This window comes from Manis pentadactyla, chromosome 5, assembly GCF_030020395.1.
Source record: "Manis pentadactyla isolate mManPen7 chromosome 5, mManPen7.hap1, whole genome shotgun sequence".
NCBI lineage: Eukaryota > Metazoa > Chordata > Mammalia > Pholidota > Manidae > Manis > Manis pentadactyla.
In genome coordinates this window covers 174805805-174876731 of record NC_080023.1, presented here as the reverse complement: position 1 = coordinate 174876731, position 70927 = coordinate 174805805, and the positions used below count along the sequence as shown (strand labels likewise).

At 51.4% G+C, this 70927-nt stretch overlaps 1 protein-coding gene across 2 annotated transcripts; it reads right to left on the bottom strand.

The window, feature by feature from the left end:
* Nucleotides 1–42121: 42121 nt before the first annotated feature.
* On the bottom strand, nt 42122–64269 carry EDN3 (endothelin 3). Of its 2 annotated transcripts, none has more exons than XM_036901863.2 (5): nt 63666–64269; nt 62773–63058; nt 47131–47304; nt 45997–46077; nt 42122–43747 (listed from the first exon to the last, which is right to left on the bottom strand). In XM_036901863.2, the coding sequence occupies exons 1-5, from the start codon at nt 63715–63717 to the stop codon at nt 43714–43716; spliced, it is 627 nt and encodes a 208-aa protein (XP_036757758.1). In that variant the 5' UTR covers nt 63718–64269; the 3' UTR covers nt 42122–43713. The 2 variants fall into 2 exon arrangements, with proteins under 2 accessions (XP_036757758.1, XP_036757757.1); XM_036901862.2 differs by having other exon boundaries at nt 42122–43743; nt 63666–64265.
* Between the last annotated feature and the right edge of the window lie 6658 nt (nt 64270–70927).

Below are 70927 nucleotides of genomic sequence, written 5' to 3'. Positions count from 1 at the left end.
CCCCTAAACCCTTGCAAATCTACCTTTTAAACAAACCAGGCCATGGGCTCAGATTCTTCAGGCAAGGCCTCTCGCCAGATTTAATATTTTTTCTGACACTCTGATGCCCGTTCTGTTTAGTGTAAGGCCCTCCTATGCCCACTAAGGGGGTGCACCCAGGTGAATCCATTCTTCTCTTAATATTTCAGCCAAGAAGCAGGACTTCACGCTCTTTACTGTCTCTGAGGAAGCTCGTAAGGGATTAGCTGTGCCTTCCGTTTTGTTTCCATTGCCTCTCTTTTCATGGTTACCATCTACTTAATATGGCAAGAAATAATGATTTTCCACTTCTGACACTTTGTAAATAAACCTATTAAAATTTTTAACAAGATGAACTGATTTAGAAACAAATACTAGAAAATAACATCAGTAGGAATCAGAGGAAGGGAGTTCCTAAAAGTGGTGGCACTTGCCTTCTGGTTAGGCCGCCACGGCAGGTGTGCCCTCACCCCGTTTCACCTCCTGCCCTGAGCCAGGTCCTGAGCAATGTGGTGGGAGCCTGGGAGGAAGGATGACCTGAATGGTGGGAAGAGCCTAGGGAGAGGGTGGCGTGGCACCAAGGGTGGGGTGCTCTGCAGCCTGGAGACAAGACCCTGCATTAGGGTGGCTCTGGCCCTGTTTCCAGCCTTAGAGAATCTGCCTGGACAGTCTGTTCAGTCCTGCACGTGGCAGGACCCACCCAGAAACACCCACGGTGGTTGGGCCAGATCCTCAGACCAGCCTTGGGGGTGAGCCCAACTCCACCTGGAGGGCAGTGGGAGAGTGCATTGTGCAGCTGGACAGATGCTCACAAATGCAGATGCATGAGCACAGCCCTTGCCTGGGCCCACAGCCTGGTGCAGCCACCCTGAGGGCCAGGGCTGGGGACATTTGGAAAGCAGCAAGCCCAGCTTGGTCTCCCTGCTCTTTCTAGAAACATACACTGCTGACTTCTGCAGCCATGTTTCTGCATCAGCCATGCCCCCAACCCGTGGACTCTGTTTCTGGAGAGGACCATTTCCAAGAAAGCTCTTTGTCATCAAACTCCCGGCCTCTCTGTGCCAGATACTTCAATGCTGAAGGCCAGTTACTTGATGGAACATTTAGCAATTAATTTAGTCCCCAACATGTTGGTCCATAAATCACAGAGAAGATGGTTTTCCAGAATCCATCTGTTTCTTGCCCATAAGGAACAGCAACCTGGCTCCAGGCTCCTGGGCCAAAGCAAGCACACAGGAAATTAAATCCTAGACCTGTGTACAGTCCATTCAACCACCATGTGTGTGTGTGTGTGTGTGTGTCTGTGTGTATACATTTTTTCCCCCCGATAACAAATTATTTACCGTATAAAATGTTGCAAAGCTAATACTGTAATTACGTGCTGCATCTGACCTGGTGGGTGCCTGCTGAGAGGAGGCAGGGTGAGTAGCACAGTCGCTTGACTAGCTAATGATTCTTTCATTGACTGGGCTGCCTGGCTATTAGCTATCTTCCCTGGGAAGATGACGCCTGGGCTATCAGAACGAGGGGACGCCTCTGGCCCACTGAGCTTGCACCCGCTGATTTGCCTTACACAAAACAAAGGCATCACCAGGGAGCAGAGGTGAGAGGTGGGGCTCTGTCTTGCTCCCAGCTCTGTGCTTGGGCTCCTGTGCCCCAGTGCTCACTCTGTAGCGAGCCCCTCCTCGGAGCCCTGGCGTCGCCCATCCCAGGATTGTCTTTCTAGCATTGGACATTGGCCAAACCCAAAGGGATGGCTACAAACCTGGCCGTCTACAGCATTCGGGTTTTCAGCCAAGAAAAAGAGGGGCCCCTGGGCCAGAAGCCAGGAGCAGACCACAGTGACTGGTGAGGAAGAGGCTGCTTCCCCTGCCATATGGACCCTTGTGCCAGGTCACAGAGTGACCCTCTCCGCTCTGCTGGAGCCCAACACTGCTGGGGGAGCAGGCAGGACAGATGTACCTCGCGTTTTACAGAGGGGAGCCTGGCGCCAGGCACGTGGCAGGCCTGGCCAGAGATGACCTGAGGAGGGCCAAGCAAGCCTGGGGCCTCACCAAGGCCAGACTCCAGGGCGTGTGCTCCTGACCGCTGCACAGACTGCCTGCTGCCTTCTGCATCCTGGCTCTGCCAGTGTACCCAAGAATGATGCGTGGGACCCTGTTGTGGCTTGCCGGGCTTGCGCAGGGAGCAGAGGGCGGTGGAGGAAGGAGCAGGGGGGCTGGCGCACGGAGGACGACCTGGCCGGTGTCTCCTCCACACAGCACTGGCACCAACGCCTGGGGAAGGGAGGAAGCCCAGGGGCCTGTGCCTCCAGCTCTGGACTCAGCCAGAAGCTGGCCCGCGATGGGCGGCTCCTGGCGGCCGTGGGCTCTGAACCTGCGGGAGCTTAGCCCTTCCCCGCCCACCCACACAGGACCATGTACAGGATTTTTTTCTTTAAACTACTTTAAATGAACTTACTTTTAAAATTTTAACCTACTCATAAATAATACTAGCCATGAAATCCCAGGTCGGATAAGCTAGTACCTACTCAGATCAACAAACCTGCGGCCAGGGAAACAAAAAATCTCCCTCGGTTTTCCACCTGGACTCCCTGCCAGGTGTGTGCAGAACTCACCCAGGTTGGGGATGCATCTGAGAACCTGAGCCCGGTGCTGGCACACAGTAGGTGCTTAATAAATTTGATTTCTTCCTGTGGTTGGAACCTGGTCTCGGCCTGGGAAATGTCCTCTCTGGAACATTCTCTGACCCCCATCAGGATGTCTCCCCCAGCCCCTGCCCGCCCACCTGTTTGCCCTGCTTCCCTGGTTTCTGCATCGCCGTGGGCTGATTGCCGTCACCCTGGCCTGTTTTCTCCCCAGTTCCCCGGGGGCAGCACCACCCGGCCCTGACCTGGGTGTTAGTGCTGAGTTTTGCCTCCTTCTGCAGGACAGCAGGAGACACACTTGAGCAGTGGCCCTACAATCCTTCCTCCGAAGTGCCCAGAAACAACCTTCCCCTCCAGACCTGGAGATTCTTGCATTGTTCTTGCTCCAGGGCCTGAAATCAAGCCTCTGGTGAATGACCGGATTCTTCCTTGGAGTCTGGCTCCTCCCATAATTATAGCAGGAAATAAGTCCTAGGAGAAGAGGGATGTCCCTGGGGTCCGTGGTCCCTTGCCTTCAACTGTCCCTAGGGAGTGTTTTGAGGAGGAGAAACAGGGTGTAGGGGCTCCATGCCCCTAGAGGTCAGTTTCCAGGTCTCCTCACAATGGCAGTGGCGGCTCTGAGCCCTACGAGCTTATCCTAAGCCACCAGAGTGGCCAAAGGCCAAGCAAGGTGCTCAGAGACCTCCTTCTGCTGTTCCTTCCACGCCAGGAGAGGCCCTAGTTCATGCCGCCCAGTTCACATGGCCAGAAAGCAGAGGTGGCAATTTATGACCTAGGCCCGGGGAAATATGTGCCGGCGAAGTGTCCATGACCCAAGTAGCAGGCTCAGGTCTCGCCGCCATCACCTGCTGTCACTCCCCTGGGACCCTGTGTATTTCCTGGGTGGCACTACAACCATCTGTCCTTGCATGCTTTGCTGTGCTGGGGTCTGTGTAATGTCTGTCACCACAATAGATCTCAAGCTGCCCGAGAGCAGAGACCTTATCTGCCGGCTTCACCACTGATTCCTGAGCCCACGTGCAGAGTCCTGGGCATGGGAGGTGCCTGGTAAGTCCTAGAAGCAAGAAGGGCTAGTGGAGGGAGGCAGAGAGGGAGGACTCCTGGGCACGGCTGGCCCCGGGGGTGGGTGTCCCAGATGCTAGGGCCCCCTCCCTGGAGGTTGTATAGGTTCTTTTGGGGGATACTGAAAGGTGCTCCCCTGCATTGAGAAGGGGGTCAAGATAGACGATTCAAGTTCTCCCCAGATAATACTAATATTCTAGAATTCTGTGAAATGTGAGGCCAGCTGTCTGTATTAGTAGTGGATGTTATTAACAGGATCCTGCGTGGTTACAGAAAGGTTAAATGGTGCTGAGTGTGTTCTGTTAACGAGGGTGGGGACCCGGGCAGAGCAACCACAGTGATACCCATCAAGAGCAGTTACAAGGAAGCAAGTTCAGGTGTTTACGTAGTGCCTGCCTCCCTTAACTGGAAAGCTCACTTATCTGGAACACTCTGTGTCCTAAAAATGCCAGACACAGGGCGGAGCTGCAAGAGCCTCTGGACGGTTCCGCTGCATGCTGACATTCTCCAACCATGCTCACGTGAACTGTTTATTGATTAAAATCAGCAGGCTCCTTAGCAGTTCATTTTTCAATAATGCTAATTTTAGTAATTCGTTAAGTTAGGCCTGACAGTGTGTCTGCATCTAACATGTGTAATGAGCTGAATTGTGACATCAGATAATGCATGACCCCCAGGGCAGAACACGTGATTGGCAGAGCAGTGCCCCTGGCCTCGGCTCACAGCTGTGAGAACACTAAACCCACCAGGCACTGAGACCCTCAAAGACCGGCACGCCATCCCAAGCCCCTGTCTCAGAGCCACAGTGAAGCTCCTCCCATTAGGATACGTGAGTCATCTTGTTTCCAAAGCTCTTTGTGTTAGAAAAATATTGTGCGCCAGGCCATCATCACTCATTCCAGAGTTTAATATCCTGAGATAGCAGGAAGTTTTCCACAGGATCTAAATTAAATTCTTTCTTCTGAAGCTCAGATCCATTTTCTTCTGAGTAGATATCAAACTGCCAGCCACAACTGGTTTTGCCCTATCCAGAGATTCACAGATTTTGAGGATTATCTGATCCAAACCCTCTTTCCAAAGGAAGCCGCATTAGCAGGAGGGCAGGTGCCTTGCACGAGGCCGCACAGAGGGCTGGATGCAATGCCGGTCTTAGCATCCAAGACCCCTGCAGCCCTGATCCACTCCCCACTCTATCCCACCCCCAATGCAACCCCACTCCCCAGCACCCGTGTGAGGAGATCTGAGCAGCAGGCAAGGGTCAGTCTTCTGAGGAACCTGAACAGTCAAGTCACGGGGAAGGAAATTACACTTGGCTCTGAAAGTATATGAAAAGTTGCCCAGATTTATTCACAATAAGAACAAGACAAAAGAGAAATCTGTCAGATTGGTGTGATCACAAATGTTGGCAACACTCTGCAATCCCTGGGCATGGGGACGCCTGACGCCCTCGAATACTGCAACTTCTTAGGAGCCAATGGCAGGATCCAGTAGATTAAAAATGGATACACCTTTGACTGGACAGCTCCCTTTCCAGGAATTTGTCTTGAAGACATTCTCACACGTTGTCCAAAGTTCCCAGAAGAAGGCCGGAACCTACAGACATACCCAACTACATTTTATTGTCTGTAGTGCAGTCGGCTGATGGCTCTATAAAGTACGGCTCACCCCTAGAGAGTTATGAGCCGCCCCAAGAATGAGTCAGGGCCACCTGCACTACTGTGGCTCCCAAATAGCCTGCTAATCGAGAAAAGCAATGTTCAGAAGGTGCACGTTAGATGTAGCTATTTGTATAGAAAGTAAGGAGAGGGTCATTATGCATAAATATGCACAAATATGCATATACATGGATGTCCCTAGAAGGGTGTCCAAGAAATTGTTACCTATTGTTGCTTCTGAGGAGTGACTGGAGAACGAAGGAAGGATAGAGATGATTTTCCCTTATCCCTTTTGTATTGTTTGGAGTTGTTTCCATGCCTGCATTTCTTGTGTGGCACATTCATGCGCAGATTGACACAGCATAAGAGAACTAGCCCATCAGGGCCTCTACAATCAGAAGACCTGGCTTGAGGGCCCGCTCCTCCACTTCACCCGGCTGGTATCTAAGACTCGGTTTCCTCATCTGTAGAATGGGGACAACCCCGATCTTGTAAGGCTGCCGAGACAGGTGAGCAGGCATGGAGGGAGGTATTGTTTGGCCAGCTGCCCTGAGGAGCCAGTGAGGGTGATTTTCTAACCTCCCCATGAGGGCTTCCAGACAGCTGATGTGTCTGACATGATTTTTGTCTTTAAAGGCCAGAAGGAATACACTAAGATGTGTGCATTTTATTGTGTGCACCTTAAAAAAAAAAGAAGGAAGAAGGAAGGTCTGGGTATGGTTCCAAAGTGTAGGTTTGATGATGGTAACTAACATGCCTCAAAGTTTTAATTCTTATAATAAACTGTAGAGTAAAACATTAATTTAAAATAAAGGTCAGAGGCAGAGCAGGCACATCTGGGTGTCGTTGAGCCTCCTGGGCTACGCCCCAGTGCAGGATCCCCTTGGAAGCCTCCCACTCCCCTGGGCAGCGTCTGGCTGTCCCTGTGCCCGCCTGTCCACAACCTGCACTTGGTCGCCATGCCCCAGTGTTCTTCTCTTTCTGTCTCATGACTGCCTACACCAAAGATCAGACACACAGGTCGGTGACAAGAAAGGACTATCCCTGGAGAATGAGGACCACCATCCCCCCGTCCCCATGTGATCCTTAACCGCACTGCTTAATCCCAAAAGGGAGGCTTTGAAAGAGCTCCTGCCCACGAGGGCTGTGCAGAGCGGCATCTGGCCTGCTGCTGGCCCCTCTCTCTGCTGCCTGACGGCACCCCCCTTTCTCAGGTGACTTCTGTGTTTACAGAGAGAATTGCTCACAACTCTGCATTCATTCCGACTCACAGAGACCACGGACCGTGTGCTTCACTTTCCCAACAGATGACCCCAGGTGCGAGCATCCGAGCTGAACTACAAGCTTACTTTTCTTCCTGCAGATCAGACCACAAGGAGATGCCATTCCGTCCATATTCATGAGCACGATGAAAAGTAACGCGCCCACTGAAACCACAGTCAGCAAGGCGCGGGGCACCAGGAGCGCTCAGACACCACTGACGGCGGCAGAAAAGGCACAACCACGTTAGAACTTTCTGAGAATTCCCAATAAACTGGAATGTTCTGGTGTCACGTGATACAGCGATTCCACTCCTAGGGATCTACCCAAGAGGAATGAAAATACCTACCAGCGTGTTCATAGCAGGTTCGTTTAAACAGCCCCAACCTGGAAATAGCCCAAATACCCATCAACAGTAGAGTGGTAAGGAGACTGAGGTAGAGCCATACAATAAAATACATTCGTGCAAGAAGAAAAATAGCAAATTGCTGATACAGCGATATGGATGACCCTCAAAGTGAAAGCCAGATGTGACCGTGTACATCTGTGTCATGTGATTTACGTGACGTTCAGGAACAGGTCAGACTAATCTGTGGTACTAGAAGTCAGAGTATTGGTTGCCTCTGGGTCACCAGGGTTGTGGTGTCGGGGTAGGGTGATTCCTTGGGAGGAGAGAAGGGAACTTTCTAGGATGAAGGAATGTCCTATGTCTTCATTGGGATGGTGGGTACGAGGGCATATGCCTAGAAGTCATAGAGCTATAAATTTTAAACTTGGACATCTTACTGAACATAAATATAACTCAAACAAACCAAAAAGTGGGGGGAAATTGTCACCTTTCCCAAGGCCATCTTTCTGGTCGGCTCCTGCATCACTGCCTCTTCACCTTAAGTTGTGCTAACCCTGCACACAAAGCTCTATTGGCAGGGCCCTCCAAACAGGAGGCACCTGGAAGTGTAGCAAAAGAAGTCTGTAGCAGACTGTTCAAGCTCAGTTGGACAATATCCACCATATCATAGATAAGTTTTCACAAATGCCTAAGGTGCCTAACTGGTTTTCTTGGTTTCACTGGAGATGGCTGGTAATTACAGGTATGCTTTGGTTATGTAACTATACTCCTATTATGTTAATGTGTGTGTGCAAGTTAATTAGTAGTTTAAAACCTATACATGCTGAAGTTACTCTACAAGAAGATATGTCAAAGAAATAATCAATCTTCCCATGTTTTCTTCCGCCTGCTACTTCTATAGCTTTTCTTCTTCCTTCCTAATTACAACCCTTAAATAGAATTCGTGCCTCATATCGAATTTACCGAGCCTCATAATTCTTCCAAGTGGTAAAGACACCTCAAGATAAATGCTGGGCATAGAAGCCACAGGGCATAAATATGCAAAGAAGTAAAAAGCTAACCTTTTCAAACAATAAGGCTTCTCTCTCACTTACCAACTTTACATTTCCCTGTATGGCCCCGGAAGATGACTGGTTAGCCAGAGACGGGTAAGATTCCTCAAGGGAGGAACAACCTAAGACAGGCACAGTCGCAGGGGGCCATCAGGTGAGAAATTGGGGATCAACAGAGGTGAGGCTTAGAACCTCACCCCCCCGTTCTGAGAGAAATCTTCTGCATACGTGGATGTTTTATTGCCCTGGTCTAGCTTGGATTAACACATAGTCTACAGGCACACACCTGATCATCTACATTTGCTCTCTTTCAACACTAAACTATGTTTTCTACCTTTATCCTGTATCTACCTACCACTTCAGCATTTTATTAAAAATAATAATAATAAAGAGAGAAATGTGGTATCCACATATAAATCAAGTATAAAAATCAAAGAGTATTCATATTTGAACTGTTTATAGTTCATAATGCATGAGCAAAACCAAAAGTTTCTGTGATGACTGCCCTTGTACTGTTCACCATGTAACTTATTCACTATGTAAGAATTTGTTCTCCATGTAAGAACTTGTTCGTTATGCTTCAGAAGATTGGAGACTGACGAAAATTAGGCTTGGGGTGGATTAATGATTGTGCATTGAGCATTGACTCCCCTATACAAAATTTTATTGTTGTTAACAACCATTTGATCAATAAATATGAGAGATGCCCTCACCAAAAAAAAAAAAAAGAAGTACACACTTCCAATTGTAAAATAAATAAGTAACCTGGATGTAATGTATAGCATAAGGAATATAGTCAAAATACTGTAACAACTTGGTATGGTGATAGCTGGTACCTAGAATTATCATGTATATAAATGTACTACCCTTCAATAAAAAATAATTATCTACAAAAAAAAAAAAAAGAGAGATCTGTAGCAAAAAGAGTTTGTAGCAAAAGAAGCCGAGAATAATTTAGAGTTATTTTGACAATGCGGCTGACATGTATGGAATTGTTCTGTATACATTAACACTTCTGGGTATTTTATTGCCTAATAAGGAGAAAGTAATGCATGCTATTTCTCAGCCTTGGAATTCCTGTCAGTGCAATACATCGAGGCCAAGGAAGGTCTGTATTATCAGCTATGGAATTTTGTTTATGGGGAGAAAGGTACCCTGCGGCCCGCCTGGTAGTCCGATGTAAGGAACTACTCTCAGGTGATTAATGAAATGGCTAATTGCTCAGGAAACCAGTGCGCTGGCTGTGCTCTAGCGGGGCTGGGCCTCTGACACACACACACACACCTGTGGGATGGCTGCGTTTGGTCTTGACTAGCTACATGTTTTCATTCCTGAATGTTTGCTTATGCTGCTCCCCCACTTCTGCCCCCAACTCTCTGTTGTGTCTCTTTCCTGATGATTCTCTTGCCTAATTAGAACCTCACAACAGCCCCGAGAGACAGGGGTCATGAGCTCCCTTATATAGGGTAAGGGGTGAGGACGGGAGGGCTCCCATGGGGACCTGCGTCGTTCACGCGGTGGAGAATGGCAGAGCCAGGGGGCCCTTAGCCTGGGGCCTCCTCACTCATCTCCAGCTCCAGCTATGCAAACCCCCGTCCATTGTCCCCCAGAAGTCTCTGCTCATGTGTCTGCCCAAACTCCCGTTTCCTCCCTAAGTTCTCTGCTGGCTTAAACTGTCTAGAACTGTTTACCATTGAATATGAATGAGTCTCATAACCCCTGGGAGATTCTTAACTCTTTGGACCTCAGATGCTTCCTTGGAGTTCTTCACAGCATGTAGTTCAGGGCTGAACTTTTGAGGGAAGGAAAAGGGGATAGAAGATGATCAATAATAAGGATCGATGGATTGATTGGCTCGCACTCCATTGGCAATCTGTTTTGTGAGTCTCCCTGGGCATCCACTCTCCCTGATTAGATTTTTGCTTCATCAATTAAGGATGCTGTGTGTGAGCCTGCTGCGTCGGCTAAAGATCAAACTCTAAATAATGTTTAGTGTCTGCTCTGGAAGCATGTTTGCTGAGCCTAGATCCCAGGCTGGAAAGACAAGGCTGTGAAATGTCAAACATCCCGTGCAAGGCAAACACCCCAGGGAGGGCTTGCATAAATCAGTTAAAAGAACTGTCATTAGCATTTGGGTGAAGGTGGCTCTGTGGAAGGGTGATGAGCTTCAGAGGTCTTTGCTCAACTCCAAGGTCATTTTGCCTTCATCAATCTATCGACTGTTTTCGTCCTCAGAATTAAACAATTAAATGTGCTACATGAGTAAAAATGCCGCAGTAGAATATCTTTATCACTAGACTCTGGCTTCCCAGCTGTCAGCCAGGAAAGTGGGGGGAGGGGGGAGGCAGACGGTTCTGGAATTGCTCACTTGTCCTGAACCCTTGGAGGAAAGTTCCCAGCAGGTGCCTAGGTTGTGGGCTAACAGCCTTCTCTGGGGAAACTGCTGCATGACACTTGGCTCGCTTTACTGAACTTGGACAGCAGATGTGCACCTGCAAGCTGGGCCCATCTACCCAGGCAGAGGAGCCCATGGACTCCCACCGACCCTGAGGGCACTTGGTAGACCCTCTCTGCACACCAGCCCATGGTTTCTCAGCTGTAGGTCCACTTCTTTGCCTCTGCTTCGACGCCCTCTTCTCACTTCCTCAGCCCTGGTGGTGGGGACGAGGGTCGGTGGGTGCTTGCTTATTATTTCTCTTTCTTGGTATTTTGCATGAGGCTTGGGGACCCTGGTACAGCCGACTGGAGCTGCCCTTTGCATAGGAAATAAGCCTGCTATCAACTGCAAGCCCAGCTCTGCCTCAGGCCCAGCTCCACCCTGAGTTCTGGCCCCAACTTCCATCTCAAGCCAGACCCCAGGTGCACCACACGCAGCCCAGCCTAGCCCGGGGCCCATCCCCCTGAGCAGGCTTGTCCCTCGCCATCACCCGGCAGGAGCTCAGACCCACAGACGGGCAACAGGAGTATGCTCTTCAGGCAGCCAACATCATTAACTGATTGAAAGAGTAAATTGGATTCCTGATATTATAAATTAAAAATTATGCTAACTCTTCTTTTAGAAGGCCGACTCTAAATACAAACCTACATTAAAATGCATGGGAGGACAGCGAGGAGAAGGCTGTAATAAAAGCAGGACCAGGTGAAACCAGAGGCTCTGAAGCTGCAGTTCTCCTCCCCCCACACTGGAAGAAGACTCCAGAAAGCCCTTAACATGCAAATTTCTGCCTCCAGTGGAAGAGCTGATACAAACAAGGAAACAGAAGCTGTGACTATAAAGATCTTGTGCTGCTTGGGCCCCTGGGATGGAGTGGGTTCCATTCATGCCTCTCTGGGTTTGAGCAGAAGGTGGCAGACGCCTCACTGGGAATTAATGCGTCTCTGGTCCCGAGCTAACCAGCGCTCCGGTGCCGATGCTGGCTGCCCCCCTTCCGAAGTCACCGAGGGCTGGGCTCTGGGGCCCCGGCTGTGCGCACTTCCTGGCAGCTGCCTCTTGCTCAGAAACTCACCAGAGAGACTCCTTGGAGCCAAAATGATTTCTTCGGTGATTTCAGTTTGAATTTCTTCCCCACACTCGAGGGTGTCTTAAGTCCATATTGAATGCAGGTGTTGGGGGGCTGCCTACCCTCTGCAGACCTGCTGTAAAGCGGTTTTCACCAGTGGCCAGCTGGAGGGGCGAAGGGCCGGACAGCGGAGGAGCCCAGCTCTGGCCCCTGGGGGACAGCCTCCCTGCCCCTCTCCGTGACCTCTATTTTCCCCCAGCAGCCGGAGGGCAGCTTCCATCTTTCAACCTTCATTGACGTGTAATGGGTCCAAGTGGGGCAGGTCGGTGGGTCCTCACACTGAGCACACCGTGTCACCAGCCCCCAGACGGCGACACCAAACACCTGAGCTCTCAGAAGCCCCTCGCCACCCTCTCCCGTCACCGTCCCCTCGGCCACCATCCGCACTTCCGGCATGTTGATGAGTGTTCCTTGCTGTGCAAATCCGTTAAGTGGAACCATGCAGAATGTACATTTCAGAACAATCTGGCTCCTTTCACGCACTGTGGGACATCCCTGCCACAGCAGTGAGACGGTGATGCTGTGTCCTAAAGTGGGGACCCACCGACTTCATGTACCCCTTGTGCTACGGACGGGCATTTGGGCGGCTCCAAATTCGAGCTCTGGGAGAAAATGCAGCTATCAGCTTCTAGGGCCTGAGTTTGGTGGACATATGGATGCACTTCGGTTGGGCATGTCGGCAGTGCCCTTGGAAGCCGGCCATAGGCTCACGGTCCCTTACAGCCGAGATGTACTGCTCAGCCCTCAGAAGGCTGGCTCAGTCTCATTCAGGACCCCAGAGAGGTCCTCCTGGACCCCACTAACCAGATGAGCTTCCTCAGAAGTCCCCATCCTGTCCTCTTCTTCCAGGGCCCTTGTCACAATTCCTAGTTGTGTATTTATTTTTGTCTATTTGTTTAAGGCCTACCTCTTAGCTATGCTGTAAACCCCACGAGGACAGGGAGCCGATTCTGCCTTGTTCTCCCTTCATCCCTTCCATCAATATTTATTAAGTACCACATACATGCCAGGCATGTGTTGGCACCAAGGACTCAGCCTGAGCAAGACAAAGTCCTGGTCTTCAAGCACCTTGGAGCCTGAGGGTGGAGAGAAGTTTTAAGCAAACAGATAAAGAGTGTAGTAAGTGCTCAGAGCGGAGTGCAGGGGTGGAGAGAAACGGTCAGGTGGAAGGCCGTGGAGGCCGAGCAGGAAGGCCGGGGTGGCTGCAGCAAGGAGACAGCTCAGGTGGAGGGAATGAGGTCAGAGATGGGGTGGGGTGGGGCTCAGGGCGCTGTGGGCCCTCTAGGAGCTGGGGCTTGGGGTGGGAGTTGGGGGAGCGCCCAGAGCCCACCCCAGGGCTCGGCAGATGTTTGCTGAGTGAGCGAGTGAATGAATGTCCTCCTAATCTCCCCACACAGACAACCGAACTCCCGGGCCCTCTTCCTGGCCGCCCCTTGGAGTCCTGCCCCTCCTGGAAGCTGTGGGTTTAGAGGGTCTGTTGAACACATTTGAATGTATGGTCCCTGGCTGCTCCTCCCTAACCTCAATGGACAAGAGCGCCCACCACCCACCCTACCCACTCCACCCCCACCAACACCCGGTGACAGCCATGCCAAGTGGCATTTCCCAGGAGGACGACCTGGGCCAGCTCCGCTGAGGACACAGGAACAAGCAGCAGTGTATCAGGCTCTGCACCTTAGTGCTGCCAGCACGAGGCTGTTCTGCCAACACCGAGGAAACCGTGAGCTTCCCAGAGGGACCCGGGTCCTCTGGCTCTTGGTGGTCCGCCCTTCATCTATTTTCATTTTCTAGAAATGTGAGCAGAATGGTAGCAGGACAGATACTCCCGTCAGGTCTGCGCGAGGTGGTGGGGGTGCTGGGGAAAGGGCTGTGGATGCCAGGCTTGCAGAAACAGCCGGGGCTGCAGCACATTTTCCATGGGAAAGATCCCCCAAGATTAAACAAAGGCGGCTTATGTAGGCCAAGCAAACTGGGGAGTTGAAAGTCTCAGGATGATGTATGTCAAGTTTCACAGCTTGGAAAACCAGTTGATCTCCAGCTAGCTGAGGAAATGCAGGCCGAGGTCAACATTTGATTGCTCAGCTGTCTGCACACAGGGGAGGAAAGCTCTCTGCGCCCTGGGACGGGAGCCAGCAGAGACTCCTCTCTGTTTGGCTTTCCGAGGCTGGGATTGGAGACACGCATGGAGGAGGTCAGTGAGGGAGTGAAGACAGAGCTGGTGTGGGTGGCGGCTTCTCTTTTCCTCCACCCCGCCCCATCTTTCTCTCTTTTTTTCAAGAAACAAGCCAGTGGGAAGATCCTGTTCATCAGTGCTTACTTAGGTTTTTAACCAACCATTCAATCATTCAACCCTCCATGCTAATGACCAACATTTTGTTTATCTATATATTCAACTGCCCAGCTATTCATCCATTTAACTATCCACCACGCCTCCATCCAGCCACCCATCTCCTTATCTGTTTGCTGTCTCTTCCCTCTGTCCATCCAACATCCAGCTGTCCATTTAAATATATAACCATCCACTCATCCACCCATCCATCCATCCTACAAATATATATTTAGTACCCACTGTGGACCACCCCACTGCTGTAGGGGGTACAGTGGTGAACTATATGGACCCAGCCCTCCTGGAGCTTATTTCCTCATGGTAAAGCTCAACAGACTTTCAGTGAGTGCTTATTTTGTGCCTGGCCCTGGAAGCACAAAGACAAAAGTCGTAATCTCCGCCTGCAAAAGGTTCCCCGCTCTAGAGGGAGAGGGATGCACAGCAAGGAGTTGCCACAGCCCTCTAAACGCTAGGATGGAGGAGGCCCAGAATCTCTGGGGCACCAAGAAGGCCCCTGGCTCCGGAAAGGCTTCTTGGGAGAAATGATATACGGGTTCTAGAAGGTGGGTGGATGAAAACAGTCCAGGCCCTACCTGCCCGCATCCGGAACAAAGTGTAGCATGCAGCAGGGGCTCAATGCGTACTTGTGGAATGAATGAAGTAGTGGGGGGGCAGGGGGGTGCTTCTTGGGAACCTAATGACCCTGCCTGGAACAGGGTCCCAGTCACAGGTTTACTGGAATGAAAGGCTATAGTCGGCCCATCTGTAAAATGGGGGTGATAACAGTGCCTACCTGCTGGTTTGGGATTAGAATCACAGCCTGCAGGACGCTAGGGGCCTGGTACATGATGGCACTCCACACTCCTGTCAACAATCAAGGCTCCTAATAACTGATGATTAATAATGTAATTACATAATACAATGGTAATGATACTCAATGACATACTATTAGCACATAGCTATCATCATTGTCATGATTTACCATCGTTCATTATACCAATGACTTTCCATCCCCAGCTTTGCCCGAGGCACTTGTTCAGGGAGACTCTCTGGCGTCTCTCCCTACTGGACGACTTCCTGGGATGTGTGGCCGTCTGACCCAGGGCTCCCGAGGCGAGGGAGGACCGAGTGTGCTGGCCTCGTGCTGCCTGGGGGCTGCGGTCGCGGGCACAGGCCTATGCCCCCTTCATCACACCATTCTGGCTGTCACCCATGAATTTCGCTAAAACCTTTTGGGAAATGGTTTATATTTTCAGATGAATGACCTTTTGGGGTGATGCATTTCCATAACAACTAATGAGTGGCCAGCATGCTTCCGCCCTGGGCCAGCCACTGGGCGCTGGCCCTCTGCTTGCCACCAGCACGGTGGGTGGCGGTTCCTGTCTGCTGTCTCTGTGCGGGTGCCCCTGGCTGGCAGGGCCACGCTGGAGGCCGGCCAGAAGCATGCAGAGGGTGGTCTGGACCCCCTGTGGCCTGGCTCAGCGGTCCCTCCTCGGTCAGCCAAAGGGAAGTCTGCTCTGAGAACGAGATAAAGGTGCCCGCGTCCCTCGCGGGTGTTTCCCTCTGGCCAGTGCTCCTGGCAAGAGATTACTGAGACCTCAGCGGATCCGCTCGAGTGGGGGCCACGTGCCAGCACACAGTGGGCCTGGCTCTGCCTCGCAGGCACACCGCCAGGGACGTGCCCTGCGCCCCAGAGGAGGGAGGGTTGGCTCCGGTTTCCAGCACGGAGCCCCAGCGAGGCTCCACCCCTGGGGAGAGGTGATTCTCAAATATTTTAAACGCACATGGATGAGCTGATGGGCAGCTCTTGAGGAAGGGTCAGGGGCACATTTAAGGGCCTGGGAAGCACCAGGCAGATTTCCAGAGCCTCAGAATAACTGCTTTGTGTCTGACCTTGTCTAGCCTGGGAACCACGTGACTCTGCACTGCAGGGGCTGGGTTCCCCACAAAGCCAGGTGGTTCCTTTGGCCCCGCATGGTCCTTCTGCTGTACTTAGAGGCCACGGGGTGGGTACCTTCTTTCCAAATGGAATGTAGCCTTCCCCCAGAGCGGACGGGGACAGACTGAGGACCCCCCTATGAGAGGACCCCTCCCATTAGGATCAACCCCACCAGGACCTCTGTTTCCTCATGTAAAATGAGCAGCTTGAAAGCAGGGAACCCAGACTCACAGAACACCACAGCTGAGAAAGGCCCACCCAGGTGTCTGGCTGCACTCCTGTGCCTCCAAAATCGTCTGATCACACAATACCTCATCCATTCCTTCAAGTGACATTTTTGAAGGCCTGCTTTGTACCAGACAAGCAACCAGACAAACCATGAAGGTATTAAAGAGCCTGTCCCTGGGCAGGAGGTTAATGGGCAGATAAACAAACAGGACAAAACTCCAGACAATGAACAGGACATGAAGGAGCTCATGTCTTGAACATGACTGGGAGGGGCCAGGTGCAGCTAGGGTGGCCTGGGGCCGTGGCAGCTGAATTCAGGTTTGAGGGAGATGCTGGTTTGGCCTCAGAGAGATCTGAGCGTCCCGGTCAGAGGAAACAGCATGGGCAAAGGCCCTGTGGTGGGAACCCGCTCGGAGACCACCACCCGTGGCAGGAGGGCCGGAGCTGCAAAGTGGAGTAAGGTTGGGGTGGTGGCATGGAGTTCAGCCCGAGACACAGGAGGGAGGCCCCTGTGGCCGCAGCCCCATCTCTGGTTTCACTCCAGTGAGGTGGGAGCTGCTGGAGCATTCAGAGCCGGGGTCTACACTTTGACACCCACTCCGCTTTAGAGCAGATGTGGGGGCCAGAGAGGCTTGGGCCCTGCAGATCTGCCAGGTATCCTGGGCAGAGCCAGACAGTGGATATTTCTGTAGGGTTCAGTGCTCAGGCAAAGTGGACACTCTGCAGCCTGCAGCCCCTGAGCCGTGCCAATGGGGAAACTGAGACCCCAGAAGGGTCAGCGACTTCCACCTGGCAAGCCCCTGGCCGTGAACTCTTCAGCTTTTCCTTAGCACAGAAGCAGAGCTGTGCCAGCAAAGGCGAGGAGCTGGAAGCAAGAAAGTTTCTGATCCTCTGTTAATTATGTCTCAAGCAGAATGGAAGAAAAGAGAGCTCAGGAAGGGTGGAGGGGGTCCGTGAACAGCACAAAATTGGGCTTATAAAAGAAAAATCAATTTGTGCTCCTTCTCAGGAAGAGGGCCGCATGAGGCTTGAATCACTCCTCTGGGTTATTTGGTTTTGCTTTCAAATCAGAAAATTGTAGTTATTACAGCCCCAGGATTGATTGGCGGGGAGGCAGCCTCAGGTCCACACCTGTCTTTGTCTGCTCCAGAGCAGCCCTCATTTCCTCCCTGGAGGATGGGGGTGTCCCTGGGGGCTGTAAGGGTTGGGGTCTTCAAGGGGCAGACGATCAGCGAAAGGCCTCCCTAATGCACTGGAGCTATGACTCCTCGGGCTTCACGTGAGAGCTGGCATATTGCACACTTCTGATGCTCGAAGGGTGCAGGGGGGCTGCCTCCGGCTTCCTGCAGCCCTTGTCCCCAAGACTGAAGAATGCTGGTCCCCACCCACCACCTGGCGGTAATTGCCCATTGATCATCTTCTGGCTTTAGCCTTAATCCTCTTAAGCCTCAGCAAATAGCCCCTAATTCACAATCACCTGAAATGCTATTGATTTTCTTTTTTTAATTTAACTTGCAGTAAGTTTCCACCCCCTCTGCCACCCAGAGGGAAGGGAATGATTTCAAACCCCCTTCCCACGGCCATTAAAGCACCTCCCACCCACCACTCCCCAAAACAAAACAAAATAAAACACTCTATCTCCCAAGCTCAAAACAGGCATTTTTTCATTATTTATTGTAGCTCAGTGACCTCTTGTGTTCCCAACAGCTCTAAGAACAAAGGCAAGTCCCTACCTAGCATGCATTAATTTTGCAATTTGTCATTAGTCTGAAGTCCTCGGATATGAACAGCTGCCTTCCCTTCTGCATGTGGGGGGGCTGCCCTCGTGTTGTGGGGAGGTGGGTTTCTATCCCCCAGTGGGTCTCCCGGACCCTGGCTGCCCTGCATCAGGCAGCCACGTGCTTTTGTCCACATGACCTGACGAGAGACAAAGTAAAACAGCCCCTTCTCCATCCGTCCAGCCACATCAAGGGCCACACACAGACCTATGCTTCTTTAAAGCTCTGCCTTTTGTAGATGATCTTTAGAGGAGATAAATTAGCAAGAAGACATTGGTACCACCAGCTGTACACCAGCTGTATAGGTTTTTTCAAGGACTAAATTAATTCACAAGAAAAGTCTTCATATAGTAAGCATGTTTCCACCAGGCAGGGGTCTTGGGAAGCCTAGAGGGGCAGGTGGGGAGTGTGGCTTTGGAATCTGACCTTGACGGATCTCCACTGGGTCACTCACTTGCTAGGTCGCCTTAGGCAAGTCCCTTCAGCTTCTCTACAATTCGGTTTGCTCTTCCGTGGGGACAATGGAAGCTCCTGTGGCCAGATCCTCACGTGACCCTAAACTGATGATGTAATTGGCCTACTGCTAGGCTCCTGCTTCCACACCCGTGGGCAATAAGCTAGTATTGACTGAGTCACTATTTAAAGAGCTCTGCCCAGTGCTCTGGGTGGACACAGAGGTGAAGGAGGATTACAGACCTGCAGACTGCTGGATACAGATGTAATTCTAGAGCACGACCTATCGCAGGAAGGATAAAGCCTGAGATAAACCCTTTTAGCCCAAGAATGTTCCATTGTCATTTCTCGGTCTCACTGCCTCCATAGCATATTTGCCCAGGGCTGAAACCCTCATGCAAGATACCCTCTATGAAAAGGAGGTAAGAATACAAAATTGCACAGCACTACACACACACACACCACACACACATACACATGCGGCACGTGCCAAATCAATGATAGCTGAATAAGCACTGTGGGTCAGTTCCCTGATTTTGATCCTGTGCTATGGTCACATAAAATGCCACCATATGGGGAAAGCTGGGTGAAAACGGTGCCTGGAACCTCTCTATACTATTTTTGTAGCTTCCTGTGAATCTGTAACTATTTCAAAATTTAAAAAGTTGTTTTTCTTAAGGACATAATATTTCACCAGATTTTGGAGGAATTTCAGAGAGCTAAGTCAATGTTGAGTGCTTAGCGCCAAGCCTGAAATCAGTAAATATTTAATAAATGGGATTTATTTTTGAGCTATTGGTCTATTTATTTAAGCCACCAGGGGCTCCTATCTCATTAGGACTGCCCAGAAAATCAGAATGGTGTTTGTTGAAAGAGTGTCTGTTGAGTTTGGCAAAAGAAAAACTCTTTCTTTTGTGATGGTTAATTCATTCTCAAGGTTAATGGTTGCTAATTGCACTACTGGATCGCCAATAGAAAGTGTCAATACAAGGCTGATTGTTGATGAGCTCCAGCAAGGTGGGCTGGAAGCAGAGCCCCAGGGCAGAGTTTGGAGTTCACAAGACAAGACTGATGATCTAAAAAGGGAGGGAGGACCTTGGCTGCTGTCCACATGGTGCTCTCATCTCATTTTCCTTCCTACCCTTTAGGGATTCAGGTCTCCTCTGTGCCTTTGCAAAGCAAAGTCTTTTTGGTCACAAATGAGGTTCTGGCTTCATTTGGCTCCCAGACAACAGATATTGCCTCTTGCAAAGATCTCTAGCTCTGCTCCTGGAGTCCATGATTGCTGGATAATCACCTGCTGCTTCTTTTTAAGTCCTTTGGGAGATGGTTGTTCATGCTTACAGGCAGCTGGGGAGTCACAGGCAAAGCTAAACCCAGATCCAGGTTCAAATCCCACCACTGCTGTGTGACCTTTTGCAGGTTCCTTAACCTCTCTGGGCCTCAGCTTTCTCTTTCAGATTAAAAACACATCGATGTTAACACAGGGGGAAACTGAGTGAGGGGTCTACAGGAACTCTCATCTACTTTTGCAACTCTTCTGTAAAGCTAAAATTATCTAAAAATAAGAAGTAAAAAAAATAACCCAAATACTTATTTCCTAGATTATCTGAGGACTGAAGATGACAAATGTGAAGTCTCTGGCATGTGCATGGTGTTCACTAGCTTTTAGGCAGAAGAAGCAAACAGGCCAACCTTTCCTTCACCTTTTTTTCTTTTCTCTTCCCTTTTTCCCTGCTGTATTCTGTGTGTCTGATAAGGAAAACAAATTTGCCCCATGCTGAAGGGGTGCTAGAAATGGAGGAAGTTTTCGTGAATGAAAGAATACTCTTGATGCCATGGACGCAGAGGCTTTCTGGCTTGGAATTACAAACACGACCTTCAGAGCAAGTTTCCGGGACCACCACTCTCTCTCTCTCACTGAGGGTTGGGGACCACCACCCTTTTCCCCAAGCCATGCAGGGCAAGAGATGGTGGGTCTGGCACAGGACCCATCCTAAAGCCAGTGAGGATAAAAGAAGGTTCCACATCCGCCTGGGGCCAGTCCCCTAGCTTCTCCCTGGCAAGCTCATCACTTTGTCATTATAGGGCCCTGGGAAAGGTGAAAAATACTTTGCATCCACATGTGCTATTACAGCAGGAGGTGTCCCCAATTCCATTCACAGGGGAGAGGTGGCTGTGGAAAGGTAATTCAGTTAAACAAAAGGCAGGGCACAGGGGAAGTTTGGAAGGAGGGTAGATGGCTGAAATGTTTCCTCCAAACAAAATTCAGTTCTCCACCTGGAGGCTGCAGAGAAGTTGTGTCCAGCATGAGATTTACAGCCCCCGAGCATTGCCTCTACTGGGTAATAAACTGTCCTCTAATCAATATTGGTGCTGGGCTGCCTGTCTGAAGCATGGCCGCCCATTTAGCAAAGTCACTGAGTAATGGAAAATGCAATCAAGTTGTATAATGAATCTGGGTAATTGGATGGACCAGGCAGAATGGACCAGCTAAATATATTCAGCCTGGTGCATTAATTAAAAGCTTGACACTCTGAACACCACCCAGCGTGCCCCATTAATTATTCTTTGAATCCAAAGGTCAGACGTAGTAGATGAGTTACAAGATGATGATAACATTGCTCAACTCTGGGCCCTTGTGCTGAGCGCATCCTGGGGTTACCTATCGCTCACGGGCTGGTGGAGCACCAGCCCAGTCTCACCTGCGCGCTGCTGCGCTGATCGAGAGGAGGGGCCTGCAACTGCAGGTGATGCTGACCAGCTCAGCCCCCACCCGGAGGCCCCAGCCCCAGCCCCGCACAGGGCATCTCCCCTGCATCTGCGCAGAGCAGCTAAGCACATTAGTGCCCTCATGTGTGGGCTCTACAGACGCATACAAGGGAAGCGACTTGCCCAAAGTCAGAGCTCAGCAGGTGAGGGTTCAGCCCAGGCTGTCTGGCTCCAGAGCTGCTTTTATGTAAAAAGATGCAAGACATTTTGTGCTTAAAGCAAAAAGTAGAAGTGGCAGCATGCCCAGCTCCCTGCACAAGCAGTGTGACCCTGGGAAATCTCTCTGCTTCTCCGGGCCCCCGTTCGTCTACCTGTAATTGAACGGACCACCTCATCTCTGGGATTTGAAACCTTCAAAGAGGACTGGCCCATCAGGAGCAGTGGTCCCACAAAGCATCAGGCCTGCTCCAGTACCCTTCAACAATCTGAGGGAAGGCCAAGTTGGACCTGACTGCCAGATCTCCACCTGGAGTCCAATAAACTCACATGCCAAGCTGCACCTTGCTTCCCTTGACCTTGCTGGAATGCAAAGTCTTCAGAACTGCCTGCTCCAATGGACACTCGGGCAACCTGGTGGCCAGGAGCTGGGCACTGCCTGAAGGGTTCCTGGTGTTTGACCCCGGGGCCTTTGCATCCATCTGTCTCTCCTTAAGACGCAGACAGGTGCCCCTTGGGCTTACCACAGCCCTCAGGGAGCCTGGGACCCAGGATCAGCCAAGTCCCATTGGCAAATGGCTCCAGGCCCCCTGGCCCGTGGGGCCCCAGAGCCATCCCTGAAGTAAGTATCGCCAATAACCCCTTCCTACAGGTGAGGAGGCAGCGGCACGGTCTGCGGCAGCCAGATTCCCTCCCTGCCAGGCCAGCTCTAACGCCTCGGTCCTTACTGCCCTCTGCACTTCTGGGGCCTGTAAGGGTTGCACAGAAAGAAAGCACAAGACTTTGGCAAGAAAACAAAACAGTGCCAAGAGTCAAGGACCCGCTATCTTCCTGGACGGGTCACCCATCTGCCAGCATCCATCAGAATTAACGACTTGTGTTCCCTTTGACTTAGGGACCCCGCTTCTAGGAGTTTTCCCGCCCCATACGCTAGGGCATGTGTCTGAGATGCAGGGGTCTTCCGTTCCAAGGGACCCTAAAATAAATGAAGGATGTCCCACCACGAGAATTCCATAGCAGGTTAACAGGGAGACCGATCCTTCATTCAACACAAATATCTCCTAGGTGCAAACCACCGGCCAGGGGCTGAACTAGTGACCAGGAGAGTCGGGGCCTTGCCAGCATGGAGCTAATTTAGAAAGATGTCCAAGTGGATCCATAAGATGAAAAGCTAGTGCCGACCACACACAAGAAGATCCACTATGGTTGTTAAAATTTAAAAATACACACACATATGTGTGAGTATATATATTGAAAACTTCCAGAAACTATTGCCTAGGGGTTAAGGAGGTGGGAACACTTTTTATGTTATTCCTTCCTTTGTGATTAATTCGCTTGGGTACTATCATGACCAACATTAAAATTAAAATAAAAAGGGTTTGTATTTTAAAATTTCCATGACCAGCTCTGAAGTTAGTGGATGAGATGGAATTCCTCCGAGCTCCTGGAACAGCCCACATCCCCTGGGGCTGTGAGGAGACCACACACGCACTCCCTGGGGAGACAGAATGAACAAATGCCAACCTAAAGCCTGGCCCCACGGGTGGCATCCCAGCGGCATGACCTGGGGCAAACCTCTGAGACCTGGCATCCTCTGAGCCGGTGGGAGGGAGGCTGGAGGCGGATGAGAAAACAGCTATGGCCCCAATAGAGAAATCAGGCAATGGTTGCCAGCAGACAGACATGGTACCCGAGCCCATGGGCCACACAGAGCAGGAGAAGTTGCCCTCTGCCCCCCAGGGCTCTAGGGTCCCACATAACCAGCGAGAATTTCAGGCCACAGGGTAAAAATACCCAGAAGTGCAGGGTCATGAGCCTGTTCTGCCAGTAGGGGAGCTCTGTGGGGCTCCCTAGGGCCCTGCTGTGGTCTGAGCAGGTTCCGGAGTGTAGGCGAGATCCCTCTGGCGGGTCCACGATCCACAAGGGTGCCCACGAGCCCAGCTGACGAGATCACGCTGTAAACCCCTAGGCGCTCCTGACCTCCTCCTCTACCCCCAAGTGAGCGGGTCACACTGTTCCACATCCCCCATCAGCCGTCTAGTTCACCATATCATCCCGTGCCCCTTTCCCCAGCCCCTCTGGGACACCCAACCTGAGTCCTGAAAATGCTCATGGCCTGTCAGCGACATGTGAGGCCTGGGGGGCAAGGGGTCCAGAGCAGATGGAAACCAGGGCAGGGGCAGGTCCCCACGTAGGAGCTGAGAACATGCCCTGTGAAGGTGGCCGTTGGCCCCCAGCACAGCTCCCTGTTGCCATATGGGGACACCAGGTCACCTGGCTCCTCCAGAGAAGCCAGGATCCTGGATTTTGTGTAAAACTTGGAAATTTCACATGTCCAGTTCACAGAGCCTCCAGCAAGTGACTTCCACCCAGGCACGTGTACCAAACACCTAGCAGGAGGCAAGTGCAAAGAGGGTGCTGGAAATGGAGGAAGGACCAATACAAGGGAAACCAGCTCAAGTGACTAAAGAAATGTCAGCTACACTGTCCGGGGGGCCATCTCCAGCAGGAGCAAAGGGGGGTACCCAAAGAGACCCCCAGAGTCTTTGACTATCCCAGATCCAGTGGGCTAGAGTGCAGTGCAGAGGTGTGGGGACAGGAAGGAGAAACCCACCACCTGCTAGAGTCTATGGGTTGTGCCATCTTCTCCTGGGAACAAATTATTAATTACTCAGATGATTTCAGTGACACAGCCCAAATTCCTCTGACGATTCAATCCTGATGTCAAGGCTCAGGTGCATAAACGGCTCCCTCCTTGGAGAGGACGGCTTGACACCTGCACACCCCATTAGATAGAGCGGAGCCCTCAGGATTACGAAATGCTGCCACAGTTTCAAGGGAAGATTAAGTCATCTTTTTAAAAATTTCTTTTCCACTCTTAAAAACTTCGTTTCACTTGCTACGGCCTGCTCCAAGGTCCCCTGCTAGCAGACTGGGTTCAGACCCACCGAGCTGGCCTCCCTCTGCCCTGACACCCACCCCACCGGCAGCAGAATGAGCCCCCCACCCTGGGTCCCGGTCACCTCTGTTATCATCCTGATCTGGCTGGGTTGAAAGGTATGTGTTTATTTGAGTGTCTTTTCCCACCATGGTTAGCTAAGGACCCCTAGATGCATCCCTGCTTCCTTCCTAAAGGCTGGGTGCAGAGTCTCACACCACAGAGGTACTTGGTGATTATTGTCCTGAGGGGAGGAAGGAAGGAGACTGGCTAATAATGAAAGCAGCGGTTATTAGAGTCTCACCTCTGAGATGAAGGTTGTAGCCATGCCTCTGAGCTGGGGGCTGTTATTATGCCCATTTTACGCTGACAAGCTGACCTGGAAGGTGTAGGAGAAAAAGCCCAGAGCCCACATTCTCAGCCATCTATGCGGTGAATGGGACACAGCCCCTGCCGTCGGGCCTCAAGTCTTCAGGGATAGAGATGGGCCCCTGAGAGCCAAGCACCAGGCTGCTTTGCCCACTGGCTGCACGTGGCAGGGACTAGGGAGCAGGGCAGGGGGCACGTGGGGCAGCAAGGGGCCAGGAGGACTGAGGCGTTTGCATCCCACTTCCGAGACTACATTCGCTTCAGACGGCTCAGGGTTACTCAGATAGCCGTGAGCCAGTGGCTCTGCCTGGGGCGCCTGCCCACGCTGGCATCCCTCAGAAGGGTAGCCTGGGGTGAGGGCACGCGGGAAGCGAGCCAGGGACCACTCGGCACTCGCCCCTTGGAGTGTCCTCATCTGTGCTGTCTTCACCAGAGCTGGGCAGCCTCCTGCGTGGCCCTCTGAGGCACAGGCCTGAAGCTTTTCTGGTTTGTGAAATGGTGCCCCGGTTAAGGGCTGTTTGGCCAAAGACCCTTGAGGGCGTGGGGCAGGCACATGATGACACAGGACGGCCATGCAGGTCATGTGGACCGTGACAACATCACATTTTAACGTCTTCATTTCTGGGTTTTGCTCCTTACACGTTTGTTGACATGATGACATAATCCCTGGAAAAGGCTGAGGGCCCAGCTGGAGTATGCTTCTAAGATCCCCTAGGAAGCACCTGCAAAGTTCAGATGGACGACAGGGCCTGGCTCAGCCAACTGCCTGTTACTGCTTCTCTTTCACTCAGCGTCCTAGGCGCCATCTTTCTAGGCCTTGTGTGTTACAGGTGGGGAAAGGGTGCTCCCTGGACTAGGTCTCTCACTGTTAGAGCTGGATGAGCAAGGGGAGGGGACTGAATGATCCCGTGGTGATGGGTTACAGGTGGGGGCGGCAGGGGGAGCTCAGGTCCAGCTGAATATGGTTACAGGTAGCTGCATGTAAAAAAGTGATTAGCATTTACAATCCACTGACTTTAAATCAAGGAGATTACCCACAATAATGTGGGTGGGCCTCACCCAGCAGGTAAAGGCCTTCAGAACAAAACCTGAGGTTTTCTGAAGAAGGAATGTTGCCTCAAGACTCGCAGAAATCCCGCCTGAGTCTCCAGTCTGCTGGGCTGCCCTACAGATTTCAGATTTGCTGCCCCCCCCCCCACCAACTGCTTGAGCCAATTTCTCAAAATCCACCCCCTAGACATACAATCTAGCTATCCATCCATCTATCCATCCATCCGTCATCTACCTATCTCCTATTGGTTCTGTTCTCTGGAGAACCCTGATTCTCACAGTATGAAAACATGCCACACATAGTAGGTGTTCTGTGAATGGCTACTGAAGGTTTTCTCATGGATTCAGTCACTGTATATCAAGAGCCTAACACATAAGAGGTGCTTTATTGGGTGCTATGGAGGAATTGGTTTAGGGTTGAGAAGACCCCACATGGCCTCTGTCTATAACCTCTGTCCTTTGGTTCTCATTGGCCATTGTTATTATCTTCCTTCCACAAGGAGGAAAATAAGGCTCCAGAAAGTTCACAGCTGCTAAGAGGCAGCTCCATGTCCAACCTGAGGCCCGTGGACTGCTACGCCATGTTCATTTGCCCAGGCCTTCCCATTTCTCTGGAACACTCTTCTCCTGTTTCTTCACCATTAGGTAGGACTGTTCATTGAGAGTCCTGGGGTCCTCTAGCCACCAAGCAGGCCCAAAGCATGCTGGCCAATCAGACCCTCTCTATTGGGACAAAGAATCTCAAGGAAAGGGCAGCAGAGACAGAAACAGCTGGATTCCCTCCTTCCCTAAGCGAGTCTATCAAACGGCCCCGGCACAGAGGCATTCCTGCAGCTCCTCCATCCCTGCTAGTTGGCAGGACGGAGGTCAAAGTGAGAGGTCAGTGAGCAGGCAGCTGAGGCCCTGGCCCAGTGGGTAGTGACCTCTGTGAAGAGCTGTGTCTCCAAACAGATGCCCAGTGTCTGAGTGGCCCGCGTCCACCAAGGCGAGGACTGGGCCCAACCCAACGCAGATACAGCCATCGCTGCCCTGTGACCGCCCCGAGCACCTGGGCCCCATTTTCTCGCTCTGCTGGGCATGATCAGGTACATCTGGGGGAACACTGCTGACGGGGCTCCAGGTCATCCGCGGGGACGCCTGGCCACCTCCCTGCATCACAGCCGCCCTTCAGGTGGCCACCTGCTGTCACCACTGTGACCAAGGAACTGGGTGGCTGCTGGCCATCAGCTCCCCTGAGAAGCTCTAGAGTTCTCCAGGAGGGAATCTGCACTCCATCTGCGCCCAAGCTCAGCGGGAGCCGAGCTCTTCCCACAGGGTGGCAGGGGGTAGCGACGTCGCCAGCCATGAGTCTCTCTCTGAGGAGATGGCCCACGAGCTCGCTGGTGAGGCTGGGAGGCCCGACCGCCCAGCGCGTCTCTCCAGCCTCCGTCCCCTCCCGCCTGGCGGGGCTGTGTGCTCCTGTGTTCCTCCTTATGATGTCCCTGCACCCGCAGTGGGGAACCCAAGTGCCCTTTCTGAAGTGTGGACCTAAGTATCACCCCCCCAGCATTGCTTCAAACCCACCCTGGCTCCTGAGGCCTGGAGAGGAAGTCCCCAACCTCATGCGGCTCTGCCCGGCCGTCTCTGAGTCCCCCTTGTCCCTGCTCAGGTCCCACCCCACTGAGCAGCGCACACACACGTCCCGCGGTCCAGCCACGTGGGCCGGCACGGGTCCTCAGCGCACCCTCTGCTCCCACCCCTCGCTGTTCCCAGTGTCTGAAATGCCCTCGCAGTCTGGGCACTGCGTCCGGCCCCACCTTTTCATCCTCCGAGTCCTCATTCAAGGGCCGTCTCTTCCAAGAAGCCTTCCCATCCGTGTCTCACCCCCCAGGACTGGGCGGAACAAAAATAACAGGGAGCCTGTGCCAGTTTCAGAAGCACTTAGAAGTATTATCTCACGTAACTCTCACCAAAGTCACAGATGAGGAAACAGGCACAGAGAGACTGAGTGACTTGCCCTAAGTCACGGAGCCTGTAAGTGGGGAGCCGGGATTTACCCCCCAATCATCGGGATCCGGCCCACAGGCTTTATGGCCAAGCTACGCGGCAGTCTCTGGAGTGGCTTGGTGCCCTGGGCATCCACAGCGTCTGTCTCTCAGAGAAGAGCCCTGACCGCCCTGAAGATGGTTCCCTGGGTGCCTGTGCCCACAGGAGCAGATTCCAGCAGGCAGGGACCAGCCTCGGCACCCCAGGGCCAGGCCCAGAGCTTGGTGCCCAGCGGGATCCGAAGAACTGCCCCTGCCAGGCCCGTTTGGCTCGCGCTCCCCTTTGAGCCGTCCCGAGGGCAGGCTGGGAGGCATTCTTTCTGTTGGCACCCATCTCCCCTTTCTCCAGCAGACGCCCTCCTCGCCATGCTGGGTGCAGACGTTTTCCTGGAGCAAAGCAACGCCCCCCACCAAGGAACCTGGCACCCTGAGTCAGCAGCCAGAGTCTTCTCTGTTCTCTCACGGTCCTTTGCAAAGACCTCGGACGCCTGTTCTAACGTGGTGCATGTTCCAGGACCCCAGCGCGTCCTCTTCAGCCAGGGAGCATCCTTGCTGAGGCTGAGAACGGCCTGCAGGGACCTCCTGCTACACGAAGGGGGGCCACTGCGTGGTGAAGGGCTTTGGCCTGGCTGCATGGCAGGCACGTTCCCCTCCTCCCCGCAGCCTCTCTGTCCCTCCTTGTGATTCTCACTGATGGCACGTGCCCAGTGCATGCCACTCTAAGCACTGAAAAGTGTCATCTCCTTTAGTCCTCACAACCATCCCATAAGAGAGTGTCATTACTATCCCCACTTCACAGATGGGGAAACTGAGGCACAGAGGGGCCAGAGAACTTGCCACGGTTACCTGGAGGAGCAGGCCTGGCTTCCAGCCCAGAGCACTGAGGTGCCCTCAGGTGCTGCTGGTAAAGAAGGCACTCGAGTGCCTCTGGGGCTGCACCCCGGCGCCCCAGCTTCTGAGCACGGTGGGTTAAGGCCGCCTTCCGCTCCTGCCTCACCTGTACAGGTAGAATGTCTGGGAGGCCCTGTGGCCGTTGAAGCCACCCAGCACTGCACTGAGGGTCTTGTGGTCCCCACGGACTCTGCTGCCTTCCCTCCTTACAAAGTTTTAAAATATATATCGTACAACTGCCCTGGAACAAAAACAAATGTCAGCTAGGCTGCATTTGTTATTGGATAATCATTATTATAATATTCTTTCTTCTGATTTTAAAGAAATCACATTTTCACAGGACCTTGGTTGTATTGTGGGCCCCAGGCCTGTGCGGACTGGGTCTGGTGGGTAAGCCGGCCTGGGTGTGCAGCAGCAAGGAGAAAACGGGCCTTGCTGAGTGGGGCGCCCCTGCCCCTGGGGGCCCATGGTGCACGAGAGCGCAGTCTCCACAGGCCTGCGTGGACTTCTTTCCTCAGGTGCAGAAGCCCACACTCAGTGGGAGGTGGGGAAGGGCCCCACACATCCCTCCTGCATGGCCTCTGTCCTTCAGGACCCTGGCCTGAAGCTCTCGCAGGTCCCAGCCAAAGATATGTGGGTGTCAACTTAAAACATAGATGGCGCAGAGCATCAACATCCCACCCATTCCCCAAATATCAGGCTGAATTCCAGCCTGGGCTTGGCCAGGCGACCGTCCACCCATCAAACACACCAGATGTGGCAACCTTTGCAGGCAAAGGAAGAGCAACAGGGAGCCTAGCACTTGCTGCAATTGAAAGCAGCCCTCTCTCAGCACACAGCCACCAGGCCGGCCCTCAGCATTTCTGGAGCCCTTACACCATCCAGGCACTGTCAGGAGCATCTCACTTTGGGCAAAGACAGTATTCCTGATGGGTTGTGTGTGAAAGGAATTGTGTGTGAATTCTGGGTGTTCCCTGAGACTCCAATCTAACACTCTGACTTCAAGTTTCTCTGAGCTTCAAGTCGTCAGTCAAGAAATTGGAGTTGATAGTCCGTGAATCAGCTCTGAACTGCTGAGAGTTCAACGCTTATTTATGCACAGAAGCCCTCTGCGTGTGAACATCACCTCCAACTCGGTCCTTGGCTGGCTACAGCCAAAGGGGAAGACTCCATTGCTGTTATTTTTTGTCATTCCACTGAAACCTTGTTTGACAGCCATCAGAGAATCTCTCTCTTGTTGCTGGAAAATTTAGGGGAAATTTTCAAACTATTAGTATTGTTTAAGCAATCAGTTTTTTCCCTCCAGGTCTTTTGCTTTTTTAAGTAGCAGTGTGATGAATACCTTTGTAATGAAAGTTTGGGGTATGAACATTTTCAAGTTCTTCAATCATTTTGACAAACTGTTTACATAACAATCATCCCAGCTTACACATATACCCAGATGCAATGAGAATGAAAATTCCTCTGTATTGTCGCCAGGCTTGGTAATTGCCAAAATAAGTTTTAGTACTCAGAAAATGCTACTTTTTTTTCAATTAGGGAATAAAGGCATGGGCCTCACCAGAGACAGACATCTGTTGGAATTTGAGGAACTAAATCCCCTCAATCTAGGATTACCAGTTGAAATATCAGTCATGCAGTTCAGTTTGAATTTCAGATAAACAAAGAATAATTTTGTAGCATAGTATGTCTCAGAGATGGGACATACTTATACTAACATTCTATTCATTGTTTATCTGAAGTTCACATTGGACTGGGTTTCCTGTATTTTTATTTGCCACATCTGGCAAACGTGGCCCAAATATGGCACAATGTGCCGCCTTTACATGTGTGAGCACCTCCCAGATGCTGCACAAAGCACTTTTTCAGCCTTCACTCATTTTGTTCACAGAATAATCTAGAGACCAGCACAGTTAGTAAGAGAAGGATTTTACTTACAATGACAAACACCTCTTATCTTAGAAGTTTCTGTGAGTTGGGAGTGCAGTGGGGCTGGCTGGGTCGTGCTCTCTTAGGGTCTTTGGTGAGCTGCAGGGGGGTGGAGACCTGGGCTGCAGTCCCCAGAAGGCTTGCCTGGGCAGGAGCACCGGGCACACACCGGACACACGCCGGGCACACTGGTTACTCACACACCAGGCACACTGATGCTAACCGCTAGCAGGAGGCTGTGGTACTATTACTGCCCCATTCTATAACTGGTGGAAACTAAGGCTCTGAGAGATTCAGGAACCCACCAGGGCAGCATGTGGCTGAGCTGGGCCTGGACCCCAGGCCTCCTGACTCCAGCCATGAGCCTTACAGCTCCCACTCAGTGTCACCGAGGTGAAGGAGTGTCCCATGAGCGCCCTCAAGAGAACAGTTGTAATTAGCTACTTTGTGCTACAGTGTGTGACTTTGAGCACAGCAAAACCAGAAAAATATCGCCCACCAGAATTCTGGGAGACCTGGAAAGGAATCGTTGGTAATTACCCTATTAATTTATGACATAGTAACAGATGTTCAGGAAGGGCACAGAGTTCGTCCCTGTAAGTAGGTTAGGCATGTCCCACGCAATCAGGATTATGCTCTTAATTTGCTTTTTCACAGATAATTCAAAGAGAAGATCCAACCCACGACCCGTCGGAGCAATTAAACCCTCAGAATTCATGGAGTCCGCATTACTGAGCGCTGACCACACAAGGGTGCAGGAGCGGAAAGCGTGACGTCAGAGGGTGACTTAATGGAGGCACCAGCACACGTTCTCCGGCGCCAGGCCTCCCTGGTAATTAACCCTGAGCTTCTGGGAGGCTCCCGGGCTGAACGCCCATCTCCTTAATCCTTCCAACAAACTGTCTCTTTGCATCTTCTTCCACATTCCCCACAAATCGGAAGCGAGGGGGCCAGCGGGGCATCCCTGATGAGGTTGGGAAAAATGTGGCTGGAGCAGGTGGTACCACCTGTGGCCGCCTCCTGTCCCACGCCCGCAGCTGCCACCCGGCTGCCGAGACCCAAATCTCAAAGTGTCCCGCGGACTTTCCCACCATCTGGGCTCAGGAGTTCCCGTGCCCAGAAGCTCCTCCTGAGCCAAGTGTCCCGTTGCGATGGTACCAGGGCCTGCAGAGGATCAAGTCACACGCCTTTCCCTGAGGACATTTTAATCCTCCCCCACAGATGCCCCCACCTCCTGCAGCCGTTACGCCCCATCTGTCTTCCGGCACCGCCTGTCTGTCAGCAGCGGGCCTCCGCCCGGCCCCTCACGCACCCCAGGTCCACGGAGCCCGGAAGCTCTCCTCTGCTGTTCTGTCAGCCTTTGCCTTCGTCATGGTCCACAGTTCCAACAGCAAAGAGGCACCCCAAAGGTCTGTGAAGGAGCCTCCTCCCCACCCTCCAGGGCGCCTGGCGAGTCACCAGCCGGCCGGCCACACAGCAAAGCGGGCACTGGACATGCGACGGGACTGGGGGCGGTTTCGCTCCCGCAGAGAGCCTGCAAGCCTGGCCGGACTGCCTTGCTTTCTTCGCCTCACACACTCTCTCTTCTCTGAGAAAGGCTGGTCTCAGATCATTCATTGCCTCATTCAACAGACTGTCCTCATCATAGACTGGTGCTGGGCTCTGGATAGCCAACAAGAGCCGTAACGGCTGGTGTTTATGGAGCCGGGGCACTGTGTCCATCACCATGCCAGGCTCTTAACCTATACCACCTCGCTGAGTCCTCCCAGCCTTAGGAGGGAGCTGGCATTGCCATCTCCAGTTTACATGGCACTTGGGGCTCAGAGGCTAATTTGATTGCTCAAAGTCAGGCAACAGGTAAAGAGCAGAGTGACACACCCTGGAGCCCAAGCAACCATGACTTCTGATAAAACAGCAGTACCAGCACCTATATGTGGATACCACACAGCTTGATGCTGGGAAGATCATCTCAGCAAACGTGCAGTTTGCACCTTTGTTCTGTGAAATAAGGTCCAGGCAACATAGATTGCATTGTACGGGACAGACTGAGTTTGGGTCCAGCCAAGTATTGTTTCTTGCTAGGGCTAAACATTTCCTTGAAATATGACACGAATGATGGGTTTGCTGCTCAGCTGTGATGCATACGAAACTGTAACTCCAATTCTCCATCTCTTTCTATATCCACACCCTTTGCGACGGATTTTGTGGTCCCTGCTATGGAGAAAGAGTTCATTTCCATGCCCCTTGAATCTGGGCTGCCATGTGCCTTGCTTCAAATAGCAGGCTGTGGAGGAGTGTAGGCCCCCCGTGACCCTGCATGTTTCTCCTCTGACTCTCCTGCACGCCTGCCTCCAGCATGAGGATGAGCCTGGGCCAGCCTTTTGGCAGACAGGTGACCACATGGAGCAAAGCCAAATCATGCCAGCCCGCACTGAGCCATGGCACCATCTGACTGCAGATGTGTAAGCAAGCCCCCTGAGATTTGCTGAGCCTGGCCCAAGTCAGCAGGACCACTCAGATGACCCACAGACTTGGGGGAAAAGAATAAATGGTTATTTTTGTAAAAGCCCCTTCATGTTGAGATGATCTGGCACAAAGCAATGGCTGACTGACATGGGACCTAACAAAACTTCAAGCATTTTGCTTGATCTCTCAAGGTTGATCATTTAAATTTAGGCAATACTTTGACCTATGATAATAAAGAACCCTACTGGCAGCCCGGAGCCATTGTACCCAGAGCTGGTTTTAGGGACACGGCTATGGCCTAGAAACCTTTCAAGGGACCTGTATTTAATGGCTGAAAAAAAACTGGCTATTGGCTCCAAAATACAAGCAGACAGGTAGACAAAACCTTATAAAATAAAATTGATACATGCTTCATTAAATGCCATCAAAACATAGCATTCCATCAACCAGCCAACTGCAACTCTATTAATATGTAACCATATTCATTAAACAAAATTGAATACACTCAAGCCAAATGAATCATTTCTTCTTAACAAAATCCAAAAATGTTTAAATCATCAGAAAATTCAAATTGTTCTTTCCCACTCGTATGAACCCAATTCCACCTAGACTTCCAAAGAAAAATAAGAAGACTTTCACAAAATGTTACAGCTCCCTCAGAATTGTCTGGCCTGGGGTGTGCATGTGCTGTCATATGCTCAACCTGTTGGGGCCTGAGGCCTCCGACAAGGATGGTGGCCAGGCCTGCAGAAGCCTGGGAAAGCAGGTCTGGGAAAACATCCTCATTTTCTGACAGAAGAGCCGAGAACTTGAGAGGCAATTAGCACTGGTCTGAAACAAGCAGACCTGCAGGAGAACCCCATCCGCTGATGGCGTCTGTTGTGCATCCCATGCGGAAAAGGAGACCTCCTTCCTCTTAGCTCCCGCAGCGTCGTGCAAGTCCTGGAACTCCTGGGCTGACAATGGTGTGTTTGTTCCCTTGTTTTTCCAGGGAACTGCAAGTCTCTCATGGCCAGGGCCACGGGGTACTCACTGTGTCTTCATGCACCCAGCACCTGTTCACGGAGTGCAGCCCGTGCCAAGTGCTGTCTGAGTCTAAGTTAAGCAGTAACACCACAGACATCAACTCGACCCCCATGAGGGAGGCTAATGGAGGGGAAAAGTGACTAGTGAAAATGACAAAATGAGCATGTGCAGGACAGCTATGAATCCACAGTGAGATCTCCAACCCCGAGCTTCCCTCCGCATCGGGCTTCTTGTACCCGCTCTGAGGAGGAGCCCTGCACAGGCCAGTGCCCCCTGTGGGAGGGGCCAGAGGCGGGGCCAAGGACTGGAGCCTGGGGCGGGGAGGTGGGGGGAAGCAGGTGGGGAGCAAACAGGAAGGGGTGGGGGAGTGGGCTCACCTGAGGGGCCCCCTCCACGGCCAGGGGAAACCCAAAGCTCTCAAGTCCCTCTTGGTTATTGACGTTGCCTCTTCCACTGTGGCTTTCTCCTGAGGCAGGACCACGTGGATGGCGACTTGGACCTGGCGACGTCACAGGCGGGCAGTGATTCAGGAAGCTGCAGGGAGACCCGTGCGCTGGAGCAACTGGGCAGAATGAGGCTGCAGACAGGCGAGGGTCAGGCCATGCTGTGGGTTCGCACTCACTTTATCGTAAGGGTGCCTAGTGAACTGTATAGGCCCTTAGAAATTGGCTTTTCAAAAAAAAGTTCCCTTAATGTTTATATAAACAGAGAGAAAAGGCAAACCCCTTAGAACTCATCCTACCTACTTCTAAGCTATGGCCATATTTAAACTGTTGTCAGATCACTTTGGGGAAGATTCAGTAGCAATTCTAATGTACGCAGGAGTTTTCTGATCTCTAACTTGTAATTCAGGCTCTTTGATCCCAAGGTAAATCAATTAATAGGAAAATGTTCTGCCTGGTTTTTCATCCAAACAACGAATTATACGAATACTTAAGCTACTGAAGGCTCAACTTGGAAATGGCAGGCACCCTGACCCATATGACTGGTGGATGGTTGAGGGGGATGGTCCCTGAGCACCCTCACAATGAAGTTCCCCCCAACACACACACTCACTGGCCTCAGACTTGTGTAGATGCATTTCAATTTGGGAGGCAGTCTCCTCTAATACTCATTTTTTAAAGGAATGCATATTTGGCCTTCAAATGATCTCCTTCCCCTCCTCATAACATTGGGCTGTTTCTTGGGCCACTGTGCACGGAGAGAAATACACAGAGGTCCTCTGGTGATAAGTGCCAGGAGGCACGTGCTTGGGAAGAGGTCTCAGAACGACCTGTCAAGATGCATTTCATATTGGCAGGCTGGAACTTGATGAAAACCAAGGTTTCTCCTGGAAAGAGCACTTAATTCACTTAATTCAAGGCAGACATGATGTCCTCATGAACTCCCCGGGGTTACCAGGCACCTGTAATGAGCAAGACTAGGTTGCCCATCAGTCATGTTCCCCTCTGCTGGGATGGACGCCCAGACTTCCTTTGGTTCAGGAGTTGAGTGGGTATCAGAGGCCAGGCCAGTCCTTGCACTGTGTCCTCCTGGCCCAGTGATCAGCTCAGGAATGACTTGTGTCCCAGCTTGGTCCAGTCACAGTGGATCCAGGACTTGTACAGGAACAACTGGGGACAAAGTTCTTTTTTCCCTTGGATTTGAAGCACTAGAGCTGGTTGGTCATTACAGGATTCAGTTTGGTACCCTAGAGGAGGGGGCCCACATTAGAATTTTTATCCCATCACAGGAGCTTCAGTAACTGGAGGAAAACATACAACTGCATGACATCCAAGTATAAAGTACAGCCAGTCTTCACGAGAACTTGAAGCAGAGATGGCACGGAAAGCCAGGCTGCATGTCACCATGTCTGTCTGCTAGGAGGCAGCCCCCTTTCTCCTCTGTCTCTGCAGAAAGCAGGGGAGGGAGCCCCTCCCGAGTGGCCATGTCACTTCGGTGCCTGCAGCCCCAGCCTGACCAGCTTGCGTGTGCCGTCCTGCTTTGCACTCCTGAGGACGGCTCGTGCAGGTGTCCAGCCCCGTTCCAACCAGAGATGGCCAGAGCAGTGGGTCACAGGGTATAAACTGCCACAGAGATCTACCTGGGGAGTGGGGGTTAAGATTCTAAAGAATGAGCTTTATAGGCACCCCCAAAATGTCTGGCATACATGGACATGGAACTTACCTTTTGCAATCTCAGTGAAGAAAATATTTGCATTGTGGTGAAGATGCAAAACCTATTTCTATGCGATGAGGGCCTAGAGGTTCTGAAAATGGCTGCTGTCCTTGACACCTGTGAGTCTACTTTACAGGAAGGACCTGAGCAGGGAGGGAGAAGAAACAAACGTATTCTGTTCTTAATGACTCCCAGTGCCTTTTTCAATGTCACCAGACTTCCAGATGGAACTCAGTCACCTCCGGATCCTCGACAGCCTCCAGTGGCTGCCACATCCCTCTGTACCAGCCCTTACTCCATTTTTTCAGTCCCATAATGTTCCTGCTCACTTCATTATCTTATGTTCCCCATTATCTCACATTACTCATTTTCCATTCCAATCTACCCTCCTCCCTATCTCCTAAATAAGCTGTGTCCTTCCAACCCACTTACTAGCTGTGTCACTTGGGGAAATCACTTCACCTTTTTGAGCCCTGAGTAGATTACTCATCTACAAGTGGGGATATAACCATACATCCCTCAAATATGACCATGCCTACCCCAAATACAGAAGCATCTACCCTTTAATACAGAAACTTCACCTCTAGGAATCTAACCCACAGGTAGACGCACACATGTATGAAATGACAATCGGACTTTCATTACAGTACTATTTGTCATAACAAAATACTGAAAGCAACCCAATTGTCCATCAATGTGTAGCAGTTGAATAAACCATGGTATACTGGTCTCCTAGATAAATTAAGCAAAAAAAGCAAGGTATAAAAAAGTGTCTTATGGCATAATAAAAAAATAAATATTTGGTCTTTGTCCCCAGTTTCCTGGCACAGCTCCCGAAAACTGTGGAATTGGAATTTATTGCCTTGCGTGTGCCAATGAGATGACACACGGTGGGGGTCGGAGGTATGGGGTCAGATCTGCTCAGGATGGGGGCTGATGCCACAAAGACCAAGTCATGATTAAAGGGTTGGAACTTCCAGCCCCACCTCATGACTTCCAGGGAAGAAAGAGGGGCTGGAGATAGAGGTCAATCACCAGTAGCCAGTGATTTAATCAATTATGCCTACTTAACGAACCCTTGAACCCTCCATAAAAACCCCTAATGGGTTTGGGAGCTTCTGGGTTGGTGAACACATTGATGTGCTGGGCAGGTGGTGGGCTTGGAGAGGGCTTGGAAGCCTGCTGCCACCCACCACTCCCTCCCCTAATAACCTGTCCTAGATATCTCCTCCCTTTGGCTGTATCCTTTATAATAAAGCTGTAATCGGAAGTAGAGAGCTTTCCTGAGTTCTGTGAGTCACTCTAGCAAATTGTCAAACTTAATGGAGAGCAAGCGTTGTGGGAACCCCCAGTTTGTAGTCACTGGGAAGAAATGTGTGTCACTTGGGGACCACACTTTGCACTGATGTCTTAAGTGGGGGCTGTCCTGTGAGACTGAGCCCTGAAAATGTAGGGTCTGCACTAACTCTGGGTAGACAGTGTCAACATGGAATTGGATTGTTGGACACCCAGCTGGTGTTATAGAATTGGAAAACTGGTGTAGAAAAATGACATGTATTTGGTGTCAGAAAAAAACTACACATTTGGTATAAAAAGTGGTATCTGAAAAAGTCACACTGTTGTATGCTTTTGTGGAAGAAAGTAGAGAGAATCAAGCCTATGTGTCTGTACATGTCCATATTTTCACAATGAAACAATAAACATAAAGTAATAAACATGATTATGAAGAGCAAGGTGAGCAGGGACAGGGGTGGGGACCAGACATTCCTGTGTATAATTTTTTGTAGCTTTAATGTTTGAATCATGAAAGAATCTTCCTTGTTACATGCTTTCATTTTTTTAATCATCATAAAATGATTATAAGCCTTGGTTCCTCACTGTCCCGCCATTAACTAATTATATGCTAGTGTAAGTGAGCGCCTGCTCATGGGTCAGGACCACGGGCTGGTAACCTGTCTGGGTCTCAGTTTTCTTGATGATCTGTAAGATGAGAACACTCCTAGTACCTATATCATGGAATTAAAAGGAGGATTTTAAAAGGTGGCAGTACTTTGAATTAAAAAAATGTATGTTTGGATCCCTCACAGTACCTTACACAAGGACAGTCCCCTAAAAACATCTGTGGAATAACTGACAATCAGGAATAAAGCTTTATGGGGAAACCTGCTCCCTGGATAAATTAAAATACCTTGCTAATGATAAGCCTGCATTTTTCAATGTTAAACTCAGATTCAAATTAAGGGAAAAAAAGAAGAAGAAATACTGTGAAGGCAAGGGAGAAATGGAGAAAATACATACTCTAAATGAAGTTCAATTAATAGGAATTCTGGAGCCCAGAGAATGGCAGAGTAGCTCTGCTGGGGGAAGGATAGAAAGGCTTCCAGAAATTTTATAAAAAGGGCAGGTGAGAATCTTCATATTTAAAAGTCATACCAAGTGCTAATTGGTATAAATTGGAGGGGAAAAAATTCCCACCTTGACACTTGATGCTAAAACTTCAGAACATCAAGGATAAAGAGAAAACCCCTAAAGCCATGAGAGGGAAAAGACAAATTACCTATGCAGGAAGACAGTTGCTCTTAGAGATTTCTAATCAACAAAAACTGATGTCAAGAGAGAATGAAATAACATCCTTAAACAATGGACGGAATACAGCTGTCAACCTAAAATTCTATCCCCAGCCAAACTATCATTTATGCATTTCAAAATAAAACTCATTTCAGATGGACAAGACACAGACAATTCACTCCTTATGGAGTTCTCTGTAGCAGGAGTTGGCAAGCTGTAGCCCATTGGTGGAATGTGGCCCACCAATTGCTTTTGCAAATGAATTTTTATTGGAATACAGCCATACCCATTCAGATATGCAGTATCTACAGTTGCTTTGTAGTCACAATGGCAGACAGACACCCAATGGCCCACAAAACCAAAAATATTTACTCTCTGGTCCTTTACAGATAAATTTTGCTGATTCCTGTTCTATAGGACTCAGTAATTGCATGTTTTTATTCATTCATATTTGAACAGGCACTGTGTGTGTGTGCCAGACCCAACACATGGTGAGATGAAAAATGCCAGTTCCCTTGTCCCAGCAGATAAGAGGCCTTGTATGGGCCCTGTTAGAGGCCAACCCTGTCTTCTGGGAGATGGTGCTATGGAGCCACGTCAGGAGGCATAGTCTAGTGGTGTGTCTAAAAACAGCAAAACAAAAACCTGTCTCGACACAGACAAGGCAGCCCCCACTTTGATTCTCATCTGTTTCAGTTAGGGAGCTTGTTCAGGCCCTGCCCATTTCAGGCATGTTGAAACGGTTCAAAGGTCACAGAGTTGACTTGGGTTCCTTGTGTGTCACAAACATGAGCATGCTCATGAATTCCTCACTGCTCTCACTTCCTGCCAGCTCTCCTCCCACCATGCTCTGATGCACAGCTGATGCTACACACAGCCTGAGCTCCCTGGCCTTCCCTGATCACGGCTCCCTGCCATGCCCTTCTTCAAGCCTTTGCACCTGCTCTGCCCCTACCTGGGTGCCCTGCCTCCATTGCTTACCTTGGCTCACTCCTAGTCATCTCCTCCAAGATTCCTCCCTCTACCCCCAGATTGGGTCAATATCCCTCCTCTTCATCTGGTTATATATTGCATTATAAACATCTACTGAGTGCCTTCTATTGCAGGGCAGTAGAAGGTGCTAAGCGCTTATCTTACCTCTGTGTCCAAATGGATTTCCCTCCATCTCCACCCTCTTCCTGGTGCTGATATACATCCAACATCAGGATAGCCAAAAGGAACATTTGCTATGCTTTTCACAGTGAGGAGAAGAGGCATGAATGCCCCTCATGAGATGAGCAAAACAGAAGCCCTTGAGAAAGGTCTGATGACCTACAGATGGTGCAAGTCTCTCCAAACATGGTGTTGGAAGTTGAGCCAGACTTGACCCTGGTGGTTCTTGCTAATCATGTAGATAAATAGGAATTGACATAAAGTAGATTCGTGATGGGGGTCCATTCAAATAAAGACAGAAGAGAAGAAAAGAAAGAGGAGAGAAGGGGAGGAAAGAGAAGGGCAGGAAGAAAGGAGAGAGGGGAGGCGACAGGTTCCTTCTCATCAGACACCCTCCCAGGTCCCAGGGGATTCTTCTTCTTCTCTGGCATGAATTCCTAATACCTCTGGCTCTTCCATTTATCACCCCACCTGTTGTCATTTACTCAGTACATCGTCCTGAAATGCTGGAAGGATTAATGAGACATGCCCGACAGAAGGGTGGCTGCATTCATTCATCCTGGCCCCTGATAGTTACTAATTCTTACAATTTCCCTGCACTAAATACCATGTAGATCTAACAATTCTGAGCCCTCCTGCCAGCAAAGAAGAAAGAAATTGCATAATCAATGATGGAAGGACCCAGGTGGCTTTCTAATGGTCTGAAGAACAGGTAACTTGAATTGCTTAAACTTTGAGATGCTTAAGAATTCATATAAAATAATTTTGGGACTTAGGGAATAGATTTCTTCCAGGGCAGGTAGGGAAATCCACTATCCTGACAATGTCTGTTAAGTCAAAGTCTATTACTTTGAGGAACACTCTAGATTCAAGATGTGCTTCCAAGAAAAATTTTTAATAAAACCAATCTGGCGACTAGTTCAGGGACAACTTTGTAGACTAAAAGACTGTTATCTTATGCCTTGTGTAAGTTTATGATTAAAAAGTGTTTTTCCATATTACATAGTTTCTTTCTGTTTGGTCTCTCAGTAAGGCTAGGTAGGGCCAGTGTCATCATACCCTTTTTATAAACAAGGAAACCAAGGCTCAGTTTCAGGGTGGTCCCCCTCAGCAATTTGGTGGCACAGCCAGGTCACCAGACTCAACAGTCCCTTCTGCTGGGCCTCACAGGCATGCTGCATGGGCAGGCGGGGGCCCCAAGCTCAGAAGGGCCCCCTGCTTGGATTAATGCTCTGCAGTGCTGTCTTGAAATTCTCAGTACTTTTGAACAGGGAGCCCTGAATTTGCATTTTGCCCTGGACCCTGCAAATACTATAGCTGGTCCTGCTTACAACTCCGTGGACACCCCTTTTATTCCTCCACCCGGATCCCAGGAATGGTCACCATGTCAGGCCTCGACTACCCCCCGTTCCTGGACCTCCTGCTGTCTTTCTCCTTTCCTCCTGCGCTGCAGCAAGTAAAAGGGCTGCTGGAAGCCAGGCCCCGTTCGTGCCCCGCAGGAACGCTGGCAGCTCCTGTGCTGCTCCACATTCTGCAGAATAAATGAGTCCCCAACTCTGTCAGTTCATCAAAGTCAAAATTCTCTAAATTGAGATTAATTAAAACAAGGAGTCTCTGGGGTTTTCTCAGATTAGATGTGATCAAACCCACTCAGAATATTGGATTTCTCTTTGCTCTTTGGTGGGGGCTCTCTGTCCAGTTCCCTGCCTCTGATGATCTCCACTTCTTGACTCAAAAGCAAGAGGGAAGTGAGAGAAGGGCAGCAGGGAGGGAGGAAGAGGAAGGAGACCCAGCCCCTTTCCTATGCCCCCAACCCCATAGATGTCCTGCGTGGCTTAAAGGCTTACAAACATTGCAACTGATAGAGAACATCAAACAAAATGTGGTCACTTCTGGCTACTAATTCTCACAAATTACGAGCAGCAGAGAAAAAAGCTGATAGGGTCAAGTGGTGGTAGTGGCCTGACAGCTCTCTGCCTGCACTAGTGCTTCTGCACTTCCACGGCCTGTTGGGCCTCCCTGGAACGGTGAATGGGACGGTGCCAGGGGAGGGAGCCATCTCTACCCCCAAATTTCTCTCTTCCTGGCTGCCTTGAGTGTTTGATCTTCCTCTGGTGGTCCCCAAGCCCTGCTCCTTCCTGAATATTCAAGCAGCTCCTTGCTCATCTCCCTCCATAATTGACTTTGGATGGATTCTACTTCCCGAACCATAACCCCCCTTCCACCCTCTCCAGAGCTCCGTGGAAAGTTGATGTGTCACCATGCATACACTACCAGCAGAAAAAAAACCCACAAATCAGAGCAAATTTTTAGATTTTTTATTATGTATTTGACAGTATTTTCTGAGTGTTAGCACAATGAATGAATTTCTCTCCAAGATATTTTGCCACAGAGCCAAACAGCGCATATGTATTATAAAAGTGTAATTCAAGCTCTAAGGAAAATGAGTTTTGGATTCAGAACACGATTTAAAATCTCTCTCTCTATATACAGTGTCTTTACTTTTAACAGACCCACATAAAGAAGTTGGAGTAGAGTGGTTTCACAATAAATAATCATTTATCTAAACTGTACACAGTCCTGCTGGCAAATCAGTCCCTTTCATTTCCTTGTAATCGATGTGCCCTTTCATACCTACAATAATTTATGCAATGCTCAGACAGAATTGCACATTTGGTGAAGGCCCGTGCTCTGCCATTCATTGTCTTAAATTTCTCTACACTGTGACCTCAGCGTGCACCCAAATGCCGGTTCCCACGGCTCTGCCGCCGTCGGGCGGCGGGTGGCCTCTCCCCGGTAGATGATGTTACACGCGGTGTCACTCTTTCGACATTCACGGTAATTTCAGTTTGGCTATAAGAGCACAGCTGAGAGAGATTGTGAACTGTCAGGCATTTCAATTGCCAGTTGTTGCCAATTATATAGATAAATAGGAATTTACATAATTTACAAAGAGTTTGTGTTTGTGGCTTATTTTGAAGCCATTCCCTAAAGATGCATATTTATTCATGAAAGCAAATAGTCACCCTAATAGCCTGGAGCTGGGGCCGCCTTTACTGCTGTATCTGGGGAACAAGACTGCTGTGAATTGGTCTGTCTGCAAAGGGCACAGAAAGTTGGTTACTGATCAAGGCTCCCTACTGCATGTCCCGGCGTTCAAAACCCTCAGGCATTCATTTTCTCCTTTTCTTATCACAAATATCAAGGTTTCTTTTTTTTCCCTTTCTTTTTTCTCTTCTTCTTCTTCTTCTTTTTTTGAAATATGTCCTTTTGGTGGGTACCAAGCACTGATGAAAATTTCTGTCTCAATCCTATAAGCTGCAAACCCATCAATCCTGCGCAGCTACAATGGCGTCTAACTCGGTGCCCGCGGGCCTCTCTAGCTCACCGCGCCTACCCTCTGTGGGGACAGGGACATGGGCCTGCTCCTGCTGCGTGCACAGCCTTCACAAGATGGACACGTGTGCCGTCGCAGTGTTAGCCTGGAGGCCACTTATTCTCCCAGTCAAAAGCCAGCAAGTGGCTTTGCAACGTGCCACACCTCTCCAAATACAATTTCCTGCAGGAAACCAGAGCTGGGGCATGAGGCCTCAGGGCACATCTGGGATCATTTTACCCATTAGGGAAACTGGGTCGCTGGGACTGGGGCCTTCTTGGGGTAGGGGTGGCTTGTGAAGTGAGGACCCTGTGAGGGGTTTTCACCCCCAGGCAAAACTCATTCCTTGGCCTCAAAGAGGTGGAAACATGAGCCATGCTGGAGCAGCAGCAGGCCTTCCTCAGACAAGGCCCCGCAGGCCGCTCTCCCCAGGGGCTCCTGAGGGCGGGGGAGCGGGCAGCTGGCGGGGAGGCGCACTGCCAGGCGGGCGCTTGCTGGGGGAGGTCTAAAGCCTACTTGCTTTGTCTGTCCTGGGCTTCAGCCTGTCTTGGAAAAAAGAGGCAGAAGAGAAACAGGTCTGTTAGAAAGGCAGAGCTCTTGACTGGCACAGAAGGCGGCTCCCCCTGTCCTGCCTCCAGCCCGTTCCCCGTTTCGCACTCAATCTGCCCCCCAGTGCTCCTGGGCCGTTGCAGAGCCTGCCATGCACCTGGGAGGGCGAGAATGAGCAACACCAGCGGATGCGGACACTCGCTCCGCGCTCCCCGCGGTCGGTCCCGTCTTTGATCATCACCAGCTCAGGGTGGCAGCAGCTTCCGCTCTGAGAATGTGAGTCTGGAAATTACCAACTAGCATCTTACAAGAAAGCAGGGGCTGTGGCTTGTTAAGAAAGGACTTTTTCTTCCCCAGTAATGCTTCTTACGGGAGCTTTACAGGAATCATAAAGACCTGGGAGAACCGCCCTTCCGGGCCCACGGGACACCTGGGCTGTATCCCAGCTTCTGCGCATGGGGCACAACAGTCGCCACAGCAGCAGAGGCAGCGGGTGCTGGTTCTGTGCACAGCGCTGCTCCCCGCCCCCACCCCAGACACAGCGCAACCGCACCCCGGGACCTCTGCCCTTGCTGTTCCCCTGCCAGAAATCCCCTTCCCCTCCTCATCCCTCTGGCTCAATGCCTCCCTTTCCGCAGGTCTATAGCCAGCGTCACCCGGTCGGTGAGACCGCCCTTGTCCACCAATACCAAACTGGAACCACCCTGACACTTCCTGCCCAGGCTGCTTCCTGTTCTCCTGCAGGCTCTCTGGATTGTATGCACAGTGGTCCCCCCTCATCTCCGGGGTCTCTGTCTGCGGTTCCGGTTACCCAGGGTTAACTGCAGTCTGGGAGCAGGTGCTCCTCCTGCCAAATTGTCAGAAGGGCCACAGCAGCCGGGCGCTGCGTCAGCGTCTGCGTCTCTCACCTCGGGTCACCCCCGCACCAGGCCCTTTATCATCTCACATCACAAGGAGGTGAGGGCAGGGCAGTGAGGTATGTAGGGAGAGACCACGTTCTCGGAACTGTTATGACAGCACATCGTTGTAACGGTCCTACTTCATCATGAGTCACTGTTGTGAATCTCTCACTGTGTCTGACTTATAATCAGTCTTTATTGCAGGTGTGTGTGAAGGAAAAGACACAGGATACACAGGACTCAGTGCCATCCATGGTGGCAGACGTCCACTGGGGGTTTTGGACCATGTGCCCCGCAGATGAAGGGGATGACTGTATTTGTTTGCTGTCGGCTTCTCCCACTATTTAAGTCCCATAAAGCTGACCTTTGCTTTGTTCTCTGTTGTGACCTGATATCTAGAACAGTGCCCCGCGCAACGCAGGTGCTCAACAACTCTTTGATGAATGAACGCATGCACCAATGAATAAATGATGCAATGGATGGATGGTTTTACTCACATGCCTCCCTCACACAGAGGCATCTGGGTTTGGGGTGAGGAAGAGAGAAAGAAGAAAAAGAATGCAGAGGCCAGTGGGGCCGACTGGGGCTGCCTCACCCCCTCCTGCATCTCCCTGCGGCCTCCTCTGGTCCGGTTTTCTCATGGATGCCAACAGATACACCCCTGGACGACGGGAAGCGGCCTGCCAACCTGGGAAGCCGCCTGTATGCTGAGAATGGATGACTCCCAATGATCAGCCTCTGTAGGAACCCAAGCCACCTCCAGGCTATTATTATAAACACAAATTACCATCCCCTTGCCAATGGGTAGGCAAGTCATTAATAAGGCTTCTGATTGGGAGAATGACAAACCCGGTTTGGCTGCAGGAAGCCCTGAGGTCTCTCACACAAAAGAACAAGCAGGTTGACAAAGATAATGAAACCAATATGGGGGCTCAAAGGGCAGCTTTCATTCCCCTCTGCCCAGAATCAGCTGCCATAAAGAAGAAACGTGACCAGCAGAGGCTGCTACAGGAGCAGAGGCAAGACGTGGGCCTGGGAAGGCCAGCACTGGGGGTTCAGAGCAGCAGGCCAGCGCCATCCAGGCTGGACATCACTGCTCTGAAGCTACCAGGGATGCGGGGCTCAGCTCCTAAGGCACAGGGCACCGGCCAGGGGCTGGGCAGTGACAGCCGCCATCCTCAGCTTCAGCCTGCTCTGCCCCCAGAGACGATCTGCCTACAGCATGGTTGCCACGGAGGCATTACCCCGTGTGAGCTGGGGTCCCCGCTGGCCACCTTCCCAGACCAGATGCCACCCCCAGCATCCTCTACGCCCCCAAAGGTGTGAGACCTGACAGAGCAACTTCACCTCCTGGGATGCAGGCCTCCGTGGACACCCCTGGCCTGCTCTTCCTCTTCCGCATCAAGTTTTTCTGCCATCCTTGAATTCCTATGGAGAGAGAGCTGGTTTTAATGAGTCAACCTGCATTTCCATGTGGCTGGCTTTTCAGAGTCCAGTTATGACTTCCTTTCCCCACGAAGGGGCACCTTAGCGCATTCCCCAAGGCTGAGGCTGAGGCTGAGCACTCGGTGGGTGGATTTCTACCAAGTTCTGTGCTGCTCATTCCTCAGTTATTCATCAGATATTGGAGGGCCAAGAAGGAAAATGCAGTTGGTACTGGGGTTTTCAGGCAGCAGACCTGGGCCCCTGATGACTAGAGCGCCAGCCAAGGAGCAGAGAGCTCACCCTCCAAGTCTCTTGCATGGGTGGGGAGCCCATGGGTCCCATCCCCCCCAGTGCTGGCTCTGGGGAGGAGTTTTCAAGGGTAGCTCTGAGTAGGTTGATGAATCTTGGCCCAAAGTAAAGAAAAAGAGGAGGAGCATTTACAGGAATACCTAATATGTGCACACAGACTTAAACGGCCATCCGGGTCCCGGCTGGGGTCTGCTCCTTTCTACCAGCCCACACTGATTCACAGCTGCCCAGCAGCTAGAGTAGGCCACTGGCTCTCACACACCTGGCCTCCAGGGACCACGAAGTAAGACAATGAGTAACTCAGGTGGCTGATTCTGCGCGTCTCCCTCGAATGTGCACGGCCCCCTGTCTGTTGCAGTCCACACTGGCCAGGAATGGATGGGAGGCCAGTGAGGCCAGGCGGTCCCATTAGCTGTTTTTAAAGGAGCTTAAAATATGCATTTGGAGGGGGGCAGGGAATTCTTCGATGTTTAAATATTAGAAACTTATTCATATTTGGCAAAGTTCTGTGTGGTCAAGAAGAAATACGTCTGGAGACCGGACCTGGCTGTGGCCATGTGTGGATTGTTCTGAAAGGCAGCAAGGGGACAGGGACACGCACCTCCTTCCTCCATGGGTCTGGCTGCAGCACCACCATGCTCAGGTGCAGCCAAGCCCTCCTGCACCACACTCAGCTGCCAGATGCTCCTGGCCTTGCCTCACCCAGACAACTGACACCTGGCGAGGAATAAGACTCAGGGGCCGTACCTGTTGACAGCCAGAATTTGGGTGCAGAAGCCCATGCAGGCCCTGTCATGGCTCTCCACACAAGCACAGCGTTGTGTCCACTTGGAGCGCTGTGGGCTCTGCAGGAACAGCCCAGCAGACCTCCTGCCCCGGAAGCTTCCTCTGTAGTTGGACAGTCCATAGGGAACAGTCTGTCTGTAGAGGACAGAGCAGGGTCAGGGCCACATCGATGGGGCAAACCCTGGCCTCCCTGCTCGTGGGATGCGGAGCTGGTGAGGGGGTGGGAGAGCGGAGATGTGGGAATAAGAGATGTGGTGCAGTGATGTCCCAGGAACTGGCATCTACGCCCTGTGCTTTGGGTCTCAGGAAGCTTCGGGAGTGAACTGTTCACTCCCACCTCTGTTTCCCCTAAGCCCCCAGAAAGTGCACAGGGGCCAAGGGGATGGGAAGATGCAGAGGACCAGGGAACACGGGCAAGGAAATCTCTGAGTCCTCCCATGGCAGGGGCCAGTGCACACCTGGCGTGTACACGTGGGCACTTGGGCACTTTCAGGGAGCAAACCATGGCAAGCATGCCTCCAGTCCAGTCATTCCAAGTGACCCATGTGCTGGCCCCAGTCTTCGTCCCTGAGCCAACCCCTGGGCCTGGTCATTGATACCAGTAAGATGCCTTCCTAACCTAGCACCGCGGCTGACCCTGCCACCCACCTCAGCTGTCACTGAATTCCTTCTGTGCACACAGCAGCCTTGCAATCTGCACTAATGGGAATATGACAAATGCAATTATGGCCATTAGAGGTGCATCCTGGCCTCTGAACATCATTTCCTCAAAGAGACAAACATCAGAGGAACCCTCTGTGCCCAGCAAGGTACAGCCGAGGACAGAACTGGCCTTGGGAAAAGTCATCTTTTAAAAAGCCTATTAAAAAGTCTGAAACTTTACCAATTTCGTGTGTGTCTAGAGCTGGTGTCATTTGGAACAATAAACGTTTATATCTGTTTCTTATGCTCATGTGCATCCGAACTGTTGTGCTCCAGAGAAGGGAGAAGACTGCCAGGCAGTTCAGTGGGAAAAAGTGAGAAGCATATGCTTAATTCATTAGTACTACTGAACATGCCTGGGGGGCAAATTACTAATAACTAGCGGAAACTTACGTGGCCAAGACTTACTTTTCCAATAATTGTTTTCCTGACAGTCCCCGAGATTAACCAGCCACCCTCGTTTCTGTGAACCCCATGGAGTTTCACCGATCATTGGCGTCAAAGGGGATTCTGACATCCTTTCTGAGTGTTCAAAATCGAATCAAATTTACTTTAATTGGAAACATTCACCACGGAGCCTTTCCAGGGTGGTGAGGGCCAAGGGGAAGGCTTCCTGTTGTGATCTGACGCTCAGGAAGAACTTCCTCCGTGTCGGGCAGGAGACCAGCGTCTAGCCACAGGTCGCCCCTCTCGTGTTTTCCTTCCCTCACCCCTTCCCACCCAAGTTCTCTGCACGCGCTCCGGATTGAGGCAGGTCCAGTGCTGAGCAGCCCATGCTCCCAAAGTGGAAAAAGCAAGCAGGGTCCAGTCCTGTTCCGAGCTGAACCTTTGCAAAAACCCCTTTTTTCTCAGGCATGGGAAGTAGGGCAGAGTGGGGATGGGGAGCAAAACAATGCAGACATTGTTGTGAGGCTGTAGGTATACTCGCACAGTAATGGGGCCACATTAAATCTCTTAAGTGTTGACATTAAATCCACCCCCCCATTTGTTGGTGAAAATTACAAGCAAGGGAGAATGACTCTCCCATTTTTCCATCAGCAGTAAAACCTGCAGTTTTGAAATTGCTGTCCCTGATTATGTCTTTACGAGCACGACCACCTTACAGGGTTTTAAGTAAGAAAACAAAGCCCCACAGTATTCCTTAATAGAGAAATGCTCAGCGCTTTCCCAAAGGCCACGTTCTAAAGCTAGTATGCAAATGAACGCTCCCGATGTACAAGGAACGTTTGCAGGGAGGCGCAGCCCCACACTCTTCCCTGCAGCACGCGGCCTGGGAACCCCTGCCCAGGTCCGAGGGCTCCAAGCATGTATCTGCTGGCAGACCTTGGGTGGGCGGCAAAGCTGAGGGACTGGAGGGCTCCGCGGCTTCCCGACCACAGACAAGGAGCTCCAGTCCCAGCGAAGGCCCACCATCCATAGGTCGAAAATGTAAGTTTTAAATCAATCTGCAAAGCTCTTAGACTTTATCCCCTACCTCGACGAATGCAGCTTCAAAACACTGTGGAAGTTCGGGCTTGATTTTAGCATCCTGGGGCTTTGTGTTGGAGTTTCCTGTTGGAACGTGGAAGCCCACGGGGATTCAGCACCTTCCCTTCCATGCTCTGTCCCACAGCAAGGAGGCCCTCATCGACTCCCATGTGGAGTTTCCTTCAAGCTCCATCCATGCCTGTCCTGCAAGCAGCCACCCCTTGTTCTCCCTGGAGGCCTTGGGCCATGTACCCGGAGCCCTGTTCTGCCCCCGGTGTCAGGCCCTGGGAGATACCTGCACAGGCCCTGAAGTGGGGGCACTGGGGTGGGGGATTCCAGGATCCCGAACACCTGAAACACGGTTTAGAAGAAGGGCTATGTGACTTCCAGTTCCATGACTCTTTACATCAGTGCAGGAGACAAGGCAAAAGGAGGGATCGGGGGCAGCCCTCGAGCCTGCAGGCCCAGGGCAGGTGCCATTCTGCTCCAGGTCTAAGAGAGGATCACTAGCACCGCAAGAGTAGAAGGCTGGTCTTCCGGTTCCTCTAAATCAGATCCAGCTCAAGGCTGAGCAAATGAAGATTGTGGATTGAGCAATTGGTAGTTAATTGTAAGATAATCTCGTCAATCAAGACTAGATTCTTTCCAACCTAAAAAGTTCAATAATCACAAAATTCATTACAAAGACTCCCCAACATTTCCAAAGAATATACATATATATATATATATATATATGAATGTATGTATGTATCTCCCTAATATTATTCCAAGTGTGATGGAATAGGGAAGCCCTTCAGGAGTTCACGTGCTGCTGGGGTATGAAAACAGGTAAAGCAAACATCACCAGCCAGTATGTGCAGGTGTGTGCCAGGCACACAGAGCTCAGGGAAAGGTCGCCTGGAAACTCATCCTTAGGGTGGAAAGCGCACACGTCATCATCATGATCCCTCTACCCTCTCGACAGTTTCCTGACCTACAAAAGGGCTGTCAGACACACTGCACTGCAGGAAAAATACTTCACAAAGAATTAACATTAATTAATGACAGCTACTGTTGTTGCTTATTGGGTCTAGGAACTGTAACAAGCAGAAAAATCCCACTTACCAGGCCTGCATTTGAGATGTGGGACTAAGTAATAAAAAAGGGTAATAAGGAACCAGCGCGCCACATGGCGCAGCAGTGCCATTCTCAGCCACACCTGCTTCCGCTGGCCTGTCACACGGCGTGGCCTAGCTAATAAGCACTGGTCTTTCCGTTTTCTTGGTGCGCTGTCATTTTTCTCAGTGGGTTTCTTGAATGGTGACGTGAATGGACCTCAGGGTAGTCCCGTGAACATGAAGTTGAGTTAGCTGAGAACCCCCGACCAGCACACCCTCCGGCGGACCAGGCTGGCATGCTGTTTTGCAACAGAGTTTGAGAATAGGATTCTTTGAGAAAGCAGGCAGCTCCTGTCCTGTTAGAGTTTCAGTTCTAACACAGAGCTCTGTACAAAAGAGAGGCGGACGAGAAGATCAAGCCAAATGCTCTTAGACAAAACAAAACACCCCTTCAGGCACAACGCCTAGGGTGTCTTTGTGTAATAAACTGTTTCTCAACCATATATTCTAGAACATGCAGTATTTGATCAGTGATGGTGATACCAGAGTCTCATTTACCTGTGTTCTTTACTGACTGCCTTTTCCTAAGTGTCATACAGACACATTATTAAAAAGTAAACCTCCCAGTCCCTGTATTCATCCTCCTTCTGCAGCATCGCACTGAAGCACTTTATTTCTCGCTACAAGAGGTTTTTAAATAAGGAAAGTAGACCATTTTTTAAGATTCTATTTTTACAGTGTTGTCTATTCATTAATGAATGAACGATCTCCACCTTCCTGATCAGGAAACTGGCTTCTGTACCTGAGGGTTAAAGGAGAGATACAGATATTCAAGAGCCCCCAAAAGCAGTACCAAGAACTTCATGGGCCAAATTCTAAATTCTCGGGAAAGTTTATCAAATTGTCATGGAAACCACTCTTCATTCTCCCAAAAAAAAAAACATTTGAGGAGCGCCTTTCAGCGTGCAGGCACTGGACTAGACTCCAAGTGAACATCCGTGAGAAGACAGACAAGTGACCCTATACACACACAGTTTTAATCTATCACAGAGGTTAGCAAATGGGCATTTGGTGGGCTTCATCCAATCAATGGAGAGTTTTTTTTAATATGAAAATTTCACATAAATATCCTAATTTCCACCTTCTCTTAAATAGCTGAAGCTACGCTCACACCAACCACACATTCCAACAGGGGAAATCATCTGGGGCTGAGGAATGAAATCAGAAACGGGGCATAAGCATGCCTTTGGCCCCGTTCCTTGGCTCCCAGGAGCTATGCACCTGCCCTCTGCTCATTTTGTTATGCGTCTGGCCCTCACGGGCATCTGACTTTACAGACCCGTCATCTAGGCTGGTCTCACAAAGTGAAGCCAAACAGATCATATGACACAGTGACGGAATCAGTACTTGATACTATTTTTTATATATATAGCTGTTGTTTTTTATTTTAAAAGCCCAAGTTCTGGTTGAGTTCCTCCCCAACAAATAGACCATTTCCACTTCACAATCAGAATGCAAAGCTGATGATCTACCTCCTTTGGTAGATTTTTCCTGCCAAAATGGGAAATGGGAAAACAAAGGTGACATCGCCTTGGGGCCCAGGGGACGTATTGTACAGAAGGATGACTCTGCTGACCTGTCCTGCAGCCACAAGGAAGAGGAACAACTGTTTCCCACTGGCAGACAGGCAGGAGGCAGCCCCCAGCTGCCAGGCACCAGGGGTCATTAGACACGGCCGCCACCACTCCCCAGAGAAACAGCTTCTATCCCGTGCTTTCTAACTACGGCTCAGTTTCAGATTTTATTAAATTCCTTCCTTAGAAGGCACCACTCACCCGCTCTCCTAAGCTTAGAAACATCTTCTTGGGCAGGAAAGAAAATGCAGATCACCTTCCTTTACTCTCTTTGATACCTTAACCAAGAAAACCCTTCTGGGTAAGAATGTTGCTGTAAGGAGTAAGACAAGGATGAAGTGACGACAGGAAGAGGCTGAGTATTTAAAGGCCTGTAAGAGCATCCACTCCCTTCAACAAACGTCAGGTGGGCCCCTGCTAAACACAAAGGCAAGGAGCTCAGAGACAAGAGTGCGCCTCTAAAAAGACTGAAAAGCCAGAATTCTCTAGAGCCTGGGGCCACCGTTTGTCGTTTTTGTCTCCTGGAATCCAATCTCTTATCTTTCCTTTGGGGAATCATCCCTCCCTCCTGGGTGGGGTCTCAGTGAGGCTGTCGATTAACCTACCTCACCTTCCCTATCTAAAGATTCTTCAAGTGACTCACATGGGACCATTCTGACCAAAATTTCTGGGAGAGGCAACTCGAGATCAGGAAATACTCTGGAGCTGCTGATGGCCAGGTAGCCCCATCCTGCCCTGTCCACTCGCTTGTGCCCTGGACCCCGGTCCTGTCCTGTCCTGGTACAGCCCCCATCTGATCCCTGTGCAGCTTTGACCTCTCAGTCTGTGTCCAGCCAATAAACCCCACTTATGCTGTGTTAGCTCGGCTGAGTTTCTGATGCTTGTGACCGGTGACTTCTTGGTGACCCCAGGACCTACTTTCTTGAGTCTGATGTGACCATGACCTCCTGGTTTTAATAGGAAGACCCGGGGTCTCTCCAGCTGCCAGAGACAAGCAGAGATGATCTTCATGGCCACAACACACAGAAGAGTCCGTCTTCAGAATCAGGACAAAACTCAGCCGACTTCGCTGGTTGGAGTCCTTTCTTCCTAGGTGCGCCCACTGTGCGATGTTTGGTTTGGCTCTGCTGTCCTCTGGCCAGGCGGGAGCAAGCAAGCTGCTCTTCTCATGCCAAGCCGCTCAGAGCCCGGCTCCCGGACTCTAGGGTGACCACCTGAGAAGCCTCATCCTGTACTGAACTTACTGCTTGTAGAAGTCGGCTGTGGGCCAAGCCTCATGCCAGACAACCCGCAGGGTGCCCTTGCAGCTGCCAGGAAAGGAAACAGGCCAGGAAACTAGCTCCCAAGTGACCTTGTTATTGAGCAGAAAACACACACATGCTTTCTGATCCTACAGACCGCTACACAGGCCTCATGCTCACAAACATGTAAAGAGAACTGGCAGGTTGGACTTCTGCTCCCACTGCAGAATGTCCTTGAATCTCAGTCAGAAGAACCCAAAGGCAGATTGCTCGGCCAGTCACCTGCCGTGGCGGGAAGTTCCCCTGCAGCCCTCAAGGAGAGTCGAGGACCCCAGAGGGTTTGCAAATACCAAAGGAGTGAGCAGTGTGCCACGGGTTGGCAGTCAGCTTTTTTTTAAGACATTCCTCCACCGAAAAAAAAAAAACTTTTGGGTTTACCCAGGACATGACTGCTTGGGAATTTTACCAGAATCACAGACATTTTCAAAGAGAATGGTGAACTTTTATTCCCACACATCAGACCCAGGAAGGGGGGTTGTTTCTTTGTTTCTATTTCAAGTGTGACTTCTTCTTGTCCCCTGGGGTCGGCAGCAGCTGGCCCCTGTCCAGCCGGAATCGCCGGCCATCCCTGTCTGTTCAGCGCTGCACCTAGGACGGCTTGTGTGGTGTCTGGCTCAGATCCTGCTCACTGGCACCTCAATATCTCAGTAATAAGTAAACGAGGGAAGCAAAGAATGAGGTCAGAATGAGCCATTACTTCTGGTCCACAGTAGTCCCCCCAAGGTACAGAAATCTTGGCTGATTTCTTGGATTTCTACTATTGTTGTCCTCAGTGGGCCCACTCCAAGGGCTTTTCCTAGAGAGCAGATGGTCTCTAGATTACTGGAAGTGGAAGAACATGTCTTGACAGCAGCTCCCGCAGAGGCCACGTCAGCGCCAAGATGGGGCATCCAGGTTACGCAAACGGCTGAAGCATCAGAGTTGAAACCAGAGACCTCCGCAGGCGGGCGGACCCGGGTTTCTGGTCCAAACTGAAGGCTGGCTCACTCAGAGTCCCTGGGGAGTGCCTCCCTCTGGGCTTGAGTGATGGAGGTGCCGGCCACATCTCTGGAAAAGTCATTCCAGTTCCAGATGCCACCTAGAGATTCTCAAGCCCCCTCCTCACTTGAGGTTCTCCAAAGAGCAGAGCGGTTGAAGTGGGGCCTAGCCCTTCTTTCCAGCAATAACACACAGCTAAATGAGTGGTCCCTGCCCCACCCATGCTAAGAGGTCCCCAGGATCTTACCAACTGTATTTAGAAAGCTTTGGCCTGAGCTGTTTACACGCTCCCATATCCTATTCCCATATAACTGAACTTAAAAATAACACCACTGCCACGGGACGTTCTCTTCCCATTAGCAACCTGCAACACAGGCATATTCTTCCCTGGCTCAGGCACATGGGCACTGAAGGGAGGAAACATTGAAAGTCATAAGAAAGGAGTACAGAAAAGTTTTTCCTTGTGTGCTGTGGTAATGTGGGATTTTCAAGAGTCATGGCTCAAAAAAAAGTTAGGGAAACAAAGGGCTCCAGTACATAGGGAATGAAACCACCTGTGGAATCCTGCAGGTTAGCTGATTTCCCCTCCATCTGAGACAACCCACATGCATCCATACACGTTAGGGTAGAATTTCTCTCCCCAGCCCCAGTGACCCTGTCAATTCTGGGTTGAGTATAGGTAGGAGAAATTCAGGTCCATCTGGCATGGCCTCATTACAACTTTATGCAAAGCTGCAGACAGATGTGACTCAAAAACAGTTCCCAGAAGTAGGCACAGAGGGGTAAGATAAAGAGCACGTATTTTTTTTAAGGGTGAGAGTATTTGTAGAGGGGTCACAAAAAATACAGACACCCTCACACATCCCTTTTAATAATCCGCAGAAAGCTAGAGAAGACACAGGGCTAGTTTTCAGATTTCACCTTAAGGACGGAGCAGCCTACAGAACAAAGACATACCTGCCATCACTACAATTAAGGCTCTCATTTTCCTTCACATCTAGTGTTTGCATCCTTACATCATGTCCTTTGGGTGGCTTCGACTGGGTGATCACTACTCTCAAACTACGAATACCTGAGTCCCCACAGAGATGCAGGCTTTATCCTCAAACCAGAGCCCAGGGTCGGGATGAGGGTGAGGCAGGGTGAGACAAGCCAGACAAGCACAGGGTCACATCCTGCCCTAAGAATGTTGATATTTTGTTGATTATGAATTTCCTGTACTAACCCTGATTTAAAATGTTGCATTAACTTTTATTTATCCTTACTACTGAATTTTTGGCACCTCCTGGCAGTTTGCGCCCCAAGGAACGTGTCACTGGCCTCACCCAGTCCTTGACCCTGCATGAAGCCCACAGAAAACTGATTCACAAAAACCTGGAAAAGATACCTACACCCCTGTTTCTTCCCCGACTTGCCTCTGACTTTTGGCAAAGCCATTTTATACTCCTCAAGGCATGGGCGAGACTGTCCACCGCAGGCCATTCGTGCATTGCCAAGGACGCCTGATGCTGTGACCGTGTCAGCCAAGTCTTTTTCATGGAGTCAGGAAAGGCATCGTTTTCTGCTTTTTAAATCACAGGGCCAGCGCTCAGGGTTCCCTGGCTGCCCTGTTCTACGGTTGCTGTTGATTAGGGCCTCCTGCTAAGTCAGCCCCGAGTGGACATAGAAGAAGAGGAGGCCCGTGCCTCCAGGCCTCTGGACAATGCCAAGTTTTCCAAAAGCTCCTGACTTGGCTGAGACTCCGACCCACAGCTGATGAGGAAGGCTGGCAGGTGCCCTGTGCTGTCTGCCTGCCCCTGGGAGACCTGCTGGGTGAACAGGAGCTCAGAAGCACCCAGAACTGGGTCTGGACAGGCAGCTCAACCACATCGTAGTCTGGATTTACTTTCCTCCTAAGTAAAACTGGTTCCTATCCCCAAAAGGAGAAAAGTTTGTGTGTGGGGGTCCGATTTTAAGGAATTGTTTCCATCAGATATGACATGGAGTAAGAGCAGGACATCTCCTCATGTCCAACAGCCGACCCACCCCCTGTGTGTGTGAGATCTGAGGCGGCTGCGCAAGGCCTGGGGAGGGGTGCGGGGGCCTCTCCAGCCCCCACCGCACATGTTGAGAGGCTGTGGGTCTGGCGCACGGTGGAGGGCCGCGGCGACAGAGCCGAGCCGCGTTCCAGCAGGGCTGAGGGGCCTCCTTAAGGACGGCACTGTTTGCTTCCCAGCTTCCTTTGTTTTAAATTCTTGCAGGAATAAACCTCACCAGAGATGTCAAAGCCTTTCATCTGCCTTCAGATTTAAGGCCAAGTTCCTGACTCCCACATCCCTTTCATCTAGTAGAAATCCAAATTCTCCCTCTGGGGTCACAGTGGGTCATAACCTCTTTGTGCCAAGGTCTCTTGCTGCACATCAAATGCCTCCCAGCCTCAAGCTGCTCTCCCGTGGAGTCAGGATCACGGGCATTTCAACAAAGCCCGTCTTTGCCCTGGACATCCCCTCACCTACTCACACCCACTCCGGGGCAGGAAAGGGAGCTTTGGGGGACAAGTGAACCCAACAGGAAGGTCACCTTTGTGAGCCAACCTTTCTAACAAACTCTGAAACTTAGCGCCTAGACCCTCAAATTTTAAAGAATTTTTTTTTTTTTTTGCTGACATGTTCTAAGACATATGCTACTCAAACTTAAAATTGGGTTCTAAACATGCACTGATGTCCAAGGAGGAAGTAGAAATGGTTCCATGGGGGGAGAAAACTCCTAAGGTAGAGGATCATGTCAGAACCCTGAATTCAAGGTCATTTTTAATCTGGGTGACACCATCTCAGTGACCTTCTCAAAAGCATATGATGGAATTACTTTGCACAAAGCGATGTCTGCAGTCTTTCCTGGCATCGCTTCCCGGTGACCCACCCTTCAGGTCCTGGGCAGAGCTGGTTAGGGTTGGAAAGGAGGGCCTGGGGCCCCGTGGGGTCCTTGTCCGCAAATCACAAGGCATTGTGTTACTCTGCTGGTCTTGCCCGGGAAGAACATAAGAACACAGACGGATCCCCTCCAAGATGTCCCCGTGAGTTTACCAGAGTCTAAACAGATCATTTAAATCACCCCGAAATGCCAGCCTCCAGCCACTGCTCCTCCCCCATTGCCGCGGGAGGCCCCTGCCAGTGCCTTCAGGGAGCCCCGTGCCCCGTTCCCCAGGCATCCACTTATTCACCAACCTGAGGGGGAAGCAGGAGAAAACTAGGAAGGAGGGGCAAAAGGGCAGGAGCAGACCTCACCAAGCCTGGAGCGACCTTTGGCCACCGAGTTCTTATCAAGCTGCTTATCAGCAGCAGAGGCGGCCAGGCACACCCGCCCCGTCTGTAAACCTTATGCTCATTGATGCCAGCAGACCGCCCACCGTGCACCACCTCAGCCACGGCCCTGGGGCGCAGGCTCCCTCCGTGGTCCTCCAGGGGCTGGGCAAGCCCAGGCTGGGTGGTCCAAGGACGCCGCGCTACTTGGAAACTGGCCCTCCAACCTCAGGGTGGGACCCAGCAGGCAGGGGCGGCCCTGGCCCAGGAAGGGTCTGTGCAGGCCCGCGGGTTGTATGGTGTCTTCATGGTCACATCTTCAGGGTATTGAGCACATGTCCCATCCACCTTCTCGTGTCATCCTCACACGTCTTCACGCGCAGGAGTCAGTCAGCTCCGGTGCCGGCCACCACGGCCACCGCCGGCATTGCCATGACCACCATCAGGGCCACAGATACCCTGTCCTTCCCCGAGGTGGCTGCAGCACCAGCACAGCCCTCCCGGGCCTGACCTGTGGGCTGGGCAGCTGTTACGGGGTCCCTGCTACAGCCACGCAGCAGGTGGATGCCACCCCCACCCCAGGTGCGAGAAGGCATGCATTCCACTGGGATGTCCTAACCCCGGAATGTCCCTTTCTGGGGAGCATGCTCACAGGCCTTCCTCAGCAGCCCGGGGGGCAGATGTGGGTCTGCTGAACTGTTGCCTTTTTGTGGTAAAATTCATTAAAATGCAAGGTTGAATGCTTTGTTAATTTTTTTTTTTACTTTACTTCTTTGGGGAGGAAAAGAAGCCCAAACAAATGTCGTTCCTGCTGGACTGAGTCAGCATGGCATGCTATGGAGCATCTTGTTAAGTCACTCTGCTAGTCAGACTCATGCTTGTACCATACATAGGGGTGCAGAGGGAGGGGGCACCACCCCCAGAGACAGGACACAGGGCAGAGCCCCTGGGAGCCTTCCCACAAGTACAGATTGCAGACCCCACACTTTCCACCATAGTCACGGCTTCAACCATCCTGCACCCGCCCTTCCAATAAATACATTCTTACGTGTCATCCCATGTGGCTTACATTTTTGTTTGTAAAACACGGTCATCACCCTAATACCTTCCTCGTTATGCCCTTGGAGGGATTAACAGATGGCAGGTCCTCTCAATTCCTGGGAGCAATGTGGGGTGGAACACAGTGGGGCTCCTTGCTGGGTGCCCTGCAGCTCAACCAGCCATGTGAAGGACTGGCTTCACTCTCCGGCCAAGAGGCATGTTGGGTCTGGAGGGGCTGGCCTGTTGGGGGGTATGGTTGGAACTGAGAGCCCTGTGATGGTTAATTTTATGTCACAGCACCCAGATATTTGGTCAAACACTAGTATACATGTTCCTGGAATAGTATTTTTTAGATACAATCAACATTCAACTCAGTAGACTTTGAGTACAGCAGATTGCCCTCCATAGTGCAGGTGGGCTTTGCCTAATCACTTGAAGGCCTTAACAGAAAGGACTGAGGTGCCCTGAAGAGGAAGGAATTCTGCCTCCAGGATACCTTCAAACTCAAGACTGCAACATCAACTCCTGTGTGTGTGTTTATACAGACATTTACATACACACACACACACACACCCTGGAGACTCTAGCACATCCCTGACTATTCCAGAGCACCCTCCGCTGTTTAAGGTACACTCATTGCGAACAGCCCCAAGGGCGTAAGCTTGTAAGCACACGTGGGCTACTTGCTCACTGCCTCCCCCCTTGTTACCTTATTCTTGGCAACTTTTCCATGACCATAAGATGGGATGTGTTTTTCTCTGCTTTGGAGTTTTTTGTTTTTATTGGCAGTGGTGGAGCTGATTGGGGGTGGGGGAGCTTCCTGACCTGGTCAAGGACAGTCATGAAATCACACCCTCCCAGGGACAAGCTGTGATCCCGGCCGCCTCCACAGGAGCAGGAACTGCATTTGCCCAGGGCACCTTTGGCTCCTCTTGGGGACATGGACTCTGGAGAATATGACAGAAGTTACGGGCAACATCTACAGAAAACTCCACGTCCCCACACACGTTTGCAGGGGTGTGCGGGCCTCTGGAGGGTATCCACGCTTCCCAGAACAAGAAGCCTCACTTGTGGGAGGAAGCATTGCAGGCTAGAACCTCAGGGGCAGCAAAGGTGAAGAAGGCTCACCGAGCACAGGACCTCCACAAACAAACGTCAGCCAGCACCACTGAGCGCCTATCACACGCTGGGTGCTGGCAGAAAGGCTGACCAAGCTCAGGTCTGGAGAAGTAAGCAGGAGAAGGAGGCAGAGCTAGAGAACCTCAGCTCTTAGAGCAGAAGATACTGCAAGGAGTAACTGGCCTCTCAAGCCTTATCCAGACGCTAACTTTCCACATGAGCTGCAGAATGCACATCGGCCAACAGCCACCAACGCTCCTCCTGGAAAAACTGCCCATGTTCCTCCTGCGGCTTTCAGGTCTTTACGCGTAGCACCAGCCACTCACAGATTGCTTGCAACCTTGCAATATCCTTCTGAGACACAGCAGGATTGTTGAGCTCGTCTGCACACAATGGGCTGGGCGGTAGGAAGATGACACCCAGCACTCGAATCACCCAGAGCTCAAGCCTCAATGCAGGCATGAGGCTCGAGGTGCCTGCAGGCTCCCAGGGCAGCCTGCAAGCAGGGACTGGATGCACATCACACCCAGGAGCAGTTTCAGCAGACTAGGAGGGTCTGTGGAAGAAGTGGGGTGACAGCTAAGAGAGAAGGAGGCACTCCAGAAGTGGGGGTGTGACAGGAGGGAGGGGGGCAGACAGAACCTGGAAAAGACCTCATTATCCTCTATGGTGTCCCTGCACGCAATTCCGTAATTTTTCAGATCCTTCCATTCCTCGCAAGGCCCACGGTCCCTGTTTGTAGAGCCCATTTCTCACACTGCAATCTTGTCCAAGATGTTTTAAAGAGAGTGAATGGACCTGTCCACATGTCCACAGAGAATTTTAGGAAGGAAGGAAAGAGTAAGGAGAGAGAAAAAGGGGGAAAAGGGGGTAAGGTGAGGAAGAGACAGGCCCTGCAGAGAAACCTCCCTTGCAGGATGATTCTGCTGCCTTACTTCAAAATGCTAACGTCTGGCTGTGGTCATTTTTGTTTCCCCGAGCAGCTCACGGGACTCACAAACACCATGTTTGACCCTCCGTGCCTAGGGTTTGAAATGAACAGGTCAGGGAAGGGAAAGAGAGGTCAACTAGCTGAGGGGAGCACTAGCAAGTTGGCAGTCCTGGAAAAAGAGCTGCATGGCTTCATCTCGGGCCACCCAGGGCAACATGAAATTATGGGACAGGACTTCAGACAGATGACAGGGTGTTCACTTAACCTTCACATGCATCTCAAGTGACCACTTCCTCCCAAGCAACCCCCAAGCACAGGGCTTGGTGAGAGGCAAAAAGCAAAGGTGGTCTCCAGACCCGCTCTTCCCTCCTCTCCTCTCTCTGCTGTCCCCTGCCCCTGCCCTGATTTGGTTGGCTTTGCTTTCTCTCCCTCTAGATTCTCACCTTGGGATTCTAACCAATGCAAGACTCAGTCCTGCTGTTGCCTGCCCTGGGTCCTGGGTAGCTAATTCTGTCAGACCACAATGCCAGGAGGCTAAGAAACAAGACAAGTGTCAGGGTGGTGGGGAAACTGACGCTGACGGCTGTGGAAGAAAAGAGGGCAACCGATGGCAGCTTGCTCAGATGCACCCCCAGCAGTCACATCCTCTTCCCCAGGCTCAGGGGGCTGCCATGGTCCCTGCTGTGGGCTGGCTGTGTGCACAGGAGCCTGACGGGACACAGCCCAGCAAGCAGTTCTGCCCTCGGGACCAGCTGCATTTGTGAGGCCCAGGATAAAATGCAGACGTGAAGCCTCTGGTTCAAGAAGCATTGAGAATTTCAAGACAGTGACAACAGAGCATTAAACTGAGCACCATCCTCCTGAGTCCAAGACCCTGTGCAGGCTGCTCAGGGAAACGAGGCCTGGCTGCCATTGTGGCATAATGGGGTGACTTTCCAGACCTATCCCAACCTTGTAGGTGCTTAGAGGTGCATCACCTAGCCCAAAAGATGTTTACCCGCCTTGGCACCTCGTTCCCCAGGTGTCCATGAGGCACGGCGGGCACATGAGCCCCACCAACGCTGTCACCCAGAGTGCTCGGAGGTGAAATGCCTCGAGGGTGAAGACCATGAGGGGCATGAACCAAGATGGCTCCAAACACAGTGGCAAAGCGGCCCTTGCTGGCCAAGTGTTCCCATTCACAGGCAGCTCCTCAGAGTCCCTAGTGGGTTGCAAGCGGGAGTCCCAAGAGACCCCACGCACACCTGGGGGACGGAACATACAGACGTCTGGTGCAGGCCCTGATTCAGGAGCAGGCGAGGAGGCACCCAGAAGGCTGGGGCCCGGAGTAAGGCCCGGCCCTTCTTGCTGTCAGCAGGATGGGGTTTCTCCAGAAAAGTCCCTGAGCTGAGTGAGCAGACGGGGACGCCAGCTGCCCTCTCCGTGGCACCAGGAGGGGCTGACTCTCTGGTAAGGCTGCCCCCAGGACCAGTCAGGCGGCACTGCCTTGGTCCCACAGTAGGGGAGTTCTTAGGGACAGGAGGGGTGGTGGGGAGGTCGTCTGTGGCAGGGGCAGTGGGCGGGAGTGGGCGACAGGGGCTGGTGGGAGCCAGTCCATGGGAGGAAAGGAGCCTGTGGAAGCTTCCCGGGGCTGGACAGGTTCCGCCAGGCCCTGCCAAGCCCGCCCTTGTGCTCCCTGGAGAGCAGGCAGCTTTCAAGGAATTTGAAACTCCATGGGGCCTGGCAGGGTCAGGAGGGGAGGCAGGCCCACTTAGCCCCTGGGGCAGGAGGTAACCTGTGGGGCTTCTTCCATCTCAGAGGGCCTCTCGGGTGTCTAATCCCTCTGGCTGGCTCACTTCACTCCGAGGGAGGGCTCCCCCTGGGCCAGGCCCTAACTGGGATGGGGGTCACACCCCTGACGGCAGACCAGACGTGGGCTGGCCGGAGACCCCAGCGAGAGCTGCGGGCTGTGCCAGGGCAGGCTCTGGGCTGATGTGGCTGCAGGGCAGCAGGTCCCCTGGAGAGTGAAGAAAGGGGGCCTGGACCCTCCATCCCATTCCCAGAGGACTGACTCACTCAGGAGTGTTGATCCAGATGATGTCCAGGTGGCAGTAGTAGACGCACTCCTTATCCTTGTAGGTGAAGCACGTACAGCGCCTGGCTCGGTGGTGCACAGGGCCCCCCTTGGGCACCTGCTCCCCAAACCGACCTGGTCCCTGTTTTTGCCCAGGGCCTCCAGGACTTTTCTGCACTGCAGTCATGGCCTCAGTCTCCTGCATGTCCCCCTCAGATCTGGCTGCAGGGGCGGCCCCGTGTATGCTGCTCCCGCCAGCTTCCCCAGGCTGGGGGTGAGGCATCAATCCTGCAGGGGGCAGATTGAGGAGCTCCTGAGTGTGCAGGCCCCAAACACAGACATGCACCATCCCCAAAATCCTGGGGGAGGGCGACAACCAAACTTCCTGCAAAGTTTGCAATCCAGTTGCACTTTGTGTAGTCTCTGAGCTCTGCCAAACTTTCTGCAAAGTTTGCAAAGCTATGTGCAGTTTCAGAAAAGTCTGCAAGTTAAGTGCATACTTGGCGAAAAGCTTGGAAGCTATTTTCACTGTGTGCAAACTCTGTAAACGATTTGCACCCGTTGAATAAGTACACGCATTTTGCACACTTTCTGAAAACTTTGCAACCGTTTTTGCAGTTTCTGAACAGTTTGCATACTTCTTGGAAAGTTCCCAATGTCATGAAACATTGACCAACTCCGCGCCAGGGCTGCAGGTCTCCAGCCTGCGTCATCTGCAACCTCCAGAGCCCCCGGGGCAGCTCATGAGCTCCGCTGCGGCCCCCCAGACGCCTCCAGGGGTGGTGAGCCCAGGCGCGAGGGTGCTCCCTGCAGTGCGCCCGCGCCCGCGCCCCCCATCCCGGGGTCCTTTTGTGTGCGCTCGCGCCAGGAGAGGCGCGCCGTCCCGCCCGCTTACCTGCGGCGGAGGTTACTGCGAGCCCGAAAAGGAGACACAGTCCCGGCTCCATGAACCCCGATCAAGCACTGGAGCCCCGGGCCTGGAGGACGGACGCCTGTGGCCGCGAAAGGGCGCTCGGGCCGGCACCGCTGGCCTCGCCTTCCAGCTGCGGGGCTTGCAGGGCGGCCGCTCGAGCTGCGTCGCGGGCTGCGGCCAGGAGTTGGCTGCGGCGGTCACAAACTTGAGAGCGCGCTGCCCATCCCTGCGCAGGGCGGCCGGCTGTGGCTCCGGCTTTTCTGGCTCCCGCACCACCCCTCGCCTCCCCGCCTCCCGGAGGGGCTGGAACTGGCGCTCGGGCCTTTGAACCCGGGGCGCACCGGGGGTCGCCTCCCAGCGCGGGGGAGCCGGCCCGGAGCGCGCGGCCCGCGGCGCACCCAGCAGGGCGAGGGGTGGGGCGGGGCGGAGCGGGGGCAGCAGCGGAGGCCACGCGCGCACCCGCACTCCGCATACATACATATGCACACGCACGCGCGCTCACACTCAGAGCCCGCGCATTGCTGCCCCAGGACTGCAGCCCTCGCCCCCAGAGCCGGACAGAGATAACAGGCTGCACATGAAGGTTGCTATCTTTTATCTTAGGGTCTCCAGGAAAGCAACATTTCTCAACGCTCACCTAATGACACCTTATCCTTGCACAGACCTGCCTGACAAGGTCCGGGGCGTACTTTACACTCGTGACTCACGGGCACTGGCTGTCTCCCTGCCTCTCCCAGGAGCTCAGCGCCGGTGGGTGTGGACAGTGGCCCGGAGCAAAGTCAACCAGGGAGCAGGTTAGCGGTCCCTGGATGTCCCAGATGTGCTCACAGCCCCCATGCAGGGCAGGCTCCCTCCCAAGGCCCAGGGAGCCCCTTGGTTTCCCTTGTGGACTTCCCAGCCCAGCTGGGGAGGCTCTCGCAGCTCACCTGAGCCTTGCCTCCTGCACTGAGCATCACCAGAGACCAGCGTGGGTTCCGTTTGTTGTTACCAACACAGTCTGCACTGAGAATGGTGCCCTGGCACCCGAAGTGACACCTGACGTCTGCCAGATGATTTGCAGATGAACGGATGAGGGGATGAACAAATGCTTCCCACAGACTAGGCCCTGGCCTGCTGATCTCGGAGAACCCCAGGAAGCCCTGAGAGGCCCTCCCTGACCCGAGGGAAGGCCTGTGAAGACAGGAGCGCTCTGGGAGGCACAGGCAGGTCCCCCCACGCCACTCTCACCCTGTCAGTCAGCACGGAGTGGACTGCATTGGAGCTGGCCTTCCCAGGACAACGCAGGGAGTCACAGGCCACACGGATGAAGATGGGCAGTCCGAGGCCCTGGAGTTGCCCTTCACGTCTCAGGACACTTGTGGTCAACTTAAAACATGTGCACAAATCCTTTGACATTCTTCCCATAAAAGGTGGAGTTGAATACCACAGACCCTTGAGCCTCAGTGACCCACTTCTGAATAAATAGAAAGCAGCAGAAACGACGGGAGTTATAAAAGGTCGGAAAGCCTCCACCTGGTTTTGCCTGGGGACACTTGTCCTCTGAAAAAAGTCATTGAGCTGGGAGGTGGCCAAGCAGGCCCACACAGGTCACATGGAGTGAGTGACATGGAGGGTGACGGAGGCCCGGCAACCAGCAGCCAACACCAGCTAAAGACGTGAGTGGCCTTGAGGGGGTCAGAGCCCCCAGACATAAGACTTCCAGATGAGTACCACCAGCTGCCCGGCCTGAATCCAACCAAGGGAGCCCAGGAGCACAGTAAACAGTTGTCTTACACCAGTCACTTGGGGAATTTGTTACAAAGCTGTAGCAACTAAAAAAGTAGTCAAACCCCCAGAATCAAGCTGCTGTGAAAGTTTCTCCTCCACCACCCCCCCAAGCCCACTTCCATCCTGCCCAGTCCTTGAGTCCAAGTCAGGGAGTGGAGGGTGAAAGACGCCATCCTGGAGGGTCAGTTGTCACCAGGCAGATCAAACTTGCTGTAGGGGCCTTTGCTTCATTTGTTTGCTCTCCATGCTTTGAAAATTAGAAATCCCACAACCAGGATTATCTTCTGTTCCTGTTGAGCTGGAATTTCTATCATTTCATTATCACCTCTTTCCCTGGAATTAAAATACCATCACCTACAAAATAAAAATCTCTTGCTTTGATCAGGGGATGGCTGGAGAAAGAGCAAACATAGCCATAGCTAAAAAGAGAAGCAGGGTAAAGGCCACTTCCTGGTGTTGTCAGACCACCACTGGGCGTGTGCCTCCTGCAGCCTGCGCCGAACCCAGCACACCCTGGTGAGCCCACCAGGCGCCCGTGGCCGTGAAGGCCAGCATGGTGCTGGCCCTGCCCTGCCCTCAGCCTTCTAATCTAGTTGCAAGAAGCAAGTCCAGGGATAAAGAACCAAGCGTACAGGGTGCTGGGAACAGAAGATAACCATGTAGAATTGAGAAAAGAAGAGAACATGGTCATCTGGGCAGTCGGAGGCAGGATTTTACTTGGTCCTCACAGCAACTTGAGCACGGTGACTGGAGGAGGCGCCGGCGACGCCAGCCAGCACCCCACTCACGCGGGAGCAGCCCCTGCCTTCCTGCCCTTCCCCAGGTCGTCTGAGCCTCCTGGGAAACATGAGACTGGGGGTGTCTTGGACTCTCCAAGACTCTCCCATTTTGTGCTAAGAGGGAGCAGACCACAGGCTTAGAGCCTTGGACAGGATATTTTTTTCCCATTTTCTTTAATTGTGATAAAATACATGGAACAAAATTTACCACAGTAGCCACTTTTAAGTGTATAATCGCATAGTATTAAGTACATTCACACTGTGGAAACATCACCGCCACCCGTCTCCGGAGATCTTTCACCTTCTAAGACTGAAACCCCATCCCCACTAGACAATGACCCCCATTCTCTCCTTCCCCAGCCCAGGCACTCACCATGCTACTTTGAATCTATCTCTACAATTCTGACACCTCTGAGCACCTCATATAAAATGGAATCATATAGTGTTCCTTTTTTTGATCAGCTTATTTCACTTAGCATAATGTCCTCAGGGTTCATCCACGTTGTGTCCGAATCTCCTTCCCTTCTAAGGCTGCATAGGATCCCGTTGTGCGGATGGACCACCTTCTGCTTCTCCACTCACCTGTCAATGGGCATTTGGATTGTCCCCATGGTTTAGCTTTTGTGAATAACACAGCTGTGAACATGAGTGTGCAAATATCTCTTTGAGACCCTGATTTCAATTCTTCGGGGTATATACCCCAGAAGTGGAATTGCTGGATCATGTGGACATTCTATTTTTAATTTTCTGAGGAACCTGCATACTGTTTTTTCCACAATGGCTGAACCATTTGACACTGTGTATTTTATATTCCCACTAGCAGTGCCCAAGGGCTCCAATTTCTCCACATCCTTACAAACGCTTGTTGTTTTCTGTTTGTTTGTTTTTTTAATAGTAGCCATCCAAGTGAGTATGACGTGGTATCTCATTGTAGTTTTGGCTTGCATTTCCCAAGTGATTAGGGATCTTGAACATCCTTTCATGTGCTGCCTTGGAAAATCTGAGGCTTGGGCTTGGACCTCTTGTGGTTTGGTCCCCCGAGCTGGGTGTGGGGGAGAAGGAGGACAGGGAAATCACGGGTGGGTGGACAATCAGTGCTGCCAGCACCTCCTGTTTCTGCTGGGCTGTGTCCACTTAACGTGCACTGGTTGATTTGTTAATCACCACTTTCAGGCCACTGTGGGGACGGCTGTTTTGCCCACCCATCCACCCCTGCTTTCGGGCCACAGCGCTTTGGTTCTTCTCTGTTGTGTGGTCAGGTGGGTCTGGGACTCCACGGTAGGCTTCTGACTGAGATCTGGCCGACCAATAGATGCCACCCACTCGGCCACAATGACCAGTTCAGGGCTGGGCCAGGTTGGACAAATCAGCGTCCGTCCCAGGATTTTTGCTAAACCACTGGAGAAAAAAGTCTTTATCACTGGGATTGTGGAGAAGAAAGGAAATGTGCCTAAAGCTACTGGCAGCCATCTTGCCACCACGAAGCAAGAGCCTGCCTGAGGGTGGACCCAACACAGAGGAAAATGGAGTCAGGACCTGGAGAGACTGGGAGGGGGGTGGGGGTGGTCCTGGTTTTAATCACTGTTTTTCCCTTGTGACAATTCCACAAGATTTGTACTATCATTATCCCCATTTTATAGATGAAAACCTGAGGTTCAAAAAGGTTAAAGTGACCAGTCCATGGTCAAACAACTATTAAGTGGCAGCCTCAGAATTCAGATTCTGTTCTATCCAATTCTAGGGACAGAGTTCATAACCATCAGGCGGAGCTGCTCTGTGATGCATTCCCTGGGTTTATAATCATGCCCGTTTTCCTCTCTGTGTCACTGAGTCGTTGCCTCTCCATCTGCCTAGCTTCCTCTTCCGCACATGCTCTGATGGAAGGTCATGCAGAGGAATGGGCACCACGTGCTTCCTCTGCAAAGCACACTCGTAAGTGGTCCTTCTCCCCCCCTAAAGCTTGCCAGCACTCCTTGATCATTCTTTGCTGCCTCTGCCATCAACTGTGCCCCGAAGTGACATATCAGGCTACTTCTGGGCCTTAGCCAAGTGAATGGCTGGGTTGTTGTTTATTTTTCATCAACTTTTTCCAAGCTGGCCAATGTGCAGCTGTATCTTTGAGACTGTAGCTCTCTCTCAAATTTTCATTCAAAATCCAGCCATTAAGAATATTGCGATTCATCTGGATAAGCGTCCCCTCAAGTTGCCCCTTCATGTGCTTTGTGACTCTTTTGAAGATTGTTTTCCCTTAAGTTTAGGGGATTTAAGTGAGAGTAACATAACACATGATGTAGTTTTCCATTACCCTGAGCTTCTTACCCCCATGCACCCTAATCAGCGGAAACCCCGGATTTGCTCAGAAACCAGATAATTAAGTGCTTTCCCATGTTGTCCAAGTCTTAGCCGTGCACCTCCTCACCATCACGTGGCTCATGGTAAGTCACTGGAGGAGGGACTAGGCTCTAAATTCCTTGCTTTAAAAGTAACATAGATCATATATGAAGTTCCCACTCAAATAAAATTATCAAAGTGTATTTCCAACTTCAGTCTTGCCAATGACATGCTCACTAAGAGAAATCGGTTGATGCCCAAAAGGAACGTGACAGTGAGTCTGACAAAATTGTAAGAGCTCTGAACTCCCTTCCTGTGCTTTCTGTTGCGGCCACTTGCTATTGCCCCTTTGACGTCCTGTTCCTCATGGCATGGTATGGACTCTATCTCTCTGTATTCCTTGGGGGAACCACCTCTCCCCACACTCTGTGTGGTTTGGGTGGGGCTTTAGGGCCAGACTTATGTTTCTGGAGTAATCGGTCAGAGCATCACATTGCCTCTGAGATGGGCAGACCTCCAGAATTATAAGATAATATATTTGTGTTGTTTAAAGCCACTGCCTTTGTGGTAATTTGTTACAGGAGGAAGAGGAAATTAACACAACCCTGAATACAGTGATTGGCTGGGGGATAGGCCCATGAGCCAAGCCCACCCCTTTCAGGACCAGTGGCATTCAGCTCTGAGGCTCTTCTGTTTTTCTATGGGATGGCTGAGAGCCGGATGACGCTTGGAGGGGCAGGCAGCCTTCTTGGGGCCATCACCATGAGGGGAAACACCTGTCTAAGCCTGGAGCCAACACAGAAAGTAGAAGGAGCTCAGATTAAGTCTCCAGCCCCTGTATCCAACATGGCACCCTGGACGTCACCTACGTCAACCAGTACCTTCCCCTTTGTTTAAGCCAGTTCAAATTAGGCTTCTGCCCCTTGCAGTCAAAAGCATCCTGACATGTTTTAGCTCAGCTTATTGTGACGTAAGAGTAGGTTATCGAGATGCCTGTTGCAGGGGTGAGGGGTCAGAGAGTGTTGGCCAGCAGGGGATGCATCGACTGCTGGTTGTCTCAAGACACAGCAGCAGGACGGGCATGCTGGGTGACTCGGTGAAGGATAAGAAGTGCACCCAAAATAAATCTTTACAACTTCCCTAGAAAGACTGAGGTTCCACACTTCTGGCTGGCAAGACACGAGTGCTCACTCAAAAACCGTGTCTTAGGGCAGCAGAACTGAGCAGTGGGCAGGGAGGGAGAGCTATCTGAAGCCTGAAGCAACATACTGTCCAACCATCATTGCAGTGCAGCCTGGAGCCTCCAGTTGCCTAACACAAGCAGCATACATAGAGGGACTGTGTCCTGATGGAAGGGCACAGAAACTCCACCTTCAACAGCATCAGCCCTCAGTGAAGCAGACTGGAAATCTCTGTCTTGCTTTTCTTCCGTAATGCCTCCAGCTCATACCTTTCCCATGCCCTCCTAGGAGCCCCCACCCAGACCAGTTACACATACACACGCCCACTCTCAACTTATCTCCAACAACATGTGTGTGCTTTAACTGGTGCCTTCAATGCCTTACCTAAAGGTGAGAATTTCAGGCATCCTAGCAGGTTAATAGCAGAAATACTTTTGAGCAAGTTAAGTCAACATGCCACAAACACACCTGCCTGTTTTACCTAGCTTTAAGTAGCCTTGACTTTTATCAGAGGAATTTTTCACAAACTATCCTTCTAAAGCTCATAGAGTGGTGGGTCCCTGTGCTCACCAACTGCTACCAATCACTGGATTTGGGAAACTTGATTCCAGCAGCTGTCAAATGCCTGTTTGCACAATAAAAATATTCACAAAAGCTCCCCTCCATTCCCTCTACCTCATGGCATTAATCCCACTCAAAGCCACTTCAAAACCCTAATGCTGCCCCTTCTAGAAAGTTCTGTCTGATTTTCTTGTTTAAAGGGAATATCTTCTGACTCTTTTCTAAGCTGATAAGACATTTAGGCTGGTAGCAAAGCATATTGGTTACACTCACGGGCTTTGGAGTCAAACAGACCTGGACTGAAATCCTGATAACCCCAGCCCTTGTTTAGCTGTATAACAAGTCACTTCCCCTCTCTGAGTCTCAGTTTCTTCATCTTTGAAATGGGGATGATGGTAGTAACTACCTAGTATGGTTGCTGCATGGATTCAGTGAGAATGTAGGTGAAGCATTGAATATAACGCCTGACACAAAACCAGTAAGCATTCAGTAGATGTCATTCGGCAGTGGAGGTAGTTCCAGTTATACTTGTGTGCTTTCCCACTAGGCTGGACGTCCTTGGGGGTGGTCTATTCATCATCGGTTGCCACAGGAGTGTGCGTAATGACCGCCCTGCAAACCAAAA

Excerpts from the sequence above, each read along its gene's own strand:
- EDN3 (XM_036901862.2), bottom strand. The coding sequence starts at position 63,717 with ATGGAGCCGGGACTGTGTCTCCTTTTCGGGCTCGCAGTAACCTCCGCC. Across the intron at positions 47,305-62,772 it reads ATCTGGATCAACACTCCTGA|ACAGACTGTTCCCTATGGAC; the intron begins GTGAGTCAGTCC and ends TGTCCTCTACAG. Across the intron at positions 43,744-45,996 it reads GGAGGCCTGCATCCCAGGAG|GCTGAAGCCCAGGACAGACA; the intron begins GTGAAGTTGCTC and ends TTTCCAAGACAG.